This window comes from Heptranchias perlo, chromosome 13, assembly GCF_035084215.1.
Source record: "Heptranchias perlo isolate sHepPer1 chromosome 13, sHepPer1.hap1, whole genome shotgun sequence".
In the NCBI taxonomy this organism is placed as follows: Eukaryota; Metazoa; Chordata; class Chondrichthyes; order Hexanchiformes; family Hexanchidae; genus Heptranchias; species Heptranchias perlo.
Window position 1 is genome coordinate 24712015 of NC_090337.1, and position 72089 is coordinate 24784103.

General features: G+C 43.9%; 1 protein-coding gene across 1 annotated transcript; it reads right to left on the reverse strand.

The window, feature by feature from the left end:
* Positions 1–4495: 4495 nt before the first annotated feature.
* LOC137331111 (uncharacterized protein DDB_G0280315-like) lies at positions 4496–46084 on the reverse strand. The gene is made up of 10 exons (XM_067994716.1): positions 46015–46084; positions 26128–26344; positions 25726–25848; positions 23130–23318; positions 22642–22848; positions 20543–20731; positions 20055–20261; positions 11663–11851; positions 11175–11381; positions 4496–4685 (listed from the first exon to the last, which is right to left on the reverse strand). Exons 1-10 carry the CDS (start codon positions 46082–46084, stop codon positions 4496–4498), a joined length of 1788 nt encoding a protein of 595 aa, XP_067850817.1.
* Positions 46085–72089: the final 26005 nt, after the last annotated feature.

A 72089-nucleotide genomic window follows, 5' to 3' on the forward strand; every position in this document is an offset into this window, starting at 1 on the left:
TTGGTAGCACCACGACTGACCGAGCTGACCGAGTCCTGAAGGACATAGCTGCTAGACTGGGCCTGCGACAGGTGGTGAGCGAACCAACACGAGGGAAAAACTTACTTGACCTCGTCCTCGCCAATCGACCTGTCGCAAATGCATCTGTCCATGACAGTATTGGTAGAAGTGACCACTGCACAGTCCTCGTGGAGACGAAGTCCCGTCTTCGCACTGAGGACACCATCCAACGTGTTGTGTGGCACTACCACTGTGCTAAATTAGATAGATTCAGAACAGATCTAGCAGCTCAAAACTGGGCATCCATGAGGCGCTGTGGGCCATCAGCAGCAGCAGAATTGTATTCCAGCACAATCTGTAACCTCATGGCCCGGCATATTCCTCACTCTACCATTACCAATAAGCCAGGAGATCATCCCTGGTTCAATGAGGAGTGTAGAACAGCATGCCAGGAGCAGCACCAGACGTACCTAAAAATGAAGGTGCCAACCTGGAGAAGCTACAACACAGGATTACATGCCTGCTAAACAGCGGAAGCAACATGCTATAGACAGAGCTAAGCGATTCCACAACCAACTGATCAGATCAAAGCTCTGCAGTCCTGCCACATCCAGTCGTGAATGGTGGTGGACAATTAAACAACTAACGGGAGGAGGTGGCTCTGCAAACATCCCCATCCTCAATGATGGCGGAGTCCAGCACGTGAGTGCAAAAGACAAGGCTGAAGCAATGCAACCATCTTCAGCCAGAAGTGTCGAGTGGATGATCCATCTCAGTCGCCTCCCGATATTCCCACCATCACAGAAGCCAGTCTTCAGCCAATTCGATTCACTCCACATGATATCAAAAAACGGCTGAGTGCACTGGATACAGCAAAGGTTATGGGTCCCAACAACATCCCGGCTGTAGTGCTGAAGACTTGTGCTCCAGAACTAGCTGCACCTCTAGCCAAGCTGTTCCAGTACAGCTACAACACTGGCATCTACCCGACAATGTGGGAAAATGCCCAGGTATGTCCTGTCCACAAAAAGCAGGACAAATCCAATCCGGCCAATTACCGCCCCATCAGTCTACTCTCAATCATCAGCAAAGTGATGGAAGGTGTCATCGACAGTGCTATCAAGCGGCACTTACTCACCAATAACCTGCTCACCGATGCTCAGTTTGGGTTCCGCCAGGACCACTCGGCTCCAGACCTCATTACAGCCTTGGTCCAAACATGGACAAAAGAGCTGAATTCCAGAGGTGAGTTGAGAGTGACTGCCCTTGACATCAAGGCAGCATTTGACCGAATGTGGCACCATGGAGCCCTCGTAAAATTGAAGTCAATGGGAATCAGGGGGAAAACTCTCCATTGGCTGGCGTCATACCGAGCACAAAGGAAGGTGGTGGAGGTTGTTGGAGGCCAATCATCTCAGCCCCAGGGCATTGCTGCAGGAGTTCCTCAGGGCAGTGTCCTAGGCCCAACCATCTTCAGCTGCTTCATCAATGACCTTCCCTCCATCATAAGGTCAGAAATGGGGATGTTCGCTGATGATTGCACAGTGTTCAGTTCCATTCGCAACCCCTCAAATAATGAAGCAGTCTGAGCCCGCATGCAGCAAGACCTGGACAACATCCAGGCTTGGGTTCATAAGTGGCAAGTAACATTCGCGCCAGACAAGTGCCAGGCAATAACCATCTCCAACAAGAGAGAGTCCAACCACTTCCCCTTGACATTCAACGGCATTACCATCGCCGAATCCCCCACCATCAACATCCTCGGGGTCACCATTGACCAGAAACTTAACTGGAGCAGCCATATAAATACTGTGGCTACAAGAGCAGGTCAGAGGCTGGGTATTCTGCGACGAGTGACTCACCTCCTGACTCCCCAAAGCCTTTCCACCATCTACAAGGCATAAGTCAGGAGTGTGATGGAATACTCTCCACTTGCCTGGATGAGTGCAGCTCCAACAACACTCAAGAAGCTCGACACCATCCAGGACAAAGCAGCCCGCTTGATTGGCACCCCATCCACCACACTAAACATTCACTCCCTTCACCACCGGTGCACAGTGGCTGCAGTGTGTACCATCCACAGGATGCACTGCAGCAACTCCCCAAGGCTTCTTCGACAGCACCTCCCAAACCCGCGACCTCTACCATCTAGAAGGACAAGAGCAGCAGGCACATGGGAACAACACCACCTGCACGTTCCCCTCCAAGTCACACACCATCCCGACTTGGAAATATGTCGCCGTTCCTTCATCGTCGCTGGGTCAAAATCCTGGAACTCCCTTCCTAACAGCGCTGTGGGAGATCCTTCACCACATGGACTGCAGCGGTTCAAGAAGGCGGCTCACCACCACCTTCTCAAGGGCAATTAGGCTTGGGCAATAAATGCCGGCCTCGCCAGCGACGCCCACATCCCATGAATGAATTTTTAAAAATAACTTTATTAAGCATTTCTCAATATTATCGACACTTACACATATTGAAACTAAGAATCTGCAATAGAAGCAGGTTCTAAGAGTTCATATTCAGGACAAGTTTAGAGCCTGTGAACAAACATTAACGAACTAATAATCTGCAAGGACAGACATGGTGTGTTCCAGGCACCGAACCAGATAGTCAGGAGAAGAATGTTATTAAGATCATCAGAAAAAGATGAGAAAGCGTGAGAAAAGCAAAGAACTTCTAGCATCGACCAGAGTCAGCAGGTTAGAACAATTGATCTCAAAGGCAATCACTTTTAATATGTGGGGAGTGTATGTGCTGAATTAAGTTCAAAAAGGGTTAACTGCTCTACAAATTCAGCCTTAGAATGTAACATGAGACGCAATCTTACTTGTTCTATTTAAAATATATTACTTGTTATATTTAAAATATGTTGTGGGAAAAATTCGATGCGGGTCCATTTTGGGAGGTGGTGCTACCACCCCGCGCCCGATGGACCCTGCGCAGGCAGGACGCAAGTTTGGACCCAAGGAAGCACTTACCTGCAATCAGCCTTCCTTTCCAGGCCTTGCACGTGGAATCAATGGAATTCGCACGTTCCACCACCAGAGGGAGCTCAATCTCTTAAAGGGAGGATGTTTCTTAGCAATCTCTTAAAGGTAGCTGGTACCTGTTATTTGCTGAAAACAACAGTCTACTGTCTGCACTGAGTCTGAACGGAGAACAGACATCGCACACTTAAAATACAGATGCAGGTCCCATCCCTATGTTTACGCACTGATGAGTTATGTTAAAACATTGAATAAAAGTTGAGCACTACTAAATCCCACATCCTCCAATCTGCACGCCAGACCTCACCAATCTGCCGGTCTGAGTTGGGACCAGGTCTGAGAGAGTGCATGTACCAAGGTTCTCTGCTGATACACTAGAGGCCTTAGGTGCAAGAGGTGGACAGAAGGAGGGGCATCCTATATCCGCAGGGGGGGTGGGGGTGTGGGCAAGAGGCCCTCCAGACATATACTCAAAAGACAGTGAGAGGAAGCGGGGGACAAAGTCAATGCCAGGCGCACAACCTCATGAACATGGATGCAGTGCAGGGAGAAGTTCAATGCTTTGACATGAGCAGTCAAGGTGAGTGAGGTCAACTGTCAAGTGGCATCTCCTACCAACTGCACCACACACTACACCCCCCCATCACCCACATACCAATAAACTCTTTCCATCAGTACTCAACTGTTCCAATCAGATGCTTCCTCTCACCCTTACACAATACCACTATTTCAAGCCGCCCACCCACAACTCACAGGCCACACACACTGGCAGCTATTCAACCATGACAGGCACATCACCCAGACACACGTCCCGCTTTCTTACAGGAGAAGGTGGCGCATATCAGGAGGCAGCAAGTGGCAGTGGCATTTAGCCCCTCGAGCCTGTTACACCATTCAATGAGATCATGGTGGATCTGTGACCTAACTCCATATATCCATCTTAGCCCCATATCCCTTAATACCCTTGGTTCACAGAAATCTATCAATCTAAGATTTAACATTCACAATTGAGCTAGCATCAACTGCTGTCTGCAGAAGAGCATTCCAAACTTCTCCCACCCTTTGCGTGTGGAAGCATTTCCTAACTTCACTCCTGCACGTCCTGGCCCTAAATGTTATGCTATGTCCCCGCATTCTAGTATTAAACTGTAGGAGACCTCCAAAAACAGTTACAAATGTCTGGGCAGCCAGAAGCAATAATCCAGCCGTTAACCTGTAAATCCTGCATGGTCCCTTTAAATAGCGCTGGTGGGGGTGGTGGGGGGTTCAAAACAATGGGCGCTACACGGCTCAATTTAACGCCCATTACATCTGAGAATTGTATTATTGCAATGTCCAAACATTACGTCTTTCTATATTTATTTTCTGAAGCGTTGTCACTCCAGCTCATTATAAAACAACAAAATATAACTGGTTTTTAAATCTGTCGTAAACTCTGGCATGAGTTGCATTATTTTCAGCACCATCAGCACTAAATGCCTGTTAAAGATAAGGTCCAATCCTTACTACTTCCTGTTGTTGTGGAAATGACAGCGATTGTTGAAATTGTTGTGGATTCGGTTGTCGATGGTTGAGTGGTGCTCTCTGGAGTTGGTGGAACTGTTGTCCCTGAAGTGGATGTAGAGGTCAGTGTTGCAATTGTTGATTGTACTGAGGAAGGAGAGGTTGCTGTTGTTGTTGCAGTGCTTGACGTAGCTGCTTGAACAAAACAACAAGATTAGTGCGGGATACTGGATGACTAAAGATATAAAGATTAAAATGAAACAGAAAAAGGAGGCTTCTGACAAATGTAAAGTTCATAATACAGTAGAAAACCAGGCTGAATTCAGAAAGTACAGAGGAGATCTAAAAAGGAAATAAGAGGGGCAAAGAAAGAGTATGAGAATGTATTAGCGGCTACCATAAAACAAAGTCCTAAAGTCTTTTATAAACATATAAATAATAAAAGGGCAGTCAAAGCAACAGTGGGACCAATTAGGGACAAAAAAGGAGATCTTCTTATGGAGGCAAAGGGCACAGTTGAGGTACATCAGTCTTCACTAGAGAAGAGGATGCTGCCATTGTACCAGTAAAGGAGGAGGTAGAAGCAATATTGGATAGGACAAAAATAGAGAAAGAGGACATACCTAAAAGATTGGCAGTACTCAAAGTAGAAATGTCACATGGTCCAGATGGGATGCATCTGAGGTTACTGAGGGAAGTAAGGACAGAAATTGTGGAGGTTCTCAAGTCAGCACAGATTTGTTATCGGAAAATCGTGCTTGATTAACTTGATTGAATTCTTTGATGAAGTAACGGAAAGGGTCGATGACAGTAGTGCAGTTGATGTTGTGTATATGGACTTTCAAAAGGCATTTAATAAAGTACCACATAATAGACTTATTAGCAAAATTAAAGTCCATGGGATTAAAGGGACAGTGGCAATGTAGACACAAAATTGGCTGCTGGACAAAAATCAGAGAATAGTCGTGAACAGTTGTTTATCAGACTGGAGGGAAGTATACAGTGGTGTTCCCTAGGGTTCAGTATTTGGACTGTTGCTTTTTTTGATATATATTAATGACCTGGGCTTGGGAATAGAGGGTATAATTTGAAAGTTTGCAGATGAATTGAAACTCGGAAATGTGTAGTAAACAATTTGGAGGGTAGTAAAATCTTCAGGAGGATGTAGACAGACTGGTAAAATGGACAGACATATGATGCATGAAATATAATGCAGAGAAGTGTGAAGTTATTTTGATCGGAAGAATGAAGAGGGGCAATATAAACTAAATGGTACAATTTTAAAGGGAACGCAGGAACCCAGAGACGTGGCAGTACACAAATCTTTGAAGGTGGCAGGACAAGTTGATAACACTGTTAAGAAAGCGTATGTGATCATAGGCTTTATTAATAGAGGCATAGAGTATAAAAACAAGGAAATGATGCTAAACCTTTTTAAAACACTGGTTCGGCCGCAGCTGGTGACTGTGTTCCATTCTGGGCACCAGGCTTTAGGAAGAAAGTCAAGGCCTTAGAGAAGGTGCAGAAGAGATTTACTAGAATGGTAGCAGGGATGAGGGACTTCAGTTATGTGGAGAGACTGGAGAACCTGGGGTTGTTATCCTTAGAACAGAGAAGGCGAAGGGGAGATTTGATAGAGGTGTTCAAAATCATGAACGGTTTTGATGGAGTAAATAAGGAGAAATTGTTTCCAGTGGCAGAAGGATTGGTAACCTGAGGACACAGATTTAAGGTGAGTGGCAAAAGAACGAAAGGCAACATAAGAAAACATTTTTTTACGCAGCAAGTTATAATGATCTGGATTGCACAGCCTGAAAGCAGAGTGCAGGATCAGCGATAAAAGGAGGAGCGAGAGAAAAGAGATTGAGCAGAGCCCGGGATCAGCAATAAAAGGAGGAGAGACAGAGAGCGGAGCACGGGATCAGCGATAAAAGGAGGAGAGACAGAGAGCGGAGCACGGGATCAGCGATAAAAGGAGGAGAGACAGAGAGCGGAGCACGGGATCAGCGATAAAAGGAGGAGCGACAGAGAGCGGAGCACGGGATCAGCGATAAAAGGAGGAGAGACAGAGAGCGGAGCACGGGATCAGCGATAAAAGGAGGAGAGACAGAGAGCGGAGCACGGGATCAGCGATAAAAGGAGGAGAGACAGAGAGCGGAGCACGGGATCAGCGATAAAAGGAGGAGCGAGAGATAGAGTGGAATGCGGGATCAGCGATAAAAGGAGGAGAGAGAGATAGAGCAGAATGCGGGATCAGCGATAAAAGGAGGAGCAAGAGAAGAGAGAGGAGCGCAGGAGAGAGGTGATAAAACACTTAAAGTGATGCCAGCACAAGGGAAGGAACTGATTGGTGAGTAGCTGGTGAGTGTTTTCTTTCTGGTGAGTTTTTTTTTTGAAGTCTTTAAGTTTATTTTTGTTAACTTTAGTTAATAATATAATAAATCGAGGCATGGCAGGGCAGCTCAGACCCATCGAATGCATGGCCTGTGCCATGTGGGAACTCCAGGCCGCTTCCCGTGTCCTGGACAACCACACAAGCGTCGTCAGCTAGAGGAGCTCGAGCTCCAGATTTCCGAGCTTGAGCAGCAGCTGGCAACACTACAGTGCATCCATGAGGCTGAGAGTTTCGTGGATAGCAAGTTTCAGAAAGTGGTCACCCCACAGCTTTGGAGAGTGCAGGCAGAGAGGGACTGGGTGACCGCCAGACAGACAAGGAGGAGCAGGTAGCGCAGGGGTCCCCTGAGGGCATCTCGCTCTCAGACCAGTATTCTGAGTACTGGTGGGGGAGATGGTTACCCTGGGGAGTGCAGCCAGAGCCAAATCCACAGCACCATGGGTGGCTCAGCTGTAGGGGGGGGAAGGAGAATGGTCAGGAGAGCGCTAGTGATAGGGGATTCTATACTCAGGGGAACAGATAGGCGTTTCTGCGGCCGTAGATGCGATTCCAGGATGGTATGTTGCCTCCCTGGTGCCAGGGTCAAGGATCTTACCAATTGGCTGCAGAACATTCTGGAGGGGGAGGGTGAACAGCCAGAGGTCGTGGTCCATATCGGTACCAACGACACAAATAGAAAGACAGATGAGGTCCTGCAGGCACATTTTAAGGAGTTAGGGAAGAGATCAATAAGCAGGACCTTAAAGGTAGTAATCTCAGGATTACTCCCAGTGCCATGCGCTAGCGAGTACAGAAATAGGAGTTTAGAGAAGATGAATGTGTGGCTGGAGAGATGGTACAGGAGGGAGGGCTTTAGATTCCTGGGGCAGTGGGACCGGTTCTGGGGGAGGTGGAACCTGTACAAGCTAGACAGTTTGCACCTCAACAGGGCCAGTACCAATATCCTCATGAGGAGATTTGCTAGTGCTGTTGGGGATGGTTTTAACTAGCTTGGCAGGGGGGTGGGAACCTGAGCATAGATTCAGAAGAGAGAGAAGCAGAGCTGGAAATGGAAGGCAGAAAATTAGTAAGTGAGTTTGGAAGGCAGAGGAAACAGGTTAGAAACTAGACAACAAAGGAGTTTGGCAATGCTTGATGGTATATACCTCAGTGCAAGGAGTAGAGTGAATGAGGTAGATGAGCTAAGGGCACAGATAGACACGTGGAAGTATGATATCCTAGCTATTATGGAAACTTGGCTTAAACAGGGGCAGGAATGGCAGCTGAATGTTCCTGGTTACAGGGCTTTCAGACGAGATAGAGAGGAGGATAAAAAAGGAGGGGGTGGCAATATTGGTTAAAGAAACAATTAGAGCTGTGAGGAGAGATGATATGTTAGAAGGATCATCAAATGAGGCCATATGGGTTGAGCTAAAGAATAAAAAAGGGGCAGTCACACTGTTGGGAGTGTACTATAGACCCCCAAACAGTCAGAGCGAGATGGAAGAGCACATATGTAGGCAGATTTCAAAGAAGTGCAAAAACAATAGTAGGGGATTTCAACTATCCTAATATTAACTGGGATACAATCAGTGCAAAAGGTATGGAGGGCGCAGAATTCTTAAATTGCATTCAAGAGAACTTTTTTAACCAGGACATAGCAAGCCCAGCAAGAGGGGGGGCAGTTCTGGATTTAGTTTTAGGGAATGAAGCTGGGCACGTGGAAGGAGTATCAGTGGGAGAGCATTTTGATGGCAGTGATCATAATTCACTTAGATTTAACATAGTTATGGAAAAGGACAGATATAGAACAGGAGTAAAAGTTCTAAATTAGGGAAAGGCCAATTTTACTAAGCTGGGATGTGATTTATCAAAAGTGGACTGGATACAGCTACATGAAGGTAAATCAGTGTCAGAGCAGTAGGAGGCATTCAAGGGGGAGATTCAAGGGGTTCAGAGCAAACACGTTCCCACAAAGAAACAGGGTGGGACTGCCAAATCTAGAGCCCCTTGGATGACAAGGGTAAGATCTTACAAGGGTAAGAGAAGGCAAAAAAGGGAAGCTTATGTCAGACACCAAGAACTCAATACTGCAAAAAGCCCAGAGGAGTATAGAAAGTGTCGGGGAGAAATTAAAAAGGAAATTAGGAAAGCAAAGAGAGGGCATGATAAAATACTGGCAAGTAAAGTTAAGGAAAACCCAAAAATGTTATAGAAATACAGAAAGAGCAAGAGGATAACTAAGGAAAGAGTAGGGCCTATTAGAGACCAAAAAGGTAAGCTACGTGTGGAGATGGACGATGTGGGTATGGTTCTGAATGAATACTTTGCGTCTGTTTTCACAAAAGAGGGGGACAATGCAGACATTGTAGTTAAGGAGGAGGAGTGTGAAATATTAGATGCGATAAATGTAGTGAGAGAGGAAGTATTAAGGGGTTTGGCATCTTTGAAAGTAGTTAAATCGTCAGGCCCAGATGAAATGTATCCCAGGCTGTTAAAAGAAACAAAGGAGGAAATAGCGAAAGCTTTAGCAATCTTTTTCTAATCTTCCCTGGCTACATGCGAGGTACCGGAGGATTGGAGGACTGCGAACGTTGTACCGTTGTTTAAAAAGGGAGAAAGAGGTAGACCGAGTAATTATAGGCCAATCAATCTAACCTCGGTGGTGGGCAAATTATTGGAATCGATTTTGAAGGGCAGCATAAATCGTGATTTAGAAAGGCATGGGTTAATCAAGGACAGTCAGCATGAGTTTGTTAGAGTAAGGTTGTGTCTGACGAACTTGATCGAATTTTTTGAGCAGGTAACAAGGAGGGTCGATGAGGGTAATGCGTTTGATGTAGTGTACGTGGATTTTAGCAAGGATTTTGAAGGTCCCACATAGCAGACTGGTCAAAAAAGTAAAAGTCCATGGGATCCAAGGGAAAGTGGCTAGTTGGATCCAAAATTGGCTCAGTGGCAGGAAGCAAAGGATAATGATTGACGGGTGTTTTTGCGACTGGAAGGCTGTTTGCAGTGGGGTCCCGCAAGGCTCAATACTAGATCCCTTGCTTTTTGTGGTATATATTAATGATTTGGACTTGAATATGGGGGGCTTGATCAAAACGTTTGCAGATGATACAAAAATTGGCCGTGTGGTTGATAGTGAGGAGGGAAGCTGTAGACTGCAGGTAGATATCAATGGACTGGTCAGGTGGGCAGAAAAGTGGCAAATGGAATTCAATCCAGAGAAGTGTGAGGTAAAGCAATTGGGGAGGACAAACAACGCAAGGGAGTACACAATAAATGGAAGGATACGGAGAGGTGTAGAGGAGCAAAGGGAGCTTGGAGTGCATGTCCACAGATCCCTGAAGGTAGCAGGACAGGTAGATAAGGTGGTTAAAAAGGCATACCGGATACTTTCCTTTATTAGCCGAGGCACAGAATATAAGAGCAGGGAGGTTATGCTAAAACATTGGTTAGGCCACAGCTTGAGTACTGCGTACAGTTTTGGTCACCGAATAACAGGAAAGATGTGATTGCACTAGAGAGGGTACAGACGAAATTTACAAGGTTGTTGCCAGAGCTGGAGAATTTTAGCTATGAGAAAAGATTGGACAGGCTGGGGTTGTTTTCTTTGGAACAAAAGAGGCTGAGGGGAGATTTAATTGAGGTATATAAAATTATGACGGGACGAGATAGAGTGGATAGGGAGAAACTATTTCCCTTAGAAGAGGGGTCAGTGACCAGAGGGCATAGATTTAAAGTAATTGGTAGAAGATTAGAGGGGAGCTGGGGAGAAATTTTTTCACCGGAGGGTGGTGGGTGGCTGGAACCCACGGCCTGAAAGGGTGGTAGAGGCAGAAAACCTCAACTCATTTAAAAAGGACTTGGATGTGTACTTAAATGCCATAACCTACAGGGCCACGGACCAAGTGCTGCAAAGTGGGATTGAGCTGGATAGCTCTATTTCGGCCGGCATGGACACTATGGGCCAAATGGCCTCGTTCTGTGCCGTAACATCCTATGATTCTATGAAAGGGTGGTTGAAACAGATTCAATAGTAACTTTCAAAAGGAAATTTGACAAATACTTGCAGGGAGAAAATTTACAAGGCTATGGGGAAAGAGCAGGTGAATGGTTCTAATTGGATAGTTCTTTCAAAGAGCCGGCACTCCCGAATGGCCTCCTCCTGTGCTGTATCTACTATAATATTATGATGCTATGATATTTCTTTTAGATATCTGATCAAAAAATCATCCTGCTATTGCTTTCCTTCCAGAACATGCAGTGTAAAATGCCTGTTGAAGATAATTTCTTCTGCTTACTACTTCCTGTTGTAGTTGAACTGATCCCTGTTGTTGAGGTTGGTGCTGATTCCGATGTAGATGGTTGAGTGGAGGTCCCTGTACTTGTTGGCACTGTTGTGCTTGTTGTGCCTGAAGTGGATGTAAAGATTGGTGTTGCAGTTGTTGATTGTACAGATGTAGAAGATGTCCCAGCAGGAGTAGTTGTAGTAGGAGCAGTTGACGTAGCTGTGCAAACAGAATGGAAATTCAGCCTTAGAATGTAACATGAGAATCAGTCTTAATTGTTCTATTTAAATTATATTACGTAACATCTGAGAAATATAATATTGCAATGTCCAAACATTACGTCTTTCTATATTTATTTTCTGAAGTGTTGTCACTCCAGCTCATTCTAAAGCAACAAAATATAACTGGTTTTTAAATCTGTTGTAAACTCTGGCATGAGTTGCATTATTTTCAGCACCATCAGCACTAAATGCCTGTTAAAGATAAGGTCCAATCCTTACTACTTCCTGTTGTTGTGGAAATGACAGCGATTGTTGAAATTGTTGTGGATTCGGTTGTCAATGGTTGAGTGGTGCTCTCTGGAGTTGGTGGAACTGTTGTCCCTGAAGTGGATGTAGAGGTCAGTGTTGCAATTGTTGATTGTACTGAGGAAGGAGAGGTTGCTGTTGTTGTTGCAGTGCTTGATGTAGCTGCTTGAACAAAACAGCAAGATTAGTGCGGGATACTGGATGACTAAAGATATAAAGATTAAAATGAAACAGAAAAAGGAGGCTTCTGACAAATGTAAAGTTCATAATACAGTAGAAAACCAAGATGATTCAGAAAGTACAGAGGAGATCTAAAAAGGAAATAAGAGGGGCAAAGAAAGAGCATGAGAATGTATTAGCAGCTACCATAAAACAAAGTCCTAAAGTCTCTTATAAACATATAAATAATAAAAGGGCAGTCAAAGCAACAGTGGGACCAATTAGGGACAAAAAAGGAGATCTTCTTATGGAGGCAGAGGGCATGGCTGAGGTACATCAGTCTTCACTAGAGAAGAGGATGTTGCCATTGTACCAGTAAAAGAGGAGGAAGACGCAATATTGGATAGGACAAAAATAGAGAAAGAGGACATACCTAAAAGATTGGCAGTACTCAAAGTAGAAAAGTCACATGGTCCAGATGGGATGCATCTGAGGTTACTGAGGGAAGTAAGGACAGAGTCAGCACAGATTTGTTCAAGGAAAATCATGTTTGACTAACTTGATTGAATTCTTTAATGAAGTAACGGAAAGGGTCGATGGCGGTGGTTCAGTTGTTGTGTGCAATACACTTCCAAAAGGCATTTAATAAAGTACCACATAATAGACTTATTAGCAAAATTAAAGTCCATGAGATTAAAGGGACTGTGGCAACATATATACAAAATTGGCTACGGGACAAAAAGCAGAGAGTCGTGGTGGACGATTGTTTATCAGACTGAAGGGAAGTATACAGTGGTGTTTCCTAGGGTTCAGTATTTGGACTACTGCTCTTTTTGATATATATTAATGACCTGGGCTTGGGTATAGAGGGTATAATTTCAAAGTTTGCAGATGAATTGAAACTCGGAAATGTAGTAAACAATTTGGAGGGTAGTAAAAACCTCTGGACGACATAGGCAGACTGGTGAAATGGGCAGACACAGGGCAGATGAAATTTAATGCAGGGAAGTGTGAAGTGATACATTTTGGTAGGAAGAATGAGGAGAGGCAATATAAATTAAATGGTACTTTTAGAAACGGCGTGCAGGAACAGAGAGACCTGGCAGTATATGTACACAAACCTTTGAAGGTGGCAGGACAAGTTGATAACACCGTTAATAAAGCATATGGGATCCTGGGCTTTATTAATAGAGGCAGAGAGTATAAAAACAAGGAAATGATGCTAAACTTTTTTAAAACACTGGTTAGGCTTCAGCTGGAGTATTGTGTTCAATTCTGGGCACCATGCTTTATGAAGGACGTCAAGGCCTTATTGAGGGTGCAGAAGAGATTGACTGGAATGGTCGCAGGGATGAGGGACTTCAGTTATGTGTGAGAAGCTGGGGTTGTTCTCCTTTAGAACAGAGAAGATTAAGGGGTGATTTCGTAGAGGTGTTCAAAATCATGCAGAGTTTTGATGGAGGAAACAAGAAAGAACTGCTTCCATTGGCAGAAGGGTCAGTAACCAGAGGACACAGATTTAAGGTGAGCAGCAAAAGAACCAGAGGCGACATTGAGAATCCCTACGTGGTCAGTTTTCAGTAAAATATTAAGATGCCTATGTGGCAAAGAAGCAGAATGCAAAATGGTTAGAAAGGGTTAATTAGTTAGTAACTGAGATTGGTACAGGTGGCCTGGCCTCCTGCTGGGCCATATGTTTGCGTAGTCAGCAGGTTTGCATGGTCTTAGCAATGTAGAGTCTTTGATGTGATTCAAGGACTGGTCTGAATGTCTCCATGTTTATGGCAGATCAATATAGGTAACGAGCTTAGCCAAAGTTGAAAGACATTCCAGGTTGGGAGATAAGGAACAGAAGGAACAGGGAAGAACATTCCAAGTTGGAAGATGAGGAAGTATCCCCTTTGATGTCTAACAGCAGCATGATCAGCACATGGACGATTTATGATTGGCCGGAAATAATGTAACCTCGCATGGCAACCTATGCCCGGCTTATGATTGGTGTTGACCCTCGTTAAGTATGTTCCAACCCCTATTGATTGTATAAAAACGTGTGGATTTCTGTATGTTTTTGTTCTTGCTCTGCCAGCATAGAGGGACTCTATCAGGAGTCCAAATCAATGCTGCAGACTAAGAACCCTGCTATTAAAGTTGTGCTGAACTTTAAAATGTATTCGACTTCAGTTTTTACTGAACCAGACTGAGGGGAAAGAATCCGGATCGTCATTTGGTGTCAGAAGTGGGATCTTAACGGTCGTTCACCGAGAGTTCGCGGAGTAAGAGGCGGATTATCTCAGACACGGAGGAAGGAAATGGCGCCCCGATGTAAGTAGTCTTAATTTACTACGTCGGTTTTCCTCCAATCCGTCAGTCTGACGACGAATCGTCCAATCGCTAACACTCGTGTTGCGTCGTTACAAGATTCAGGTCAGTCTGGCGAATACACAGAAATAGCAGGAAGAGGTCAGTGGTCGAATATCACTGAGGGAATAACTTGTACGCGGTAGGTCAGTGGTTAATATCACTGAGGGTAGTCAGGGTTTAAGTTCCTGGTGATTGGATATAAACAGGAACTATTGATAAAACTTAGATGCCGCCAAAAAGGCTCAGGAATTAATTTGGAAAAATAACAGAGGTACCACAGCCAAAGAACTAATTGCTTTATGGAGACAGTACTGTAGAAAAAATATGGATAGAATTAAGTGACTAGACAAATGTTTAAAAGACAGAGACCCGAAAAAGAAAGGTTTTGTTGTTTAAGTGTACTGTCCCTTTAAAAAGCCTGTCTTGATCAGTGTTTTTTTTGTCGGTGTTGTGGGCCACGCCCCCTTCTTACTGTGTCTTACGTGTTTTCTTCCTTTGTGTAATGTATCTGTCTTGTCGTGTGTTTAATTCTGATACTGCTGAATTAAAATTGGAGTTATTGAGATTAAGTGACCTATTAAATTCTGGTTCTTATAAAGTGTGGGCATGTTAAATTCCAGACATGGGATCTTCAAAAAATTGGCATTTTGAATGTTTATTTTGTGATTGGCTGTGGTTTAAAAAGAGGTTAAAAATTAACGGGATAGATTAAAAAAACTATCAGGATCATTGTGATAGGAAAAGTCGGAAAGCTGGAACAGCTCGGAGCGTTGATTATAATCACATCCACTAAAAGTATGTGAAAAAATAGTGTGCAAAAATATAGTATAAAGCAATCCACAAATGTGAGAAGTAACAAAATCAGTCAAACCTGTGTGAAGTGAAATTTTGAAGGTGGGAACTTAATCTCAAAAGGGAGAAGGATCAAGTTACTCCTACCACAAGAGCAAGTTAATATTAACCCCTTCCATCCCAAGAAGCCAGACTGTCATGCCAAGACCAGTTCAAACAGATAGAAATGACCCAGTCGGTTGAGAACTGTCTGAGGCTAACCATTACACAGGTGAACATGGGGTAACAATTGGTATAGGTTATATTAGTAAAATTGTCCCAATTACTCGGAAATGCCAAAGGCTACAATTGACTGAGATATAAGTTTTCATGCTACAGTGAAAAATTGATAAGAAAGGAATGTAAAACAAATCATATGAAAAGGAAGCATAGGTTAGACAATTGGAAGTCCATTACTTGAGCTATGTACTGACACAGGGTACTAAACGCCTATCAGTTTTACCCTGCCACAGTATGATAAGGAAGTTTTGACAAGTTCTGGGGCTGTTCAATTTTATTTGAAATTAATAGTAGAATACAAGATCTGACCAAAGAGGGGAGACCTTCCCTGACAAATTATATAACTCGCATTGAGACTGCTAAGAAAACTCAACAATTAGATCAACACCTCCTAACTCAAGTGTTAAAACAAAGAGCGACATGGAATGGAGGTGGACATCGTAAAAAGAGATAGGCAAATATGGAGACGTAAAGATCTGTGATAAGTGATATAGCAACTGCCTTTGCCTCCGTTGTTAACACCATTGATTTGACAACATTAGATCAAAAGGTCAGAGATTTAGGGTCTCGCATTAAAGATATATTAAAAGATAAATGAAAATACAGATAAGGAATTGTCTGAGGATCAAATGCTGACCATATATTTGCAAAGGATAGCTACAGTGCTAGAAACACATGCCCAAACCATTAATAAATTTACCTGACGAAGGAGGAAGCCTCCGAAAGCTTGTGAATTTAAAATAAAATTGCTGGACTATAACTTGGTGTTGTAAAATTGTTTACAATTGTCAACCCCAGTCCATCACCGGCATCTCCACATCATTAATAAATTAATAAAAGAGGAATATAACGTATCTTAGCAGGCGGCTGCTAATGATATCTGCTTAATGTGGTTACATCTTGAAAACACAGAGATTAGGACTTGGAGTTAGAAATTCCAGTCTGCAGCCCTGCGTACATCTGTATGTGGGAGAGACAGTGTTTATTTCAGACAGGCTGCGTGCTTCAGAGAGAGAGCAAGAGTGGAACTAGGCAATTTCTCTCTCCTGTTTTGTTTTCTAAATTTGTTTCGGGTAAAGGGATTATTCCTTTGGATAAATAAATAATAAATGAAGATTTGACAAATTAATCACTTGGGCTCTCAAGAAGAGCCGCAATGGATTTTCTGTGTTTCTTTTAAAACAGGTGACCCTGGTTTTTTTTGGACCACGTGAGTGTTGATGGTGCAGGATTACCCGGAGTAGTTACAAAGTTACGGTGCAACCTTTGCTGGAGAAATTTGGTGCAGGAAACGATCCAGTGGTGTTAAAGATTTAAGACTTTAGCTGCAGACATCAGCGGATACCAAATGTCACAGCGTGGTGATATCAACCTGATTCTCTTCTTTTGAAAACATTTTGATTTGTTTTGTTTTAACCTATTTATTGTCTTCCGAGACAGAATGCTCGAGGTGGGGAGATATGGGAATTTCTCTAAAGTCATTGAATTGGGCATGATAAAAAATCAATCTGGCATAAATATACAATCTAGTGGAAGTCAGGAAAGTGTAGTTGAGAATAGTAAATTGATAGCTTTCTCGTGGAGATATTTGTGTCCTTGCCTATAATGAATAATGAGAAAACTACACTCAATAGCCTGGCCACTACCCTGACATCGGGACCATGCAGGGGGAGATAAGCACTCGAGACACCCCTGATCTTTTTGATAAGATAACCTGAAAACCTAAGAGTGGCTACAGTGGACATAAAAGATACAAATGTATGTTGCCATCATCTGAAACGGAGATCAGGATGAAGAACATGATTACAAAGGCCTGTGGCCTGGTGAGCTATTGCAACCACTCTTTAAACAAACCAGTTGCTTTTACAGGACTGAATCCAACAGGACATATGATGTGTGCCATGGAAAATGTTTGGAAATACCATGAGGAAGAAGAGACTGGCCAGCAGAATGTTAATATCCAAGAACACTAAGCTCATTCCTATGAGATGCTGCTAGTATGCGGAGATACATGAAGAAGATACAGTGAAGAATGAGTCTCAGACAGGCTCAGTTACTTGACAACAGCACAACAGGAAAATGGTTAATGTGGTCCAGGCGAGTGAGAAATCCTTTTAAACAAGGCACTGACACATGGTCCATAGAGAAACCAACTAATTAATGAAACAGTCAGGAAACACTGGTATCAATCAAAAGGACTGAAATTAAAGTAAAGAGGGACACAGTAATTTGGATTTCCAAAATTCAGGGTTAGGTTCCCATCAGTTAACAATAAAATTGGGAGAAACAATATTTAGAAGATATCCGCACGATGGATACAAAATTACAAGATTATGAGGGGCCCAGATAAAGTAGACAAGGAAGTACCTGTTTCCCCTAGCAGAGGGTTCAAGAACTAGAGGACGTAGATTTAAGCTGATTGGCTGGAACAAAATTAAAGGGATGTGTTACTAGACATGCTGTCACTGTGTGTCCACATAGTGTTGGACACAGCCTAGAAGCACAGTGTGGGTTTAATAATACCGGTACCAATCGGGATATTAACTGTACCATGGAGGCCCTAGAGGCGGATCTAAAACCCACTTAAGTGGTATATGCCGGAGAGGGCGAATATTGTGTTACAACTAATTTGAAAACGTTTAAATATGCCAATCTAACTTGTGATATTTTAAGTCCAGAATTCTACTCCATTTCTGAAGTCCTGGTTCGGATTGGACCCGAGGAACTGGTAGAGATACACCGGCATAACCTCACCACCTTACAAGTTTCTGAGAATGTCAGAAAGGACTTAAAAGCATATCAGGACACATTTGGGTATCTGACACCCCTGTTGCCTAAATACTTGAAAGCATTACGAATGGAGATACGCCTCTACCAGAAGGTTTATTATAACCTACAACAGGACAATAACAACATTAAGCATGACATTGACCAAATTAAAGTCACCACCTGGTGAAATGACCCCTGGAATTTGGGACTGAATATACAGATCCATCCTTGGATTAGATTAATTTCATATGTATTAGTCGTAGTGCAGTTTGTTGTAATGTGCTTCTTGATTTTCATTGCATGTAATAAATGTAAGTAGAGGATGAAGGGTTTGGCAAAGATAGTAAAACAGAGCCTGGGTGAGAATGTCCCCATTGTCTCTGTGGTTTCAACTAAGAACACATCTTAATGGTACCGGGAGTAGCACCCGCTGGGGTAAGGTGCATGTAAAAGGGAAGACAATTATAGTTTGATAGGATTATCAGATGCTCTGCCTCTCTTCCACCCGGACTGGTGGCCAACACGAAGGGAACCTGGTTAAGATGAGGTACAGCATCTAACGGGATATTGTAGGGAGAATTTGGATTAAGGGATATAATGGGGAGGGCACCAATTCACAGGTGTAAAATGGTCTGAAAGGTACCATTCAGTCTAGTTAGGCTGGAAACAAAATATAAAGCACCATAGGATATTTGACTATGTTAGCCTTTTCAAACTAACATGAATAGGTTTAGCTGACCAAGGACATTCGCAACTTACTTGAGAGATGTTTAGAAGGAGTCTGTTCCTGAGAACAGATAAGAGTACAAAGGCGTATTGATGAAACATGTCTGTATTCTATTGGGACTTCTCTAGTTCAAGGGCTAGTCATATTCATTGTTATAACTCTTATAGTTTATTGCTGACTTAAATGTTGCTGCACTGCAGAACCTGCAGAACCAGTGAGCACCGTAATAATTGGTTATCATTAAATGATAAAAGGGGGGAATGAGAATCCCTACGTGGTCAGTTTTCAGTAAAATATTAAGATGCCTATGTGGCAAAGAAGCAGAATGCAAAATGGTTAGAAAGGGTTAATTAGTTAGTAACTGAGATTGGTACAGATGGCCTGGCCTCCTGCTGGGCCATATGTTTGCGTAGTCAGCAGGTTTGCATGGTCTTAGCAATGTAGAGTCTTTGATGTGATTCAAGGACTGGTCTGAATGTCTCCATGTTTATGGCAGATCAATATAGGTAACGAGCTTAGCCAAAGTTGAAAGACATTCCAGGTTGGGAGATAAGGAACAGAAGGAACAGGGAAGAACATTCCAAGTTGGAAGATGAGGAAGTATCCCCTTTGATGTCTAACAGCAGCATGATCAGCACATGGACGATTTATGATTGGCCGGAAATAATGTAACCTCGCATGGCAACCTATGCCCGGCTTATGATTGGTGTTGACCCTCGTTAAGTATGTTCCAACCCCTATTGATTGTATAAAAACGTGTGGATTTCTGTATGTTTTTGTTCTTGCTCTGCCAGCATAGAGGGACTCTATCAGGAGTCCAAATCAATGCTGCAGACTAAGAACCCTGCTATTAAAGTTGTGCTGAACTTTAAAATGTATTCGACTTCAGTTTTTACTGAACCAGACTGAGGGGAAAGAATCCGGATCGTCAACATGAGGAAACATTTTTTTATGCAGCAAGTTATAATGAACTGGAATGCACTGCCTGAAAGGGTGGTGGAAACAGATTCAATAGTAACTTTCAAAAGGAAATTTGACAAATACTTGCAGGGAGAAAATTTACAAGGCTATGGGGAAAGAGCAGGTGAATGGTTCTAATTGGATAGTTCTTTCAAAGAGCCGGCACTCCCGAATGGCCTCCTCCTGTGCTGTATCTACTATAATATTATGATGCTATGATATTTCTTTCAGATATCTGATAAAAAATCATCCTGCTATTGCTTTCTTTCCAGAACATGCAGTGTAAAATGCCTGATGAGGATAATTTCTTCTGCTTACTACTTCCTGTTGTAGTTGAACTGATCCCTGTTGTTGAGGTTGGTGCTGATTCCGATGTAGATGGCTGAGTGGAGGTCCCTGTACTTGTTGGCACTGTTGTGCTTGTTGTGCCTGAAGTGGATGTAAAGATTGGTGTTGTCGTTGTTGATTGTACAGATGTAGAAGATGTCCCAGCAGGAGTAGTTGTAGTAGGAGCAGTTGACGTAGCTGTGTAAACAGAATGGAAATTCAGCCTTAGAATGTAACATGAGAATCAGTCTTAATTGTTCTATTTAAATTATATTACGTAACATCTGAGAAATATAATATTGCAATGTCCAAACATTACGTCTTTCTATATTTATTTTCTGAAGTGTTGTCACTCCAGCTCATTCTAAAGCAACAAAATATAACTGGTTTTTAAATCTGTTGTAAACTCTGGCATGAGTTGCATTATTTTCAGCACCATCAGCACTCAATGCCTGTTAAAGATAAGGTCCAATCCTTACTACTTCCTGTTGTTGTGGAAATGACAGCGATTGTTGAAATTGTTGTGGATTCGGTTGTCGATGGTTGAGTGGTGCTCTCTGGAGTTGGTGGAACTGTTGTCCCTGAAGTGGATGTAGAGGTCAGTGTTGCAATTGTTGATTGTACTGAGGAAGGAGAGGTTGCTGTTGTTGTTGCAGTGCTTGACGTAGCTGCTTGAACAAAACAGCAAGATTAGTGCGGGATACTGGATGACTAAAGATATAAAGATTAAAATGAAACAGAAAAGTGAAGCTTCTGACAAATGTAAAGTTCATAATACAGTAGAAAACGAAGATGATTTAGAAAGTACAGAGGAGATCTAAAAAGGAAATAAGAGGGGCAAAGAAAGAGCATGAGAATGTATTAGCAGCTACCATAAAACAAAGTCCTAAAGTCTCTTATAAACATATAAATAATAAAAGGGCAGTCAAAGCAACAGTGGGACCAATTAGGGACAAAAAAGGAGATCTTCTTATGGAGGCAGAGGGCATGGCTGAGGTACATCAGTCTTCACTAGAGAAGAGGATGTTGCCATTGTACCAGTAAAGGAGGAGGTAGAAGCAATATTGGATAGGACAAAAATAGAGAAAGAGGACATACCTAAAAGATTGGCAGTACTCAAAGTAGAAAAGTCACATGGTCCAGATGGGATGCATCTGAGGTTACTGAGGGAAGTAAGGACAGAAATTGTGGAGGTTCTCAAGTCAGCACAGATTTGTTCAAGGAAAATCATGTTTGACTAACTTGATTGAATTCTTTAATGAAGTAACGGAAAGGGTCGATGGCGGTAGTTCAGTTGTTGTGTGCATGGACTTTCAAAAGGCATTTAATAAAGTACCACATAATAGACTTATTAGCAAAATTAAAGTCCATGAGATTAAAGGGACTGTGGCAACATATATACAAAATTGGCTACGGGACAAAAAGCAGAGAGTCGTGGTGGACGATTGTTTATCAGACTGAAGGGAAGTATACAGTGGTGTTTCCTAGGGTTCAGTATTTGGACTACTGCTCTTTTTGATATATATTAATGACCTGGGCTTGGGTATAGAGGGTATAATTTCAAAGTTTGCAGATGAATTGAAACTCGGAAATGTAGTAAACAATTTGGAGGGTAGTAAAAACCTCTGGACGACATAGGCAGACTGGTGAAATGGGCAGACACAGGGCAGATGAAATTTAATGCAGGGAAGTGTGAAGTGATACATTTTGGTTGGAAGAATGAGGAGAGGCAATATAAATTAAATGGTACTTTTAGAAACGGCGTGCAGGAACAGAGAGACCTGGCAGTATATGTACACAAATCTTTGAAGGTGGCAGGACAAGTTGATAACACCGTTAAGAAAGCATATGGGATCCTGGGCTTTATTAATAGAGGCAGAGAGTATAAAAACAAGGAAATGATGCTAAACTTTTTTAAAACACTGGTTAGGCTTCAGCTGGAGTATTGTGTTCAATTCTGGGCACCATGCTTTATGAAGGAAGTCAAGGCCGTAGTGAGGGTGCAGAAGAGATTGACTGGAATGGTCGCAGGGATGAGGGACTTCAGTTATGTGTGAGAAGCTGGGGTTGTTCTCCTTTAGAACAGAGAAGATTAAGGGGTGATTTCGTAGAGGTGTTCAAAATCATGCAGGGTTTTGATGGAGGAAACAAGAAAGAACTGCTTCCATTGGCAGAAGGGTCAGTAACCAGAGGACACAGATTTAAGGTGAGCAGCAAAAGAACCAGAGGCGACATGAGGAAACATTTTTTTATGCAGCAAGTTATAATGAACTGGAATGCACTGCCTGAAAGGGTGGTGGAAACAGATTCAATAGTAACTTTCAAAAGGAAATTTGACAAATACTTGCAGGGAGAAAATTTACAAGGCTATGGGGAAAGAGCAGGTGAATGGTTCTAATTGGATAGTTCTTTCAAAGAGCCGGCACTCCCGAATGGCCTCCTCCTGTGCTGTATCTACTATAATATTATGATGCTATGATATTTCTTTCAGATATCTGATAAAAAATCATCCTGCTATTGCTTTCTTTCCAGAACATGCAGTGTAAAATGCCTGATGAGGATAATTTCTTCTGCTTACTACTTCCTGTTGTAGTTGAACTGATCCCTGTTGTTGAGGTTGGTGCTGATTCCGATGTAGATGGCTGAGTGGAGGTCCCTGTACTTGTTGGCACTGTTGTGCTTGTTGTGCCTGAAGTGGATGTAAAGATTGGTGTTGTCGTTGTTGATTGTACAGATGTAGAAGATGTCCCAGCAGGAGTAGTTGTAGTAGGAGCAGTTGACGTAGCTGTGTAAACAGAATGGAAATTCAGCCTTAGAATGTAACATGAGAATCAGTCTTAATTGTTCTATTTAAATTATATTACGTAACATCTGAGAAATATAATATTGCAATGTCCAAACATTACGTCTTTCTATATTTATTTTCTGAAGTGTTGTCACTCCAGCTCATTATAAAGCAACAAAATATAACTGGTTTTTAAATCTGTTGTAAACTCTGGCATGAGTTGCATTATTTTCAGCACCATCAGCACTCAATGCCTGTTAAAGATAAGGTCCAATCCTTACTACTTCCTGTTGTTGTGGAAATGACAGCGATTGTTGAAATTGTTGTGGATTCGGTTGTCGATGGTTGAGTGGTGCTCTCTGGAGTTGGTGGAACTGTTGTCCCTGAAGTGGATGTAGAGGTCAGTGTTGCAATTGTTGATTGTACTGAGGAAGGAGAGGTTGCTGTTGTTGTTGCAGTGCTTGACGTAGCTGCTTGAACAAAACAGCAAGATTAGTGCGGGATACTGGATGACTAAAGATATAAAGATTAAAATGAAACAGAAAAAGGAAGCTTCTGACAAATGTAAAGTTCATAATACAGTAGAAAACCAAGATGATTCAGAAAGTACAGAGGAGATCTAAAAAGGAAATAAGAGGGGCAAAGAAAGAGCATGAGAATGTATTAGCGGCTACCATAAAACAAAGTCCTAAAGTCTCTTATAAACATATAAATAATAAAAGGGCAGTCAAAGCAACAGTGGGACCAATTAGGGACAAAAAAGGAGATCTTCTTATGGAGGCAGAGGGCATGGCTGAGGTACATCAGTCTTCACTAGAGAAGAGGATGTTGCCATTGTACCAGTAAAGGAGGAGGTAGAAGCAATATTGGATAGGACAAAAATAGAGAAAGAGGACATAGCTAAAAGATTGGCAGTACTCAAAGTAGAAAAGTCACATGGTCCAGATGGGATGCATCTGAGGTTACTGAGGGAAGTAAGGACAGAGTCAGCACAGATTTGTTCAAGGAAAATCATGTTTGACTAACTTGATTGAATTCTTTAATGAAGTAACGGAAAGGGTCGATGGCGGTAGTTCAGTTGTTGTGTGCAATACACTTCCAAAAGGCATTTAATAAAGTACCACATAATAGACTTATTAGCAAAATTAAAGTCCATGAGATTAAAGGGACTGTGGCAACATATATACAAAATTGGCTACGGGACAAAAAGCAGAGAGTCGTGGTGGACGATTGTTTATCAGACTGAAGGGAAGTATACAGTGGTGTTTCCTAGGGTTCAGTATTTGGACTACTGCTCTTTTTGATATATATTAATGACCTGGGCTTGAGTATAGAGGGTATAATTTCAAAGTTTGCAGATGAATTGAAACTCGGAAATGTAGTAAACAATTTGGAGGGTAGTAAAAACCTCTGGACGACATAGGCAGACTGGTGAAATGGGCAGACACAGGGCAGATGAAATTTAATGCAGGGAAGTGTGAAGTGATACATTTTGGTAGGAAGAATGAGGAGAGGCAATATAAATTAAATGGTACTTTTAGAAACGGCGTGCAGGAACAGAGAGACCTGGCGGTATATGTACACAAATCTTTGAAGGTGGCAGGACAAGTTGATAACACCGTTAATAAAGCATATGGGATCCTGGGCTTTATTAATAGAGGCAGAGAGTATAAAAACAAGGAAATGATGCTAAACTTTTTTAAAACACTGGTTAGGCTTCAGCTGGAGTATTGTGTTCAATTCTGGGCACCATGCTTTATGAAGGAAGTCAAGGCCTTAGTGAGGGTGCAGAAGAGATTGACTGGAATGGTCGCAGGGATGAGGGACTTCAGTTATGTGTGAGAAGCTGGGGTTGTTCTCCTTTAGAACAGAGAAGATTAAGGGGTGATTTCGTAGAGGTGTTCAAAATCATGCAGGGTTTTGATGGAGGAAACAAGAAAGAACTGCTTCCATTGGCAGAAGGGTCAGTAACCAGAGGACACAGATTTAAGGTGAGCAGCAAAAGAACCAGAGGCGACATGAGGAAACATTTTATTATGCTGCAAGTTATAATGAACTGGAATGCACTGCCTGAAAGGGTGGTGGAAACAGATTCAATAGTAACTTTCAAAAGGAAATTTGACAAATACTTGCAGGGAGAAAAATTACAAGGCTATGGGGAAAGAGCAGGTGAATGGTTCTAATTGGATAGTTCTTTCAAAGAGCCGGCACTCCTGAATTGGCACCACATCCATCACACTAAACATTCACTCCCTTCACCACCGGCGCACTGTGGCTGCAGTGTGTACCATCCACAGGATGCACTGCAGCAACTCGCCAAGACTTCTTCGACAGCACCTCCCAAACCCGCGACCTCTACCACCTAGAAGGACAAGAGCAGCAGGCACATGGGAACAACACCACCTGCACGTTCCCCTCCAAGTCACACACCATCCCGACTTGAAATATATCGCCGTTCCTTCATTGTCGCTGGGTCAAAATCCTGGAACTCCCTTCCTAACAGCACTGTGGGAGAACCGTCACCACATGGACTGCAGCGGTTCAAGAAGGCGGCTCACCACCACCTTCTCGAGGGCAATTAGAGATGGGCAATAAATGTGGCCTTGCCAGCGACGCCCACATCCCGTGAACGAATAAAAAAATAAGAATGCCCTCCTCCTGTGCTGTATCTACTATAATATTATGATGCTATGATATTTCTTTTAGATATCTGATAAAAAATCATCCTGCTATTGCTTTCTTTCCAGGACATGCAGTGTAAAATGCCTGATGAAGACAATTTCTTTTGCTTACTACTTCCTGTTGTAGTTGAACTGATCCCTGTTGTTGAGGTTGGTGCTGATTCAGATGTAGATGGTTGAGTGGAGGTCCCTGTACTTGTTGGCACGGTTGTGCTTGTTGTGCCTGAAGTGGATGTAAAGATTGGTGTTGTAGTTGTTGATTGTACAGATGTAGAAGATGTCCCAGCAGGAGTAGTTGTCGATGGAGCAGTTGACGTAGCTGTGTAAAGAAAATGGAAATTCTACCTTAGAATGTAACATGAGAATCAGTCTTACTTGTTCTATTTAAATTATATTGCGTAACATCTGAGAAATTTAACATTGCAAAGTCCAACCATTACGTCTTTCCATACTTATTTTGTTCAATGTTGTCACTCCAGCTCATTATAAAGCAACAAAATATAACTTTTTTAAATCTGTCTTAAACTTTGGCATGACTTGCATTATTTTCAGCACCATCAGCACTAAATGCCTGTTAAAGATAAGGTCCAATCCTTACTACTTCCTGTTGTTGTGGAAATGACAGCAATTGTTGAGGTTGTTGTAGATTCGGTTGTCAATGGTTGAGTGGTGCTCTCTGGAGTCCCTGAAGTGAATGTAGAGGTCAGTGTTGCAATTGCTGATTGTACTGAGGAAGGAGAGGTTGCTGTTGTTGTTGCAGTGCTTGATGTAGCTGCTTGAACAAAACAGCAAGATTAGTGCGGGATACTGGATGACTAAAGATATAAAGATTAAAATGAAACAGAAAAAGCAGTATTCTGACAAATGTAAAGTTCATAATACAGTAGAGAACCAGGCTGAATTCAGAAAGTACAGAGGAGATCTAAAAAGGAAATAAGAGGAACCAAGAAAGAGTATGAGAATCTGAGTGTGGAGTTGTTGGAACTGTTGTCCCTGAAGTGGATGTCGAGGTCAGTGTTGCAGTTGTTGATTGTACTGAGGAAGGAGAGGTTTCTGTTGTTGTTGCAGGGCTTGATGTAGCTGCTTGAACAAAGCAGAAAAATCAATGTGGGAAACTATAATTATTGCATTCCGGACTGTGCTGCCTTTTCTAATTCAGCAGTTGCTCAGTACATGAGAAGAAGTCTACATATTATCCTTTTGGCAGGTTGAAAATAATTTCCTCACGCACTAATGTTGAAGGCTCATGCTTGTAAAATATATGCATAAGTAAAGACTAAAAATAGATGTTTTATTGACTCATAGAATCTTACAGCACAGAAGGAGGCCATTCGGTCCGTCATGTGTGTGCCGGCTCTTTGCAAGAGCTGTCCAATTTAGTCCCACACCCCAGCTTTTTCCCTATAACCCAGCCAATTGGTGCTCTTCAAGTACATGTCCAGTTGGCTTTCGAAAGTTCCTATGGAATCTGCTTCCACTGCCCTTTCAGATAGTGCGTTCCAGATCTTAACAACTTTCTATATGAAAGAATTTCTCCTCTTTTCCCCTCTCGTTCTCTTGCCAATTATTTTAAATCTGACCTCTGGTTACCGACCCACCTGCCAGAGGAAACAGTTTCTCCTTATCTGCTCATCAAAATCCCTAATTAATTTGAATACCTCTATTAGGTCTCCCCTTAACCTTCTCTGCTCTAAGGAGAACAATCCTAGCTTCTCCAATTTCTCCACATAACTGAAGTCCTTCATCCCTGGTATCATCCCGGCAAACCTCCTCTGCACCCTCTCCAAGGCCTTGACATCCTTCCTAATATGCAGTGCCCAGAATTGTACACAATACTGCAGTTGAGGCCTAACCAGTGATTTGTAAAAGTTTAGCATGGCTTCTCTGTTTTTGTAATCAATGTCCCTATTTACAAAGCTAAGTACCCTTGCTTTCTTAACCAATTTATCAACTTGCCTTGCCACCTTCAAAGATTCGTGAATATGCATCCCCCAGTCCCATTGCTGTTGCACCCCCCTCAAATGCAAAGATTATACTGCCTCTCCATCTTGTTCCTCCCAAGGTGCATCACTTCACACTTACCCACATTAAATTGCATCTGCCATGTGTCTGCCCATTTCAACAGTCTGTCTATGCCTCCTGAAGTCTGCTATATCCTCCTCACTGTTTACTACTTTGCCAAGTTTTGTATCATCCGCAAACTTTGAAATTGTACCTCCTATACCCAAGTCCAGGTCATTTACATATAACAAGAAAAGCAATGGTCCTAATACTGTTTTTTCATGTGTTCATGCGATATGGGTGTTGCTGGCAAGGCCAGCATTTATTCCCAACCCTAATTGCCCTTGAGAAGGTGGTGGTGAGCCATCTTCTTGAACCGCTGCAGTCTGTATGGTGAAGATTCTCCCACAGTGCTGTTAGGTAGGGAGTTCCAGGATTTTGACCCAGCGATGATGAAGGAACGGCGATATATTTCCAAGTCAGGATGGTGTGTGACTTGGAGGGGAACGTGCAGGTGGTGTTGTTCCCATGTGCCTGCTGCCCTTGTCCTTCTAGGTGGTAGAGGTCAGGGTCTGGTAGGTGCTGTCGAAGAATTCTTGGTGAGTTGCTGCAGTGCATCTTGCAGATGGTACACATTGCAGCCACGGTGCGCTGGTGGTGAAGGGAGTGAATGTTTAGGGTGGTGGATGGGATGCCAATCAAGCGGGCTGCTTTGTCCTGGATGGTGTCGAGCTTCTTTAGTGTTGTTGGAGCTGCACTCATCCAGGCAAGTGGAGAGTATTCCATTACACTCCTGACTTGTGCCTTGTAGATGGTGGAAAGGCTTTGGGGAGTCAGGAGGTGAGTCACTCATCGCAGAATACCCAGCCTCTGACCTGCTCTTGTAGCCACAGTATTTATGTGGCTGGTCCAGTTAAGTTTCTGGTCAATGGTGACCCCCCAGGATGTTGATTGTGGGGGATTCGGTGATGGTAATGCCATTGAATGACAAGGGGAGGTGGTTAGACTCTCTCTTATTGGAGATGGTCATTGCCTGGCACTTGTCTGGCATGACTGTTACTTGCCACTTATCAGCCCAATCCTGGATGTTGTCCAGGTCTTGCTGTATGTGTGCACGGGCTGCTTCATTATCTGTGGGGTCCTAATACTGACCCCCTGGGGGACCCCACTGTACTTCTCTCCAGTGAGAAAAAAAAACGTTCACCACTATGCTCTACTTCTTATCCCTTAGCCAATTAGGTACCCAGGCAACCATTGTCCCTTTAATCCTGTGTGCTTCTATTTTCTGAATAAGTCTGTTATGTGGTACTTTATCAAATGCCATTTGGAAGTCCATATATACTACAGAAGTTATGTTAAACTTGTATAGAATCTTGGTTAGACCGCACTTGGAGTATTGTGCACAGTGCGGGTCTCCATATTGTAAAAAGGATATAGAGGCTTTGGAGAAGGTCCAAAAATGATTCACAAGGATGATACTAGAACTGTGACTTCATCAAAGAACTCAATCAGTTTAGTCAGACATGATTTACCTTTAACAAATCTATGCTGGCTGTCCCTTATTAATCCATGCTTCTCCAAGTGATAATTAGTTTTGTCCTTGACAATGATCTCTAGTAGTTTTCCCACCACTGACGTTAGGCTGATTGGCCTGCAGTTACCAGGATTATCCCTCTCCCCTTTTTTGAATAGAGGTGTAACATTTGCATTCCTTCGGTCCTCTGGCAACACTCCCATATCCAAGGAGAATTGAAAGATTGTGGTCGGAGCTTCTATTATCTCCACCCTTGCTTCCCTCAGCAACCTAGGATGCATCCCACCTGGACCGCGTGATTTATAATTTTGAGTAATGCCAACCTATTTAGCACCTCCTTTCTATATATTTTAATCTATTTTAATATCTCTATTCCCTCCTCCTCTACTGCGACACTAACTTCATTCTCTTTTGTGAAGACAGATGCAAAGTATTCATTTAGTACCTCAGTCATGCCCACTGCCTCCGCAGGAAGATTTCCTTCTTTGTCCCTAATCGACCCCACCATTCCTTTAACTATTCTTTTACCTTTTATATGTTTTTAAAAGATTTTTGGGTTCCATTTTATGTTACCTGCTAATCTTTTCATATTATCTCTTTGCCCTTCTTATATCCTTTTTCAATTTCCCCCTGCACTCTCCTTATTCTGCCTGGTTTTCTACTGTATTCTCTACCTGACATTTGTCATGAACATCCTTTTCCTGTTTTATTTTATCCTCTATTTCCTTTGTGATCCAGGGAGCTGTAGCTTTGGTTGCCCTTTCTTTCTTCCTTATGGAAATATGCTTGGTCTGTAGCCAAACTAACTTGTGCCTGCAGCTCATCAGCCTTATTTGTAACACTTCTTGCATTAACACACATGCATTTCAACACCATGCTCGTCTGCTTTGCTTTTTTCCTCCATCTGGGCAGGGCCGGGACCGCTGTCCTAGGAGGAGTGTTTGCTAGTGCTGTTGGGGAGGGTTTAAACTAAAGTGGCAGGGGGTTGGGAACCTGAGCAGGGAGAGAGAGGAAAGCATAACAGGAAGGGACAGAAGGTATGGAGTAATAGGTAAAGTGTTAAAAAAGGAAAAAGCAGGAACTAAGCGTCACAAAACAGATTTGAAAGTTCTTTATCTGAATGCACGTAGCATTCGTAATAAAATGGACGAGTTAACGGCACAAATAACTACGTATGGGTATGATCTTGTGGCCATTACAGAAACATGGCTGCAGGGTGACAACGACTGGGAATTAAATATGCCAGGGTATTTAACAATCAGGAAGGACAGGCAGGAAGGAAGGGGAGGTGGGGTGGCTATGTTAATAAAGGAAGGAATCACTGTAATACAGAGAAATGATATTGGGACAAAGCATCAAGATAATGAAACAGTTTGGGTGGAGATAAGGAATAATAAGGGGAAAAAAACATTAGTGGGCGTAGTATATAGGCCTCCTAATAGTTGCAACTCTGCTGGAAGAAGTATTAATCAGGAGATAGTCGGGGCATGTAATAAGGGAACAGCCATAATTATGGGGGATTTTAATTATCATATTAACTGGACAAATCAAATTGGGCAGAGCAGCCTTGAGGACGAGTTCATTGAGTGCATCAGGGATGGATTTCTTGAGCAGTATTTAACTGATCCTACAAGGGGGCAGGCAACCTTGGACCTGGTCCTGTGTAATGAGTCAGGATTAATTAATAATGTCCTAGTTAAGGATCCCCTTGGAACGAGCGACCACAACATGGTTGAATTCCATATCCAATTAGAGGGTGAGAAGGTTGATTCTCAAACAAGCGTACTGAGCTTGAATAAAGGAGACTATGATGGTATGAGAGCGGAATTGATTAAAGTGGACTGGGAAAATAGATTAAAGGGTAAGACGGTACATGAGCAGTGGTGTTCATTTAGGGAGTTATTTTACAACTTTCAAAATAAATATATTCCACTGAGGAAAAAAGGGTGTAAAAGAAATGACAGCCACCCGTGGCTAAGTAAAGAAATCAAGGATAGTATCCGACTAAAAACAAGGACATATAAGGTAGCCAAACTTAGTGGGAGGATAGAAGATTGGGAATTCTTCAAAAGACAGCAAAAAGTAACTAAAGGATTGATTAAGAAAGGGAAGTTAGATTATGAAAAGAAATTAGCAAAAAATATAAAAACAGATAGCAAGAGTTTCTATAGTTATATAAAAAGAAAAAGGGTGGCTAAGGCAAACATAGGTCCCTTAGAGGATGAGACCGGGAAATTAATGGTGGGAAACATGGAGATGGCAAAAATGCTGAACAAATATTTTGTTTCAGTCTTTACAGTAGAGGACACTAAGAATATCCCAACACTGGACAAACAGGGGACTCTCGGGGAGGAGGAGCTAAATACGATTAAAATCACTCAAGAGATGGTACTCAGTAAAATAATGGGACTCAAGGCGGATAAATCCTCTGGACCTGATGGCTTCCATCCTAGGGTCTTGAGGGAAGTGGCAGTAGGGATTGTGGATGCTTTGGTGATAGTTTTCCAAAATTCCCTGGACTCAGGAGAGGTCCCGGCAGATTGGAAAACTGCTAATGTAACACCGTTATTTAAAAAGGGTAGTAGGCAGAAGGCTGGAAATTATAGGCCAGTTAGCTTAACATCTGTGGTGGGTAAAATTTTGGAGTCTATTATTAAGGAGACAGTAACGGAACATTTAGATAAGCATAATTTAATAGGACAAAGTCAGCATGGCTTCATGAAGGGGAAGTCATGTCTGACAAATTTGCTTGAGTTCTTCGAGGATATAACGTATAGGGTGGATAAAGGGGAACCAGTGGACATAGTGTATTTAGACTTCCAGAAGGCATTCGACAAGGTGCCACATAAAAGATTATTACTTAAGATAAAAAATCACGGGATTGGGGGTAATATTCTGGCATGGGTGGAGGATTGGTTATCAAACAGGAAGCAGAGAGTTGGGATAAATGGTTCATTTTCGGACTGGCAACCAGTAACCAGTGGTGTTCCACAGGGGTCGGTGCTGGGTCCCCAACTCTTTACAATCTATATTAACGATTTGGAGGAGGGGACCGAGTGCAACATATCAAAATTTGCAGATGATACAAAGATGGGAGGGAAAGTAGAGAGTGAGGAGGACATAAAAAACCTGCAAGGGGATATAGACAGGCTGGGTGAGTGGGCGGAGATTTGGCAGATGCAATATAATATTGGAAAATGTGAGGTTATGCACTTTGGCAGGAAAAATCAGAGAGCAAGTTATTTTCTTAATGGCGAGAGACTGGAAAGTACTGCAGTACAAAGGGATCTGGGGGTCCTAGTGCAAGAAAATCAAAAAGTTGGTATGCAGGTGCAGCAGGTGATCAAGAAAGCCAACGGAATGTTGGCTTTTATTGCTAGGGGGATAGAATATAAAAACAAGGAGGTATTGCTGCAGTTATATAAGGTATTGGTGAGACCGCACCTGGAATACTGCATACAGTTTTGGTCTCCATACTTAAGAAAAGACATACTTGCTCTCGAGGCAGTACAAAGAAGGTTCACTCGGTTAATCCCGGGGATGAGGGGGCGGACATATGAGGAGAGGTTGAGTAGATTGGGACTCTACTCATTGGAGTTCAGAAGAATGAGAGGCGATCTTATTGAAACATATAAGATTGTGAAGGGTCTTGATCGGGTGGATGCAGTAAGGATGTTCCCAAAGATGGGTGAAACTAGAACTAGGGGGCATAATCTTAGAATAAGGGGCTGCTCTTTCAAAACTGAGATGAGGAGAAACTTCTTCACTCAGAGGGTGGTAGGTCTGTGGAATTTGCTGCCCCAGGAAGCTGTGGAAGCTACATCATTAGATAAATTTAAAACAGAAATAGACAGTTTCCTAGAAGTAAAGGGAATTAGGGGTTATGGGGAGCGGGCAGGAAATTGGACATGAAGCTGAGTTCGGATCGGTCAATGCCCTGTGGGTGGCGGAGAGGGCCCAGGGGCTATGTGGCCGGGTCCTGCTCCGACTTCTTGTGTTCTTTAGATTTGTGGTTGGGATCAGATCAGCCATGATCTTATTGAATGGCGGAGCAGGCTCGAGGGGCCGATTGGCCTACTCCTGCTCCAATTTCTTATGTTCTTATGTTCTTATGTTCTAATTCCTGCTCTTTCTACACTATTCTTTATTCAGTTGCTATTTGTCACTCCTAGTTCTCTATGTACCTTGTCTCTCCTCTCTGCTGCTATGTCCTGATACCCCTCCCCCCGCCAAATTAGTTTAAACCTTCCCCCACACCACTAATTAACCTCCCCGCGAGGACATTGATAAAATCATCCTGCTATTGCTTTCCTTCCAGAACATGCAGTAAAATGCCTGACGAAGACCATTTCTTTTGCTTACTACTTCCTGTTGTTGAGGTTGATGCTGATTCCAATGTAGATGGTTGAGTGGAGGTCCCTGTACTTGTTGGCACTGTTGTGCTTGTTGTGCCTGAAGTGGTTGTAAAGATTGGTGTTGTAGTTGTTGATTGTACAGATGTAGAAAATGTCTCAGCAGGAGTAATTGTAGTAGGATCAGTTGATGTAGCTGTGTAAAGAAAATGGAAATTCAGCCTTAGGATGTAACATGAGACTCAATCTTAATTGTTATATTTAAATTACGTTTTGTAACATCTGAGAAATATAATATTCTTATGTTGTTACGGATTGTCACACCAGCTCTCATTATGAAGCAACAAAATAATACATGTTTTGAAATCTGTCATAAACTCTGGCATGAGTTGCATTATTTTCAACACCATCTGTACAAAATTGCTGTTAATGAAAAGATCTAATCCTTACTACTTCCTGTTGAGGAACTGAGTGGTGCTGGTGACGTTGTTGCTGGATCAGTTGTGGACGGTTGAGTTGTGGTCTCTGTACTTGCGCTTGTTGACACTAAAGTAGATGTAGGGGTCGATGTTGTACTCAATGTTGATTGTAGAGATGTCAGAGATGTCTCTGTGGTATTTGTAGTAGTTGATTCAGCTGCGTAAATGAAATGGAAATTCAGGTTAAGAACTTGACATGAGACTCATAGAACCATAGAACCATAGAAAAGATACAGCACAAAAGGGGGCCATTCAGCCCATCGTGTCCGCACCGGCTCGAAGAACAACCAGGTGCCCATTCTAATCCCACCTTCCAGCACCTGGTCCGTAGCCCTGCAGTTTACAGCACTTTAGGTGCAGGTCCAGGTACTTTTTAAAAGAGTTGAGGGTCCCTGCCTCTACTCCCAATTCGGGCAGCGAATTCCATACACCCACCACCCTCTGGGTAAATTTTACCTCAATTTTATTTTTTAAAGGTACTTCATATCAGTTGATTTCTGAGAAATACAATGTTGCAATGCTCAACTGGGATCTCTTTATGAATTAATGTTGCTAACTGTTGTCACTACAGTTCTTTCAGCTTAGTTCTAGGAGTAATGAATACAGTTATGTAAACAAAATGGAAATTCAGCATGTGACACAAGTCCCAATCTTATTTGTAATTGTTAAATTATATTATGTTAAATCTAAGAAATATATTTCAATATCCAACCGGTAGTGTCTTTCTGGATTTGTTATGTCACTGCAGCTCTGATAGGAACATAGGAACAGGTAGGCCATTCAGCCCCTCAAGCCTATTCTGCCATTCACTGAGATCATGGTTGTTCTGTACCCTGACACCATTTACCTGCCTTGGCTCCATATCCCTTAATACCCTTGGCTGGCAAAAATCTATCAATCTCACATTTAAAGTTATTAATTGAGCTAGCATCTACTGCTTTTTGTGGGAGAGCGTGCCACACTTCTACCACCCTTTGCATGAAGAAGTGTTTCCTAACTTCTCTCCTGAATGACCTGGTTCTGATTTTAAGGTTATGTCCTTTGTCCTAGACTTCCCCACCAGCAGAAAAAGTTTCTCTCTATCTACCCTATCAATTCCTTTCAAAAGCCCAAAAACTTCAATCAATTCACCCCTTAATCGTCTCTATTCCAGGGAATAAAAGCCTAGTTTATGTAATCTCTCCTCATAATTTAACCCTTGGAGCCCTGGTAACATTCTGGTGAATCTGCACTGCACTCTTTCCAAGGCCAATATATCCTTTCTAAGGTGCGCTGCCCAGAAATGTACACAGTACTCCAGATGTGGTCTAACCAGGGCTTTGTGTAGCTGCAGCAAAACTTCCTCCCCTTTATATTCTAGCCCTCTAAATGTAAAGATCAACATTCCATTTGCCTTTTTGATTATTTTTTGTACCTGACCACTACATTTTAGTGAGCGGTATATATGGACGCCTAAATCTCTTTGGACCTCCACTATTTCTAGTTTGTCACCATTTAAAAATACTTGGATCTATCCTTTTTGGTCCAAAATGAATGACCTCACACTTACCTGTGTTGAACTCCATCTGCCACAGTTTTGCCCACTCACTTAATCTATCAATGTCTCTTTGTAATTTTATGTTCCCATCTACACTACTTACTACGCCACCAATCTTTGTGTCATTGGCAAACTTGGATATTGTGTTATCTAAGTCACTAATAAATATAGTGAACAGTTGAGACCCCAGAACAGATCTTTGTGGGACTCCACTAGTCACTTCCTTCCAATTCAAGTACGTACCCATTATCCCTACTCTTTGTCTTCTACCTAACCAATCTCCTAACCAGGTCAATAATTTGCCTTCAATTCCATGAACTTGAATTTTAGCTAAGTCTCTTATGTGGAACCTTATCAAGTACCTTCTGGAAGTCCATGTAAACTACATCTACAGACATTCCACTGTCTACTACTTTAGTTACTTCCTCAAATAATTCAATTAGGTTCATTAGACATGATTTACCCTTTACAAATCCATGTTGGCTCTCTGTAATCAGCTCAAATTTTTTAAGTGCTCAGTCACTCTGTCCTTAATTATAGATTCCAATAATTTCCCCACAACAGATGTTAAACTAATAGGTCTATAATCTCTTGGTTTCTTTCTCTCATCTTTCTTACATTTGTTTGATTATAAACCAACAACAAATTACAGGTTTTTAAATTTGTTGTAACTCTGACATGAGTTGCATTATTTCCAGTACCATCAGTATGAAATATTTGCTAAAGATCAGTTCTGATCCTTATTACTTGCTATTGTGGGTCAGACTTGTGCCTATGAGGTTATTACTGATTCAGTTGTAGGTGGTTGAGTGGATGTCCTAGTTGTTTGCACTGTTGTGCTCATTGACCCTGAAGTGTTTGTAAAGGTTGGTGCACTCAATTGTACATATGTGGAAGATATCTGTGTTGAAGGTACTTTATGTCACTAAAGTACTAAGAAATATGTTTACAATGTTGAAGAAGGACATCTCTCTCCATTAAGGTTGCTTGAAGTTGCCACTTTGGTTCTGGTAATATACTAAGCAAATAGTGAATGAAATATTTGTTAAAGAGACAGTAGGAAGGGTTTGATTGTGGAGGATATGAACATAGGAACAGGTGTAGGTCATACAGTCCCTGAAGCCTGTTAGATCATGGATTACCTGTACCTCAACTCCATTTACTAGTCTTTGATCCATAATCCCTTGATACCCTAGCTCTAATTTTAAGATTCTGCTTCCTTGTTCTGGATTCCCCCACCAAAGGAAATATCGTGGTGGAGTTTCCGCTTGTTTACGCCTGTAATATCAGCGCAATCTGGACTTAATCGGCCGAACCAGCGCAAAAAATGGGGGCATTTTAAATGTAAATGAATTACGCCCGAAACCACTTACTTTAGAGTTTTCCATGATCTTTTACATTGGTTTAAGGTTCAATCCACCCGGATCAGGCCCCCCCCCTACAAAAATGTCCACTCCCCCAAGGTGGACATTATGAGTTTCGGCTGATTGCGGAGGTTAGGGGAGGCTCTTCAAATTTATTTCCTTCATTTTCTTGGTCCCACAGGCACGTTTTAAAAATATTTACATATCAAAAAATATTTAATTTACTAAGAAGCTGACAAGTGTACACCAATGAAACTAGTAAATAGTTTTTTAGAGTCATTTTCAGTGATTTAAAATCAGGTTACTCACAGGTGGAGTGCTAGACACTCCTGTTAAAATGCTTATTTTTTGTGATAAACCCATTTTCAGCTGTATTAATAAAACTGCACCAGGTTACCACTCTTAAATACAGCAATGAATATTTTTTAATGCAAAAAGCAAAAAAAATAAACAATTACATTGTTTTATGCTGCCCAATTGCGATGGTTCATGGAAGATTTGATGTTTGCGATTAAGCAAATGCATTTTAGCAGAAACTTGAACAGTAACCTAACCAGCACAATTTCAGGTGCATTTGGGTGCAATTTGCCAATTGTGCCCAAAGCGGACACTAGAGTCCAACTTCTTTGTATCTATCCTATCAAATCCTTTTATCATTTTATCAATTAGATCAACCCTCAACTTTCTAAACTCAAAGAAATACAAGTGAGGTTTATGCAACCAGAACTCATAATTTAACCCTTTATATCCTGGTATCATTCTGGTGAATCTGCAATGTCCCCCCCGCCCCTTCACGACCAATATTTCCTTCCTGAGGTGCAGTGCCCAAAACCAAACACAGTACTCCACATAGCGTATGACCAAGGTATGGCAGAGATAGTGGCTCCAATATTTACGGGGAGGTGGAGGAGGTGCTGGGTAGTGCGGGGAACCTCTCTCCCCTGTCATGGGGGGTTAATATCGAGTTCAGTAGTTTTCATCGGCCCTCGAAAGTGATGGTGGAAGTGAGAATGTAGGTGTACTGCAGGAGGCTATGAAACAATTGTTAGAAAAAACTGCAGAAAAGGAATTGGTTCTGAAAAAATTAGCATAACGTGAGGTGCTATAGTTTCTCATTATACCAATGTAGGAGATGCTTCTGTTATTATTCCAGTGCTTGATGTAGCTACTTGAACAAAATAGAAAAATCAGTGTGAGATACTATGAGCAGTACATCAGGGACTGAGCTGCCTTTTCATTGTTATTAAATGCAAATTATATGACAAGAAGTCATCAAGACTTGACTGCATGCAGCCAAGGTTGTTGAAAGGAGGAGATAGATGAGGCACTGGCCATAATTTTTGAATCCTCCTTAAAAATCCAAATTGTGCTATGGGACTGGAGAGGAGCTAATGTAACACCCTTGTTCAAGAGGAGAGAGAAAGATAAACTGGATTATTATAGACCAGTTAATCTAACAACAGTTTTGGACAAACTTCACAGAGAGGAATCAATGGGGGTAATTTTAACTTTGAGTGTTGGTGTAAAATGGGCATTATCACACTAGCCACCCATTATACACCACGACTGATTTTCCTTTTGATTGAAGTAAGTGGAAGGTAAAATCAGGCCGAGCTCATAATGGGCGGCCTATTCGATATCGCCCATTTTACACCATCAGCCAAAGTTAAAATACCCCTAAAGAGTTTGGGTAAATGGGTGTTACCAGGACTGGGGTCAGTGTCCATCCATGTCCACTTGTTCTCATTTACATATAGATGATTTGGACTTGGGAATCAGGAACATGAATGTAGAAGGCTTCACAAAGAGTGAGGAAAACTACAAAAAACTTCAGGAAGACATAGACAAGTTGGTAGAATGGGAAAACAGGTGGCAAATGTAATTTAATATGGTTAAGGATGAGATAATACATTTTGGGAGGAAAAATAAGGACTGGAAATATGCTATGGAGATTAATGAAAAGACATTGAATGGATGAACAGAGGGACCGAGAGGTTCAAATGCAAAATTCCCTGAAAGTACGAGTGCAGGTCGTTCAAGCCATAAAAAAAGCTCAGTAGATTTTTAGATTTTATAAATAGGGGCATAGAGTGCAATGGTAAAGAAGTAAACAAGTACAAAACATTGGTTAGGCCACAGTTAGAGTAACATATTGAAAAAGCATTAAAGCCTTAGTAAGATGAAAAATTACGAGACTTGGGAAACTATAGTTATGAGGACAGTCTTATGATACCGGGACTAATTCCACTGAAGCAGAGAATGTTAAGAGATTTAAAAACATTTTTAAAATTTTGTAGAGTTTTGAGAGAGTGAATAGAGAAATATTATTTCCTGTGGTTGGCGAATTAGTGAAAAGAAATTCGGGTGGAGTGTAAAACGGGTTGCTGATTTGCTCTCGCCTATTTTGCACTACCACCCAAGGTGAATTTCACTCCCAATTGGGCCGAATGGCCTCCTTCTATGCTTTAAATTTTATGGTTCTATGTTACAAGTTTTGATATTTCTTGGAAATCTTTAATGAGTTGCATTATTTTCAGCACCATTAGTATGAAATGCCTGACAATTTTTATACTTAGTATTGTGGAACTGACTGGTGTTGGGGTTGGTGCGGATTCAGTTGTAGATGGCTGAGTAGAGATATGTGTAGTTGTTTGCAAGGTTGTGCTTCTGACTAACACATATGTAAAAGTCGGTCTTGCAGGTGTCAATTGTATTTAGATAGGAGATACTTCTGTTGTTGCAGTGCTTGATGTAGCTGCTTGAAAACAATTGAAACTTAAGTGTGAGATATAGGAGCAGTGAACAGGTTTGAGGTTTATTCTATTAAATGCAAATTATAGTAGTGAACGGTTGTTTTTCAGACTGAAGGAAGATATGCAGTGGTATTCCCCAGGGGTCCATGATGGGACCACTGCTTTTCTTGATATATATTAAAGTCTTGGACTTGGGTGTACAGGGCACAATTTCAAAATTTGCAGATGACACAAAACTTGGAAGTGTAGTGGACAGTGAGAAGAATAGTGATAGACTTCAAGAGGATATAGACAGGCTGGTAGAATGGGCGGACACATGGTACATGAAATTTAACACAGAGAAGTGCGAAGTGATACATTTTGGTACGAAGATCGAGGAGAGGCAATATAAACTAAAGGGTACAATTCTATAGGGGGTGCAGGAACAGAGAGACCTGGGGGTACAGGTTGTTGAAGGTGGGAGGGCAGGTTGAGAAAGCAGTTTAAAAAACATACAAGGTCCTGGGCTTTATAAATAGATGTAAGGAATCTTACAACACCAGGTTATAGTCCAACAAATTTATTTTAAAATCACAAGCTTTCGGAGATTATCTCCTTCGTCAGATGAATGAATGAAAAGGTTCTCAAATCGCATATCTTATACGATGTTGGGACAGCATCACACCAATCAAAAGGTGTCGTCGTTATTCAAACAGGCCAGTCACGGAGAACAGCACGTCCCAGTACACTCGATATACATTGTGTCTTTTACACAGGCAGGCAGAAAGAAACTCAAAATGGCAGAGAGAGAGAGAGAATTTTAAAAAACATATAAATTTTTTCCCCCTTTTTGCTGGTGGGGTTACGTGTAGCGTGACATGAACCCAAGATCCCGGTTGAGGCTGTCCTCATGGGTGCGGAACTTGGCTATCAACTTCTGCTCGACGATTTTGCGTTGTCGTGTGTCTCGAAGGCCGCCTTGGAGAACGCTTACCCGAAGATCGGTGGCTGAATGTCCTTGACTGCTAAAGTGTTCCCCGACTGGGAGGGAACCCTCCTGTTTGGCGATTGTTGCGCGGTGTCCGTTCATCCGTTGTCGCAGCGTCTGCATGGTCTCGCCAATGTACCATGCTCCGGGGCATCCTTTCCTGCAACGTATGAGGTAAACAACGTTGGCCGAGTCACAGGAGTATGAACCATGCACCTGGTGGGTGGTGTCCTCTCGTGTGATGGTGGTATCCGTGTCGATGATCTGGCAAGTCTTGCAGAGGTTGCCGTGGCAGGGTTGTGTGGTGTCGTGGACGCTGTTCTCCTGAAAACTGGGTAACTTGCTGCGAACGATGGTCTGTTTGAGGTTGGGTGGCTGTTTAAAGGCGAGCAGTGGAGGCGTGGGGATGGCCTTAGCGAGGTGTTCGTCGTCATCGATGACATGTTGAAGGCTGCGGAGAACATGGTGTAGTTTCTCCGCTCCAGGGAAGTACTGGACGACGAAGGGTACTCTGTTGGTTGCATCCCGTGTTTGTCTTCTGAGGAGGTCTATGCGATTCTTCGCTGTGGCCCGTCGGAACTGTCGATCGACAAGTCGAGCGTCATATCCCATTCTTACGAGGGCGTCTTTCAGCGTCTGTAGGTGTCCATCGCGTTCCTCCTCGTCTGAGCAGATCCTGTGTATTCGTAGGGCCTGTCCATAGGGGATGGCCTCTTTGACGTGGTTGGGGTGGAAGCTGGAAAAGTGGAGCATCGTGAGGTTGTCCGTGGGCTTGCGGTAGAGTGAGGTGCTGAGGTGCCCGTCTTTGATGGAGATTTGTGTGTCCAAGAAAGAAACCGATTCTGAGGAGTAGTCCATGGTGAGTTTGATGGTGGGATGGAACTTGTTGATGTTATCGTGTAGTCTCTTCAGTGATTCTTCGCCGTGGGTCCATAGGAAGAAAATGTCGTCGATGTATCTGGTGTATAGCGTTGGTTGGAGGTCCTGTGCAGTGAAGAAGTCGTGCTCGAACTTGTGCATGAAAATGTTGGCGTATTGGGGTGCGAATTTGATCCCCATGGCTGTTCCGTGTGTTTGGGTAAAGAACTGGTTATTGAAGGTGAAGACATTGTGATCCAGGATGAAGCGGATGAGTTGTAGGATGGCGTCTGGAGATTGGCTGTTGTTGGTGTTGAGTACTGAGGCTGTTGCAGCGATGCCGTCATCGTGGGGGATACTGGTGTATAGTGCCGAGACGTCCATCGTGGTGAGAAGTGTTCCTGGTTCAACTGGTCCGTGGGTGCTGAGTTTTTGTAGGAAGTCTGTAGTGTCGCGACAGAAGCTGGGGGTTCCCTGTACGATGGGTTTCAGGATGCCCTCGACGTATCCAGAGAGGTTCTCACACAGGGTTCCGTTGCCTGATACGATAGGACGTCCGGGTGTGTTGGCTTTGTGTATCTTTGGGAGGCAGTCGAAGTCTCCCACGCGGGGAGTACGTGGGATGAGAGTGCGTAGGATGCTTTGAAGGTCTGGATCGAAGGTCTTGATCAGTTTGTTGAGCTGGTGGGTGTGTTCTTTGGTCGGATCTGCGGGTAACCGTCTGTAGTGTTCCTGGTTGTCCAGTTGTCGGTATGCTTCTTTGCAATAGTCCGTTCTGTTCTGTATGACAATGGCTCCTCCTTTGTCCGCTGGTTTGATGACGATGTTTCGGTTGGTCTTGAGAGCGTTGATGGCGTTGCGTTGTGCTCGGGTGACATTCTGGACTGTCTTCTGAGTGCGCCTGATGAATCTGGCATTGACGCATTTCCTGACAGCTTGGGCATACATGTCAAGCTGAGGGTAGCGACCCTCCGGAGGAGTCCAGTTTGACTCTTTCCTCTTCGGTTGCTGTACCGTGGATCCCTCTGTCTGCTGTTCTGGATCATTGATTGTCTCATTGGGTTCACTGTTGAAATCTTGGGGTTTGTAGTAAAATTCCCGGAGCCTCATTCTCCTGATGAATTCCTCTGTGTCCGCCGCGAGACCGATGCGGTCCATTTTGGTGGTGGGGCAGAAATTGAGCCCTCGGCTGAGAACCTCGATTTCGTCTGGTTGAAGGGTGTGGTCGGACAAATTGATGATAGACTTCCCTGTGGTTGTAACCGTGGTACCGGGGGAGGCTTGGTTGATGCTGGTGGTGATGCCGAGTTTCTCAAGCTTCCTGCTCTTGGTTTTCATGTAGGCAGTGTAGTTCCGTTGCCTCGTCTGTTTGGCGGTATATCGTAGCTGGTCTGCTGTGTCCTGAGTACAGGTTGAGAGTATGGACTCTATCTTGGTTTCGAGGTTGTGGCGTCTGCTGTAGAGTTGGTGTATGAGATGGTTGCAGAGTGTGCGAGAGGTACGGCGGCAGAGTCTCTCAGCGTAATCCGAGTTGTATGTGGACTTGAGTGGGTTCTTGATCTGTAGTCCTTTCGGGATCTTGTCTGCTTTCTTGCAGCTCTGTAAAAACTTGATGTCTGTGTCGATATGCGCAATCTTCATGGAGATCCTTAACACTGTGAGCCGGCAGTTTGTGGTGTCGATAGTAGCATGATGTGGAGATGCCGGTGATGGACTGGGGTGGACAAATGTAAGGAATCTTACAACACCAGGTTATAGTCCAACAAATTTATTTTAAAATCACAAGCTTTCGGAGATTATCTCCTTCGTCAGATGAATGAATGAAAAGGTTCTCAAATCGCATATCTTATACGATGTTGGGACAGCATCACACCAATCAAAAGGTGTCGTCGTTATTCAAACAGGCCAGTCACGGAGAACAGCACGTCCCAGTACACTCGATATACATTGTGTCTTTTACACAGGCAGGCAGAAAGAAACTCAAAATGGCAGAGAGAGAGAGAGAGAGAGAATTTTAAAAAACATATAAATTTTAAAAAACATATAAATCCTCAGAAGACAAACACGGGATGCAACCAACAGAGTACCCTTCGTCGTCCAGTACTTCCCTGGAGCGGAGAAACTACACCATGTTCTCCGCAGCCTTCAACATGTCATCGATGACGACGAACACCTCGCTAAGGCCATCCCCACGCCTCCACTGCTCGCCTTTAAACAGCCACCCAACCTCAAACAGACCATCGTTCGCAGCAAGTTACCCAGTTTTCAGGAGAACAGCGTCCACGACACCACACAACCCTGCCACGGCAACCTTTGCAAGACTTGCCAGATCATCGACACGGATACCACCATCACACGAGAGGACACCACCCACCAGGTGCATGGTTCATACTCCTGTGACTCGGCCAACGTTGTTTACCTCATACGTTGCAGGAAAGGATGCCCCGGAGCATGGTACATTGGCGAGACCATGCAGACGCTGCGACAACGGATGAACGGACACCGCGCAACAATCGCCAAACAGGAGGGTTCCCTCCCAGTCGGGGAACACTTTAGCAGTCAAGGACATTCAGCCACCGATCTTCGGGTAAGCGTTCTCCAAGGCGGCCTTCGAGACACACGACAACGCAAAATCGTCGAGCAGAAGTTGATAGCCAAGTTCCGCACCCATGAGGACGGCCTCAACCGGGATCTTGGGTTCATGTCACGCTACACGTAACCCCACCAGCAAAAAGGGGGAAAAAATTTATATGTTTTTTAAAATTCTCTCTCTCTCTCTCTCTCTCTCTGCCATTTTGAGTTTCTTTCTGCCTGCCTGTGTAAAAGACACAATGTATATCGAGTGTACTGGGACGTGCTGTTCTCCGTGACTGGCCTGTTTGAATAACGACGACACCTTTTGATTGGTGTGATGCTGTCCCAACATCGTATAAGATATGCGATTTGAGAACCTTTTCATTCATTCATCTGACGAAGGAGATAATCTCCGAAAGCTTGTGATTTTAAAATAAATTTGTTGGACTATAACCTGGTGTTGTAAGATTCCTTACATTTGTCCACCCCAGTCCATCACCGGCATCTCCACTTTATAAATAGAGGCATAGAGTACAAAAGTAAGGAGGTTATGATGAATCTTTATAAAACCTTGGTTCGGCCACAACTGGAGTATTGTGTCCAATTCTGGGCACTGCATTTTAGGAAGGATGTGAAGGCCTTAGAGAGCGTGCACAAAAGATTTATTAGAATGGTTCCAGGGATGAGGGACTTCAGTTATGTGGATAGACTGGTGAAGCTGGGGTCGTTCTCCATAGAGCAGAGAAAGTTGAGAAGAGAGTTGATAGAGTTGAGGGGTCTAGACAGAGTAGATAGAGAGAAACTGTTCCCATTGGCGGAAGGGTCGAGAACCAGAGGATACAGATTTAAGGTAATTGGCAAAAAACCAAAGGCAACATGAGAAAAAACTTTTTTACGCAGCAAGTGGTTATGATCTGGAATGCCTGAAAGGGTAGTGGGGGCAGATTCAATCATGGCATTCAAAAGGGAATTGGATAAGTACTTGAAGAGAAAAAATTTGCAGGGCTACGAGGAAAGGGCGGGGGAGTGGGACTAGTTAAATTGGTCTTGCAGAGAGCCGACAGGGGCTCGACAGGCTGAAGGCCTCCTTCTGTGCTGTAACCATTCTATGATTCTATGATACCGCAAAATATCTGAGGAGTGTAAAATTAGAGGTTCAACAATTATTTCTTCACAGAATACTTCTGCAGGTTGTTATTCCATGTGCATGATTATAGGCTAAAACAAATTAATTAGTTTAGCTATATCCCAAAAACTCTTCATGGTATCACTTTACTTCCGGCACAATCAATGTGACAAAGATAACTTGTGATCCTTACTACTTCATGTGTGGAACTGACTGGTGTTGTGGTTTTGCTGATTCAGTTGCAGATGTCTGAGTTGAGGTCCCTATAGTTGTTTGTACTGTAGGGCTGGTTGTACCTGAACTAGATGTAGAGTTTGCTGTTGCAGTTGTTGATTGAACAGATGCAAAAGATGTTTTCGTTGTTGCTGCAGTGCTTAAACAAAATAAAAAGTTCAGCATGAGACACTGCAGCCAGTGCATCAGAGATGGAGTTGCCTTTTCTCTTTTATTACATGCAAATTATATCACGAGAATTCTGAAAAATATCGGGCAAGATTCTTCTCTCATTTGCGATTTAACGATGGGGCAAGACTGCTGCCGCCTAGGCCCTCATTATCAATCCAAGGTGGATTAGGAGGAGAAATACCCCTCCTCATTGGTTACTGCCGCCAGGAGAGATGAAAATAGAGTGCTGTTGCAGCCTTTTCAAAGGGGAGGGAAGGTCACCAGTAGGAAGGACTTCCAGATTCCCCGATTCATCTGTGGACGTGCTGCTGGCTGAAGAAAAGATTAAAAGGAAGTGACTATTGAGCACTAAGGGCAGGAAGCCCCATAAGATGGTGGTTCAGGCTGTGTGGAGGGAGGTTGCTGAAACTGCCACCTCGCCAAGAATTGGCATAAAGTGTAGGAAGAGGTTCAATGACCTGTCAAGGGTAGCCAAGGTAAGCCAAGACACTGTTGCTAATTCGCATCCTGTACTATTGATACAGTCTTCACTCACCTTCATACCTCTCATGCTCTTTCTCTCTCATCACCTGAATTGCCTCCTCCAATTCTAGCCTCTTGCACATTGCCGATTGACTTTGCTCTATCATTGGTGGCCGTGCCTTTAACTGCCTAGGTCTTAAGCTCTGGAATTCCCTCCTCATACCTCTCCATGACTCTACCTCTCTCTCCTCCTTTAAGTCGCTCCTTAAAAGCTACCACTTTGACCAAATAGTTGGTCACCTGTCTTAATATCTCTATGTGACTGTGTCACGTTTTGTTTGATAACGCTCCTACGAAGTGCATTGAGATGTTTTACTACATTAAAAGTGCTACGTAAATGCAAGTTGTTGTTGAGTATCAGAGAAACTTATTTATGCAAAGGGAACCTCTGCAAACACTCAAACACCATCTTAACTCACAACCACTCTGTTAACTCACATAACTTACCACAAGAGGTTTTGATAGACTTCAGGGACATTTGATTTAACAGGAAAATGTATCTGCATCTCTCATCATCATGCACTGCCTATGCTCATGTTGGGGAAAACAAGTGTCCATGCAACTCATTGGGGTCAATTTTCACTGCCTTCACCTGCCTTTAATGAGGCAGTAACAGCCTCAAAATGGCGTTGGTAGCCTTACAGCCCCGCTAACACTGTTGACGCGGCCGGCTCCATTTTGAAAGAGGCCTATCGCTGGGTGTCTAAAGGCCCCTCCCTGACTGTTTCAAGTGATAGGCCCTTTTAATATGGAAACCGGGGTCCTATCATGTAATATTTGGTCAGAACTGGTTACATCCTGCACCATGTAGGCGCTGATCAGTTCCAAGGGCGATGGAACAGAAGGTGCCCACCAAAGGTAAGTGTCAAATTCATTTTGTAGGCCCTGGAGCAACAGGATTGCTCCTCTGAGGCCCACAAAAATAATCTCGGTCGCTGCCGCCACAAGCCTCCCCACCCTCCGCGATCAGGACCCCCACTCCCACAACTTACTTTGCTGGTATTGAAGCTTCAATGCGGCGAGCTGTATCAGGATGCTGTTTGGTACCCAGCAGCTTGCCTGACAAATTTAAATCACACCACGATCTCAAAATCGACCCCATATTCGTTTAACATTGTGTTCTCTCGCCACAAAGGGAAAGGTCACCAACGGCAATGAACTGGAACTGGGGGAGGAAAATCAATACTGAAACCCTGATCTGCAGACAAAGAAAATTCTGCAGATAACAGACAGAGAGACAAGAGACAAGTGGGAGATGGATAAGTTGTTGGGGAAGTGGCAAGAGAAGGTTGGTAATGGGAGGGCAAAGCTCATCATTGTGTCAGCTTCATGCAATTTTTGAAAGTATTAGAAATGCCCTTACGCTCAGTTACTATTTCTTCAGGTGCACAGCTAAATGAGCTCACCTGTGTTTTACATCGTGAGGGTTGCCTTGGAGAAAGAGACCAGCCACTCCGTTGACTACCTGGGCACTTCCAAATATACAACCGCTGACACTTCCAGATCTACAACTGCTGACACATCTTCACCAACTCCATCATTCCATCTCACCTACCAGCCCAGAGACACTCACAGGGAGGAAGTAGTTAGTGAGTCAGAAGGGTTTTTACTGGGTGAAGCACTGAACACTAGTAAGCATGAGGACCTGGAAGTGCAAGAGATGGAGAGCACTAAATTGTGCCATGTAGCACCCGTTGTTTCAGTGCTACGCGGCCTCTCCAATGTCCAAGATGGCTTCTTGGATGCGCACGCACATTTCCAGTGTGATGTGCGCCAGACGCCATCTTGGTATAGGAGTTAGCGCAGGCGCAGATAACGGACGCCGGCTGCATGTAAAGTAAGGAGAAAATGGAAACAATCAATGTGTGCAACGCTGATTTAAAGTGATGGACACCATTTTGGAACATAACACTCAACTCAGCGCGCAGTCTTAACCCCAACCATCTGAACATATCTTAGATGCCTGGAGGGCTCCCATCAGTGCTATTTAAAGGGACCATGCAGGATTCACATGTTGGTGGCTGGATTATTGCTTCTGGCTGCTGAGAACATTTGTAACTGTTTTTGCAGATCTCTTATACTTGAACACTAGGACGCAGGGACATAACCTAACATTTAGAGCCAGGACGTGCAGGAGTGAAGTTAGGAAATGCTTCCACACGCAAAGGGTGGGAGAAGTTTGGAATGCTTTTCTGCAAACGGCAGTTGATGCTAGCTCAATTGTGAAATCTAATTCTGAGATTGATAGATTTCTGTGAACCAAGGGTATTAAGGGATATGGGGCTAAGACGGGTATATGGAGTTAGGGAACAGATCCGCCATGATCTCATTGAATGGCGGAACAGGCTCAAGGGACTAAATGCCACTGTCACTTGCTGCCTCCTGATATGTGCCACCTTCTCCTGCAAGAAAGCGGGATGTGTGTCTGGGCGATGTGCCTGTCATGGTAGAATAGCTGCCAGTGTGTGTGACCTGTGAGTTGTGGTTGGGTGGCTTGCAACAGTGGTAATGTGTGAGGATGAGAAGAAGCATTTGATTAGAAGTTTTGAGTACTGATGGAAAGAGTTTGTTGGTGGGTGGGTGATGGGGGGTGTCGTGCGTGGTGCAGTTGATAGGAGATGCCACTTGACAGTTGACCTCACTCATGTCAAAGCATTGAACTTCTTCCTGCACTGCATCCATGTTCATGATGCAGTGCGCCTGGCATTGACTTCTTCCCCCGCTGCCTCCCACTGCCTTTTGGATATATGTCTGGAGGACCTCTTGCCCCCGCTTCCCACCCCCCATGGATATAGGATGTCCCTCCTTCTGTCCACCTCTTGCACCAAGGCCTCTAGTCCATCAGCAGAGAATATTGGTGCACGCACTCTCGCAGAACTGGTACCAACTCAGATCAGCAGATTTGTGAGATCTGGCATGCAGATTGGAGGATGTGGGATTTAGTAGTGTGCAACCTATATTCAATGTTTTAACTTAACTCATCAGTTTGCAAACATAGGGACGGGAGCTGCATCTGTGTTTTATGTGTGTGATGTCTGATTTCCGTTCAGACTCTATGCAGACAGCAGACTGTTATTTTCAGCAAATAACAGGTACCAGCAGCCTTTAAGAGATTTCTGAGGAACAGCCTGCCTTTAAGAGATTGGGGCTCCATCTGCTGGTGGAAAGTGCGAATTCCATTCAATCGACGTGCAAGGCCTGGAATGGAACGCTGGTTGCAGGTGAGCACTGAGGCCGGACGAAACTCTCGTCCTGCCTACGCAGGGGTCATTGGGTGCGGGGTACTAGCGCATCACGCTATCCACACCTGAAAATGGCCCTTATCCAATTTTTCCCCTTGAGAGTCCAGTTCCTCCTTGGTGGGTGGAGAAATGACTGTCTTCAACTGAGGAGCCTAGGGACCCAGATCTCAGGATCCCAGTCTTCAAACAAACTTTGATTAAGGAGCACCTTCATGTGCAGGTGGTGGGAACAAATTATTTGGGTGAGCCGCCCATACCTGTCGACCCTCCACAGGCAGCTCGCCCATTTTCATGCATATGGTTGAGGTGATAGAGAAGTGGGATGAGTCCAATACACACGTCTCCAACACCTTGTAGAAAGTTTCACCCTGGAGAGAATGATGTGGAGATGCCGGTGATGAACTGGGGTTGACAATTGTAAACAATTTTACAACACCAAGTTATAGTCCAACAATTTTATTTTAAAATCCACAAGCTTTCGGAGGCTTCCTCCTTCCTCAGGTGAATGTGGAACTGAAATCCTCGAACCTATCGCATTTATAAATCACAGAACAATGCCTGGTGATTACAGAGAGTCTTTTCAACTGCCCGTTGCCAAGGCAACCAAAGTGTTCAGACAGATAGGTGTTACCCACAGGCCCACCGAATATACAAACGGCCAGAACTAAAAAAACAGATGATGTGGCGATGCCAATTAAAAAAACAGAGCGAGAGAGGTAGAAACAGAGAAACATCCGGAAGGAAAAGACAGCAATTGACCCGTTATATTAAAAACAGATAACATTTGTTCGCTGGTGGGGTAACGTGTAGCGTGACATGAACCCAAGATCCCGGTTGAGCCATCAAGCTCACCATGGACTACTCCTCAGAATCAGTTTCTTTCTTGGACACACGAATCTCCATCAAAGACGGACACCTCAGCACCTCACTCTACCACAAGCCCACGGACAACCTCACGATGCTCCACTTTTCCAGCTTCCACCCTAACCACGTCAAAGAGGCCATCCCCTATGGACAGGCCCTGCGAATACACAGGGTCTGCTCAGACGAGGAGGAACACGATGGACACCTACAGACACTGAAAGACGCCCTAGTAAGAACGGGATATGACACTCGACTCATCGATCGACAGTTCCGACAGGCCACAGCGAAAAATCGCATAGACCTCCTCAGAAGACTAACACGGGACACAACCAACAGAGTACCCTTTGTCGTCCAGTACTTCCCCGGAGCGGAGAAACTACGCCATCTTCTCCGCAGCCTTCAACATGTCATCAATGACGACGAACACCTCGCTATGGCCATCCCCACACCTCCACTACTCGCCTTTAAACAGCCACCCAACCTCAAACAGTCCATCGTTCGCAGCAAATTACCCAGCTTTCAGGAGAACAGCGTCCACGACACCACACAACCCTGCCACGGTAACCTCTGCAAGACATGCCAGATCACCGACACAGATACCACCGTCACACGAGAGGACACCACCCACCAGGTGCATGGTTCATACTCCTGTGACTCGGCCAACCTTGTCTACCTCATACGTTGCAGGAAAGGATGCCCCGGAGCATGGTACATTGGCGAGACCATGCAGACACTGCGACAACGGATGAACGGACACCGCGCAACAATCGCCAGACAGGAGGGTTCCCTCCCAGTCGGGGAACACTTCAGCAGTCAAGGACATTCAGCCACCGACCTTCGGGTAAGCGTACTCCAAGGCGGCCTTCGAGACACTCGACAACGCAAAATCGTCGAGCAGAAATTGATAGCCAAGTTCCGCACCCATGAGGACGGCCTCAACCGGGATCTTGGGTTCATGTCACGCTACACGTTACCCCACCAGCGAACAAATGTTATCTGTTTTTAATATAACGGGTCAATTGCTGTCTTTTCCTTCCGGATGTTTCTATGTTTCCACCTCTCTCGCTCTGTTTTTTTAATTGGCATTTCCACATCATCTGTTTTTTTAGTTCTGGCCGTTTGTATATTCGGTGGGCCTGTAGGTAACACCTATCTGTCTGAACACTTTGGTTGCCTTGGCAATGGGCAGTTGAAAAGACTCTCTGTAATCACCAGGCATTGTTCTGTGATTTATAAATGCGATAGGTTCGAGGATTTCAGTTCCACATTCACCTGGAGAGAATGACAATGCAGGAGATTTCTGCATCAACAAAGCACCAGGAGGGAGTAGTAAAGACAGTGGTGGTTTCTGCAGTGGCAGCTACAATTGTTTCAATAGATGGCTGGAGGGTCAGCCTCATCACCACACTTGTACAGGGCTTCCTAGACCTGGTTGCGACTATTTGTTCTGTAACAACACCAGCCAGTATTACCTCTGAGTTTGTAACGTGCACCAATCAACTGTAGCCATTGAAGCCATTGTGGCTTTCCCACCAGGTGAAGTCAGCGGGAAGAGGAACCGGGGCCTGAAGAGGCTCAAACAGGTCAGATTTATTTTTACCTGTTTTTACTTTCCGTGTGGGGCCAGGAGGAGCTGGAGTGACTGGGGACATTCAGATGAGGCCCGAGAGTTAAAATCACCTGGGTCTTATGCTGCCGAGGTCAGGAGGGTTTCGTGCTGGTCTCGCCCCTCAACCCACAAAATTCCCACTCTGGCTAAAATCTGGGCTATATTGCTTTAAATTCATTAAAATATATACATGAGATGGAATGGAATGAGAAAAAGAAGGTTCTGGGGAGAAATTACTTTCGGCCCATTTTCGAGCCTGAAATAACTGGGAGGCCCGAGGCCAGCCTGAAATTGGGTCTCATTAATATTATTTGGGTGAGCCGCCCATACCTGTCGCCCTCCACAGGCAGCTCGCCCATTTTTTAAAAATGGATATCGAGCCGCTTGCCTCACTGGCAGCAGCCCGAAGATAAGTCCCGGGGTTGGGGGGAGGGGATGAAGAGGAGAGGCAACTGGGGGCGGTGGGCAATTGGGAGCACTGTGGAGTCGTGGGAGCACTCCGACTCCTCCTGGATCCATAGAAACGATTTTTAAAAAACAATTGTTTTAAACTAACCGGCCGCTGAAGAATCCTGTCCAGAGCAGCCCCAGCTCTGCTCGTTGCTATCCAATTTCGGCAAGTGGGCCTAAAACAGGCGTTAAGCCCCTCATTTACATACGTAAGGGGTGTAACACCTGTTTTAGGCGACTGCCAGGGATTCCTGAAAAATGACCTGACTCATTATTGTATCAGTCATCTTTCAGGCAGATTTTGGGCGCAGGACACCTTCCCTCCCCTGAGGTGCACTGCATTGTTGTTCATGTGTCAGGAAAATTATTAATTGGCATCACACACTTAATATTTTAAACGTGACCTTGCCAGTAAACTATACAGAGTGCGTGTTTTGGATTATGAAACATTCCAGAACTTAATTAACCTGTTGGTTAACAGTTTTGCACAGATTGTCTACTTTCAATAAATGAGTGATAACCCCACAAATATTTTTCCTTCTCCACCTCTAATGGCCTGATTCACCATGTAAACACTTCAGGCACAATTTTAATAGTGAAAACGGGTGGGTTGAGAGTGGGGGGACATTCAAAATTGCCACCATTTCAGACCCGCCCTCAACTCGCCCCCAACCCGCCCATTTCCGATTTTCACATGGCGGGACAAGGGACGGGCGACCAACCCGCTCCCAAGAGGTGGGTCGGGCCCTAAAACCTTTCAAGGAGGCTTCGGGCCTTCATTTTTCTACACTCTCCGATTTCAACCCTGGGGGGCCAGGATTCCCGGACCTTCTCTTTTACGCCTCGTGAAAGGAGGCGAGAAGGCCTGAGACTAACAGGTAGGTGACTTTCTGGCACAGCTTGTGGGCTGGGAGGAGCAGGAGTGCTTCCCCCAGGCCCAACAAGCCTACCTGCAGCAACCCCCCAACGATCACGGACCCCCCACATCCCCGATCGCGGACGCCCGACCCCGATCCTCCCCCCCAACGATCGCAGACCCCCGACCCCGATCACAGACCCCTGGCCCCGATCCCCGATCCTCCCCCCAACGATCGCGGACCCCCGCGATGACCCCTGATCCCGACACCCCTCCCCTGTGACTGACCCCCCAATCGCTCCCCCCATGACTGACGATCCCCATGCCAACCTTTGCCCCGTGCCAACCATTTCCCATGCCAACCTATGCCCACCCATGCCCTCATGCCCACCCATGCCTCGCCCCCATCTATACAAACAAAGACTTACCCGAAGACTTATCTGAACACGTCCTCTCCCTGGCTGCTCTCCCGTCCGACTGAGACCAGCCTGGCAATCAAGCCGGTCAGTCGGACGACAAACGGAGAAAGAAAAATAAAAGACGTCCTTACGTCAAATCGTAAGGCCATCTGGGAAACCCGTCCTTCCGGGTTTCCCGTTCGCTTGGGATCAAAATCATGCCCTTCATGTTCCCCATTCAAACGTGCATCATCTTAAATTGGAGAAATATTCACTGCCAAGAGTTTTAATGCGAATGGTGGATTACATTTAAAAATCCTGTGAACTCATGTCAGCAATATTAGGGTTAAAAACAAAACCACTAATTAAAACATTCCTGCTCTAAGGGCAATTATGAAGGAATCCTTGGCTGATTGATTGGTAGAGGGTGCTCAAAACTGAACCATGTTATACAATATGGCTCTGGTACAGCATTTCGAAACAATTACAGTTAAGCATATAATCTTTCCTGCTTCATGTACCATTTTATTTCATCCAGGCGTGATCAGATTGACAGTCCAAGGGGCAAGAGTCAATCCTATAGAAATAAGAATAGTTAAAAGGAGAATGGGGAAAGAGAATCGAGGACAAGCAGGGTTAAAGGGCACAATTTAAAATGCCGGCGGGAAGAGTCCGGGGTGGGGGGGGGGGGGGGTGATTTGCGGGCGCCAAACCCGGAAGGGAAGGAGGCGGGTTGCGACAACCCTAATGGGTCATTTAAAGCCTCTTCCGGGTTTCGCGCTCGGCAGCCAGTCTGATTGACAGGCCAGTCTGATTGACAGGCCAGTCTGATTGACAGGCCAGTCTGATTGACAGGCTGGCTGCTGACAGGAGCTGCACATCCGAGGCGGTGGGGTGGAGGGGGGGGAAGAGAGAGAGAGAGAGAGAGAGACCTCATTGGCCATTGGGAGAGAGATTGGGGGGGGCGGTGAGAGACAAAGATCGGATTCGGGTCGGGGGGAGAGACATTGGACATCGGCAAGGGGGGTGCAGGTAACATCGTTTGTAAGATATGTTCATTTATTTTTTTTACTATGGGAAGTGTCATTCTATTTCATTTATTTAGTTTATTTTTCACTGATGCGGCCCTTCCTGCCTGTTTTCACCAGGCGTGAGTCGGAAGCCATGGGAAAGCCGCCCAGGTAAGGTTAAAATCTTTTTAACTATCCACTACAGAAAAAATAAACCACCTTAAGTACCTCATTTGCCCCCTTAATTATCATGCCGCTGGCAGGGCTTCTGGGTTCAGGAACGGCGTGCACACCCTGATGACTCTGGGTCATCCGCGTTCTTCAGCGTGTTGGAGCCAGGATTTCTGCCCGCTCCAAAAATACACGTTTTTCTTTCCCCCCTCCCCCCGCCCCCAATGCACCCAGACTTTGCTTTTAAAATTGAGCCCAAAGTGTTTGATTTTTACTGAAAATAGTTTTTTTTACGATTTTTAGTGTTATGGGGTTAATATTACAGTAAGAAAACCACTCCTGGTATTTGAGACGCTTTATTACTGCAACCAGCTCTTTCAGCATTGCAGGTGATAAAAACTTTGTAAAAATTGAGGGCAGGGTAAGGGTTAAATTGTACAACTTGAATTATAACAATAAAGCATAGCTGAAAAGTCAGTTTCGGCCTGTTGATTAAAATTAAAATTGCACCGCAGCTTCCATCAATCAGCTAGAGGTTGTACAAGGAAATAAGAAGTTAGTGTGCAAAATTAAAGCACATGGGATTGGCGGTAATATACTGGCATGGATTGAAACAGACAGGAAAGAGAGAGCAGGAAAAAATGGATCTTTTTCAGGGTGGCAGGCGGTAACAAGTGGGGTACCGCAGAGATCAGTGCTTGGGCCCCGGCTATTCACAATATGTAGCAATGATTTGGATGAGGGAACCAAATGTAATATTTCCAAGTTTACTGACAACACAAAACTAGGTGGGATTGTGAGTTGTGAGGAGGAGGCAAAGAGGCTTCAAGGCGATTTAGACAAGTTGAGTGAGTGGGCAGTATAACGTGAATAAATGTGAAGTTATCCTCTTCGGAAGGAAAAACAGAAAGGCAGAGAATTATTTAAATGGTGATAGATTGGGAAATGTTGATGTACAAAGGGACCTGGGTGTCCTTGTACACCAGTCATTGAAAGCAAACATGCAGGTGCAGCAAGCAGCTAGGAAGGCAAAAGGTATGTTGGCGTTCGTTGCAAGAGGATTTGAGCACAGGAGCAAGGATGTCTTACTGCAGTTATACAGGGCCTTGGTGAGACCACACCTGGAGTATTGTGTGCAGTTTTGGTCTCCTTACCTAAGAAAAGATATACTTGCCATAGAGGGAGTGCAGCGAAGATTCACCAGACTGATTCCTGGGATGGCAGGACTGTCGTATGAGGAGAGATTGGTCAACTAAGCCTATATTCACTCGAGTTTAGAAGAATGAAAGGGGATCCCATTGAAAGATATAAAATTCTGACAGGGCTAGACAGACTGGATGCAGGGAGGATGTTTCCCCTGGCTGGGGGGTCTAGATCGAGGGGTCACAGTCTCAGGATATGGGGTAGGACACTTAAGACTGAGATGAGGAGAAATTTCTTCACTCAGAGGGTGGTGAACCTGTGGAATTCTCTACCACAGGAGGCTGTGGAGGCCAAGTCACTGAATATATTTAAGAAGGAGCTAGATAGATTTCTAGACACAAAAGGCATCAAGGGGTGTGGGGAGAGAGCGGGAATATGGTATTGAGCTAGAGGATCAACCATGATCAAATTGAATGGCGGAGCAGGCTCGAGGGGCTGAATGGCCTACTCCTGCTCCTATTTTCTGTGTCTATTTTTCTTTCAGAGCAAGGAGGTCTTGTTACAATTATGATGTGGAGATGCCGGTGATGGACTGGGGTTGACAATTGTAAACAATTTTACAACACCAAGTTATAGTCCAGCAATTTTATTTTAAATTCACAAGCTTTCGGAGATTTTCTCCTTCCTCAGGCAAATGTTTCAAGATCTTGAAACATTTGCCTGAGGAAGGAGAAAATCTCCGAAAGCTTGTGAATTTAAAATAAAATTGCTGGACTATAACTTGGTGTTGTAAAATTGTTTACAATTGTTACAATTATATAGAGCTCTGATGAGACCACACCTGGAGTACTTTGTACAGCAATGGTCTCCTTACCGAAGGAAGGATATACTTGCCTTAGAGGGGATTCGGAGGTCTACTAGATCGATTTCTGGGATGAGAGGGTTGTCCTCTGAGGAGAGATTGAGTAGATTGGGCCTATATTCTCTGGAGTTTAGAAGAATGAGATGTGATCTCATTGAAATGTATAAAATTCTTAGCGAGCATGACAGGGTAGATACTTAGAGGCTATTTCCCCTGGCTGCAGAGTCTAGAACTAGGCGTTATAGTCTCAAGATAAAGGGGCGGCCATTTAGGAACGAGATGAGGAAACATTTCTTCACTCAGAGGGTTGTGAATCTTTGGATTTTCTACCCCAGAGGGCTGCGGATGCTGTGGATGTCATTCAAGACTGAGATCGATAGATTTTTGGACACCAAGCAAATCAAGGTATATGGGGATAGGGCAGGAAAGTGGAGTTGGGGTCAAAGGTCCGTCATGACCTTATTGAATGACGGAGCAGGCTCGAGGGACCATATGGCCGACTCCTGCTCCTATTTCTTATGTTCTTATGTTCCTTTCTCTGCTAAAGAGGATGGAGATGCAAGTTTTAGGAGCCCGGCCTTCAAAATAAAATTGTTTTCTGTGCAGCAGCAGTTGCTAAATGTAATGGACTGCCTGTCAGGGAGCAACTGATACATGTCAGAAGCTGTGGAGAAGTCCACTACCCCAAAGAAAGAAAACACACAGAAGTTCAGGGCTACAGTAGGCAATGCTGTGCTAGCAGCTGGTTACAGGTCTTGTTGCCGAAGGCGACACACCTTTGTGTTTGTCTCTATGGAGAAGCACAGCCTCCTCATGCACTGCTCCTCAGATAACTGCAGGCATGTTGTCCTGGGCCTCTACACTCTACTGGGAGGGGAAGGATTCCTGCGAGCGTGCCTCTTTCAATCTGGTCTCCCTGCAGCCACAGCTCCATTTGCTCCTTCCTCTCCTCAGAGTGGACTTGCCAGGGTGATCCCTATGTAGAAATAAGTGTCGCCAGAAGCCCCTTAAGATTACAGAAGATTGTGCGGCCAGTACAAGCACTTCAAAATTTAGTAAGTAGCCAAAAACCACTATAAACTACCAGCAAAACGTATCCCAAACCTTTGCAGCATTTTAATGGAACCAGGCAGGTATCGCTGTAATGGCCGCCTCCCAAGCTGTACCGTCCATACTTTGCAGGCGGATTGATGAAGTAGCTGCTGCAGCACTGAATGACATGAAAATGGCATCCTGACAATTGTTTAAATATTTTAGTAGACCCAACCTGTTTCCAGTGGGAGCTCTGGCTGCCTAAATCGAGGTCTGCCCAAAAATCAGAAAGGGCAGATCTCCAGTGGTAAGTCAGCATTTATTTCACGATTTTTCTCTCACGGTGGCTCTGTTTACAAGCATAAACGGGACAGTAGTGAGATGAAAATCAGCCTCATTGTGTTCTGATTATTTCAGTCCCCTTGTATTTCTAAAACCCACCATCCCATTCCCAAACAGATAGTTATCCAACTCCTTTTTAAAAGAGTCAGTCGACACATCATCAGCTGATTTTGCTGTTCCACATATTGCCCACTCTGTGGCAAAACTGTCTTCCAATCTTTAGACTCGAATAAGATTTATTAATTTTCACCCTGTGTTCTCCAGCCTGTGCTCACAGCCCATTAAATATGTGACTCACTGGTACATTTTTAAAAATATGTTTGCAGGATATGAGTGATGATGGCAAGGTCAAATTTATTGTTGCTTTGAGAAGATCTCGGTGAACCACATAGTGTGCAACCGGAGTTATTTTTGGTTAGAGTGATAGGTTCCCTTCCCTGAAGAGCATTAGTAAACCATTTGGTGTGTTATGACAATCCAGCAGTTTTCTCAGCCTGTAAGTTCTCAGATTTATTGAAATCAGTTTTATAACTTGCTGTGGTGGGATTATGAATTCATGACTTCTGGATTGGTAGTCCAGTACCATCACCACTTCACTACCATACCCTATCACAAAATCCTGGATCATGTTGTCAATCATTTTTTTCTGCAACGGAAGTTAAGCTCTACTATCTCTCCTCGTAATTTGGAGCCCCAATTCCTGAAATCATCCGAGTCACTCTTCTCTGAATAACCTCCAATACATCAATGTCCCCTTTTGAAGATAAGGTGCTCAAGGTTGTACGCAATAGAGCCAATTTTAAAACTTAACTTCAGAAACTTAACTGGACTAGCCACATAAATACTGTGGCTACAAGAGCAGGTCAGAGGCTGGGTATTCTGCAGCGAGTGACTCACCTCCTGACTCCCCAAAGCCTTTCCACCATCTACAAGGCACAAGTCAGGAGTGTGATGGAATATTCTCCACTTGCCTGGATGAGTGCAGCTCCAGGAACACTCAAGAAGCTCATCACCATCCAGGACAAAGCAGCCCACTTGATTGGCACCCCATCCACCACCCTAAACATTCACTCCCTTTGCCACCAGTGCACAGTGGCTGCAGTGTGTACCATCGACAGGATGCACTGCAGCAACTCGCCAAGGCTTCTTCGATAGCACCTCCCAAACCCACGACCTCTACCACCTAGAAGGACAAGGGCAGCAGGCACATGGGAACAACACCACCTGCACGTTCCCCTCCAAGTCACACACCATTCCGACTTGGAAATCATTGCTGGGTCAAAATCCTGGAACTCCCTACCTAACAGCACTGTGGGAGAACCTTCACCACACGGACTGCAGCGGTTCAAGAAGGCGACTCACCACCACCTTCTCGAGGGCAATTAGGGATGGGCAATAAATGCTGGCCTTGCCAGCGACGTCCACATCCCATGAACGAATAAAAAAAAAATTTCTGTGTCCATTCTGCCAGTAGGGAGCATTACCCACTGGCCATGTACAATAGGAAACAACAGGCATGTTGCCCTCAATTTTCTATCCATTAAAATTAAAGGAAAATTACCGGCAGCGTACTCACAATTTACTGATATACGCAGCCAGCAGGCAAGACTTCCCACCAGCACTGCAAAATCCGTCCTAATCTCACTTTAGAATCTAAAGTGACCTAGACAAAGTTGGAATACATTCTTTAAACTTGTTGTGAAATGTCATTATCCTAGTATTTGATTAGCTTTGTTAATAACATTTTCACATTGACTGGAAAATTTCAGCGAATAGTCAATAATTACATCCAAATCCTTTCCCTTCTCCACATTTGGTAATGCATACCCATCCATCCAGCACATAAGTTTTCTGTTTCCTTGTGCCCTGTAACCAGACATTAGAAGATGGGACAAAGGTCCATGATGACTGTTGCCTCATTTGCTTTCTTCAATACTTCCCTCTGATGGACTGGGCAATTTTAGGTTCTTACCATGTGGAAATTACAGACAAGAACCTCCATCCTACCTCTACATGTGTCAACTCATCTCTAACATTGGACCTTTATTTTGCATGTAGCATTAAATGAAAATTAGAAACATATTTGATAAAAACACTTTTAAATACACATTTCCAACAAAAAGAATAATTGAACTTTTTAACTGCTATCGAACTGGTATTAAATGAATGTCAATATAAGAACATAAGAACATAAGAAATAGGAGCAGGAGTAGGCCAATCGGCCCCTTGAGCCTGCTCCGCCATTCAATAAGATCATGGCTGATCTGATCCTAACCTCAAATCTAAATTCATGTCCAATTTCCTGCCCGCTCCCCGTAACCCCTAATTTCCTTTACTTCTAGGAAACTGTCTATTTCTGTTTTAAATTTATTTAATGATGTAGCTTCCACAGCTTCCTGGGGCAGCAAATTCCACAGACCTACCACCCTCTGAGTGAAGAAGTTTCTCCTCATCTCAGTTTTGGAAGAGCAGCCCCTTATTCTAAGATTATGCCCCCTAGTTCTAGTTTCACCCTTCCTTGGGAACATCCAATCTTATATGTTTCAATAAGATCGCCTCTCATTCTTCTGAACTCCAATGAGTAGAGTCCCAATCTACTCAACCTCTCCTCATATGTCCACCCCCTCATCCCCGGGTTTAACCGAGTGAACCTTCTTTGTACTGCCTCGAGAGCAAGTATGTCTTTTCTTAAGTATGGACACCAAATCTGTATGCAGTATTCCAGGTGCGGTCTCACCAATACCTTATATAACTACAGCAATACCTCCCTGTTTTTATATTCTATCCCCCGAGCAATAAAAGCCAACATTCCGTTGGCCTTCTTGATCACCTGCTGCACCTGCATACGAACTTTTGATTTTCTTGCATTAGGACCCCCAGATCCCTTTGTACTGCAGTACTTTCCAGTTTCTCGCCATTAAGATAATAACTTGCTCTCCTGCCAAAGTGCATAACCTCACATTTTCCAATATTGTATTGCATCTGCCAAATCTCCGCCCACTCACCCAGCCTGTCTATATCCCCCTGTAGGTTTTTTATGTCCTCCTCACTCTCCACTTTCCCTCCCATCTTTGTATCATCTGCAAATTTTGATATGTTACACTCGGTCCCCTCCTCCAAATCGTTAATATAGATTGTAAAGAGTTGGGGACCCAGCACCGACCCCTGCGGAACACCACTGGCTACTGGTTGCCAGTCTGAGAATGAACCATTCATCCCAACTCTCTGCTTCCTGTTAGATAACCAATCCTCCACCCATGCCAGAATATTACCCCCAATCCAGTGATTCTTTATCTTGAGCAATAATCTTTTATGTGGCACCTTGTCGAATGCCTTCTGGAAGTCTAAATACACTACGTCCACTGGTTCCCCTTTATCCACCCTGTACGTTATGTCCTCAAAGAACTCAAGCAAATTTGTCAAACATGACTTCCCCTTCGTAAAGCCATGCTGACTTTGTCCTATTAAATTATGTTTATCCAAATGTTCCGCTACTGTCTCCTTAATAATAGACTCCAAAATTTTACCCACCACAGATGTTAGGCTAACTGGTCTATAATTTCCAATCTGCCGGGACCTTTGCCGAGTCCAGAGAATTTTGGAAAATTATTACCAAAGCATCCACAATCCCTACTGCCACTTCCCTCAAGACCCTAGGACGTAAGCCATCAGGTCCAGGATCCTGGTTAAAGTCAGTGCTGTTTTCCAACATAACAAAACCAATATCTGGTTTCATTGCGAGCTTATTACACATCATTAAGCCATGTAAATTTCTTAATTACAAAGTTCCTGTAACTTAAAACAAAATATTGTTAAAAATCTTGAAAAATCAGCAGGTTTTAATGGTTCATCGGAACAGATAAAAGACCAGCTGGTCCCTTAAGCCTGCCTCACATTCTTGATGCCTGGAGCAAATTGACTGAATATTTCCAACCCCCCGCACCCATGTAAACCCATTGTTACAAGTGTAAATGATATTTGAGTACAACTATGGTGAAATATCCTGAGCCCTGGTTCTACCGGTGGGGCCTCACACAGGCCAGGCAGCTGATCAGAAAACCATGGAGCAAAAATTCAACTCTCAGCTGTCGGTTTTCCGCCTGAAAAATGAACGGCTAGGAGTTGAAAATTTCTGGTGAGGGGAACAGGGCACCTCGTCCGTCCCATTGCTTCCCAAGGTCCGCCTGATGCCATATTCAGTCAGGTCTGGAAATGAGCAAACAGCCCGCCTGCCTGAAACAGGTTGCTTTACTCTGCAAACCGGGGTCCTGCGCCAGTTGTTGGACCCCAGTGCAAAATTCAGGTACAGGTGGGACTGCTGGAGGCCTCTCAAAGAACGGCCATAAAACTTGGTCAAAGTTATATTTTTATTGTGCTCCTTCTGGCTCCACAAAAATACTGTGGGCTGCTGCCGGCCCGGGCTCACAACCCTTGGCTTCATCTCCCCCCCGCCCCAGGGGGCCCCTCCCAGGACCCACCTGTGGCTCAGTTCAGCATTGGAGCCCACCAGAATTCCTCAGGCCCCAACCAGCAGGCTACATCCAGGTGCCTGTTTGTTACCTGCAGCTCGTGGCTTCCACTTAAATGAAGCTTGATGCCAAATTTAGCTCGCGCCTCAGGCTGGCACGGACCGGCACACGGAGCAATTGCTCCATCGACTTGCTGCCCATTTTGACCACAGATTTCTCCCCCTTGAGTCCATTATGGATGAAAAATCACAGGCAATCCACTCGCTGCAGGGAGACCCCAATGGTGTGGTGGGATCTCAAAAATGTTGCTGTTAATCTAATAAATGAGGGGAATGTTTTCTCTGTGTGATATGTGTAGCAAAGTTGGGGGTTTTTTGGTCAGCTAAGTGTCTGACATGCTTACGAGTTTTCAAATCAAGCTATTATAAAATTCACATTGTGAGAGTTTCCCGATATAGAGTCCACATTCTCACCCATAGAAACACAATGCACTTCTCTAAGTCAAGCGGTTTTAGGCACAGGTTAGCAACAGCCAAAGCTTAGCGACCACTAAGTGTGCACAGAGGTTTAACCAGCTAAAACCACGCAGCTGACCAGCAGAGTGCACTAAAATGTCATAAAGAACGCATTTTCTCTAAAACTAGTGCAGGGAAAACCTTCCCTTGATGTTTATTGTTCCATAAGGAATTCCATTTCTTGCATCTTACAGCCATAACGATCACAGAAAATAAAGATTCCAGGTTTGTTTACCTGTTGTAGACAGTTCGTGATGTAAGCCACCAACAACCAGTAAAAGAAAGGGATAAATCCATGGTGCTGCTCTCCTCATGTTGCTATATATTTGTCTTTGTGCCCTTGTACACGATATTATTGCAGTCTGCATTAACTTTCTTAAAGCAAATGACTCAGTTGCAGTCAGGTCTCAGCCCTTGGTGTCTGTCAACACTCCTCCCTCCTTTGGAATTTTGCCCAGCTGTGATATTTCTGACACTTTTTTCCGGGTTAAGTTAACTTCTCACATTTCAGAGAGTTCATCTACTGTATGAGATCCTTGTAAAAATTCCAGCTCTTCAACCATATAGATAGATTTCTGATGTTTATGCTTAGGTATTTACACTGGAAAACTTAGAGATTATAGGATAGTACACACATGGTAATAGAAACTATTAAATAATTAATTTTTCTGTTTCAATTGAATACTATTACTTCAGGAAAACGTTATAAAAGATGTAGATATATCAGAGTAATGATGAACAGGCTGAATTCCAACCATGAGTGAACTGACTTGAGAGAACTTGGTCATTTTATTAACTATCTGAATTAATAAAAGACTTTCCAAATTGAAATCTGAAATCAGAAAACAGCATCACTATAGAATTTTGAAATTGTCAAGAATCATAAGACATCGGAGTAGATAGACCAAAAAAAAATTAAATTTAGTTTTCCTCTTTAATCTTTAATTTGTACTTTTCAATGATTTTTGCAGTTGTGTGCAGTTTTTTGCACCATTGGTTGTATGAATGGCACTAATTTGCTCTCATTTTTTAAATGTTTTGTAAATAAAATAAAATAATCTGTGGGTGAAATTTTCAAAATTGGTTGCTTTGGCAGTAAACGAATGCAAATAGCACGTTTGTAGTAAAATTTCAAAGCTCTCAAGAATTCCAGATATTTTGTTGTACTGCTACCAATTTATATCATGAGAATGTTTTACGGTAATATACAGTACCACATGTTATTTAATCCTTTTATGATGTATTGAGTGGGGTTGTAAAGATCTTGGGGTCCAATATACAGCAGTTTGTCTTCCCTGGAATAGGCACAGGCCGGTTTTGGGTAGGTGTATTTTGATTTCAGTTCATAACTCACCAGCTCGGGAGAAGAGGCCCGGGGCAATTCAACTCTCGGGTCTTATTTAAATGCCACAGGCCGACATCCTACCCATTCCGCGATCAGGACAGGGGTCGAAATTGCGGCAAGGGAGGCCGCTGATTTTCTTGTGAGGCCCGGAGGTGCGCTCCAGCTCTTCCTGGTCCCACAAGGAAATAAAAAAATATTTACAAACTTACCTTTATGAATCTCTTCTGGGTTTGCCTGGCTGACTGACTGCCATTTCCTGCTCAAGCCTTAGTAAAAAATGCAGTCGTGTCCCGACGACATCATCAGGAATGGATATGCATATGCTAAAGAGGAGCTTACCGGCTAAATGAAGGAGGAGGAGGAGATGATCAGAAAGGAGTGAGACAGCTTCAAAAGAATGATAAGGCCAACCCACTATTACCCCCCTACCACTATCACCCCGCCACCCCGCACCCACAATATAGGCCCCATGGATCTTATGAGAGACTGAGTGAGGAGCTTCACTAAGCTTTGGTGACTTTGCTTCACTAAGAAAGCCCTAGATGAGCTATGCCACCTTCTACTGGATGACATGGATCCTCGATCAAGTAACTGAATTGCTCTGTCCATTGCTGTAAAGTCAGCACATCTCTCAACTTTTGTGTCACTGGCACCTTCCAAATTGTAACTGGGTACTTCTACGACATCAGCCATGGAGCCACCTTCAGAAGACGGATGACTCCTAGGCAGCAGGGTGAACGGGTCATTCCAGTCTATCATATTGCAAGATTCCCCAGAGTCCAGGTGCTGTAGAATGCCATCCACATTGCACTGTGTACTCCTACTGTGGAGCTATTAAGTTTCATGAACAGAACTGTATCAACATGAGTCATAGACAAGCCTCTGAAGCTTCCCTCAAGGTCCTGTTGGAAGAGGTCTGAGCCAGGGAGGAAGTTGTCTTTCCAGTCAGTGGGAAAAGGATCCCTAAACACCAAGTCCACCAGGCATAGAGAGACATTGCAGAGATTGTCAGTTCCAGGAGCATCACCCCAGGAGCTGGATGCAATGCAGGGAGCAAGTGAGTACAGCTATTAATTTCTCCATCTCTCTCAACACCTGACAATACTCCTTTCCTCGCTCCCCCACCATTCTCAACAATTCCCTCCTTTCTATCACATCCTTCACCACCCAACACAAGGGCACACTATACCACTTCTCATTCTTATTACAAACACACACTCCCTCTTCCTGCCTCCCTTTACAGCAGCCACTAGCAGCATTCTCTTCTTACTTGGTAACCTTTTTTGCACAATCACCAACTCCTCTCATGGGTCTTTTCTCGCTTCACACTCCACACACCTGCTTTCCATTGAACACCTCCCCATCCTGCTTGCTTCTTGCATCTTCTCCCTCTGAGCATCTGCACAACAACCAGAAGCCCCACCCATCTGCACCCTCTCTTGTTGGAGACACTCACTAACTCTCGCCCTCTCTCTGCAGGACAGCACAATGCAAAACACGATGGAGAAGAGTAAGACTGAGGGAGGACCACCCAACATAATGAACCTGTCTGAGCTGGAGCAGCGAGCTCTAGAAATCAGTAGCTCCTCCAGAGCTGTTAGGATAAGAGATTTCAAGGCCGGGGGCTTCTCTGAACGTGGTCTCTGACTATTACTTGCAGCCCTTCATGAACCTTTGGAAAGACGCACAATCACGCAGCTTGTCTGTCATCTACTACTTGCAACCTATCAGTGCCAAGCTAACTCTTGTCCCTTTTATCCTTCTCAACAGTCACAGCCCACAGAATAAGACACTACCTCAGAGGAGAATCTTTCTGAGGAGGCACCATCAAGCGCTGCATCAATCCCAAGCATCAGAGATTGGCACCCGGGCCAGGTTCGAGAGTAAGTTAGTGGAGTGTGCATGTGATGAAACACCCAGCACTGGTGAGCAGCTGCAGGTATGGGTGACAGGGACAGCCCAGGAGAGAGCTCACCGGAGCTGCTGTGGAGGACAGAGATGCGGACTTCAAGGGCCAAGCAATGAGAAGAAATCTGCTTGTTTCATACTTGCAGTTACATCAGGTAATGGAAGGCCTGTCAACAAGTTTCACCACATGGCTGAAAGTGTGGAGGAGCCTGCTTCCAGCCTTTGTGGTGTCATCTCCCAGGTTATCAGCACTGTGGCCACCTCCAGAAATGCTGCAGCCAGGCCCCCACAACAGGAGTCAATGTTTACAGCCTTTGCAGTTTTGGTGGAAGCTCAAACGGCTGCCATGCAGACTCTGGGCTCAAAAACCTATGCACCGCCTTGGACAGATTGGTGGAGCAATTGGATAGGGGCTTTGAGGCATCACTCATCTTCTATTTTCAGCTTTCCCACAGATCAGTGGAAATGCTGAGCCCCAGTCCCATCGGAGTGGAAGTGACGCAAGGAGAGCCCCTCGTGTTTCCCTCTCTCAGGATGTCAGCACCTCACCACCTGCCTCAACCAATACCAACCACAGTGGCAGAAAGCCAGCCGGGCCAGACTGCCCTGGCAGCAGCCGAAGTGTTGCAGTCTGCAGCCGGGCCCTCAGACGCTCGAGCTCCCAGAAGTCACCGACCATGAGCATTTCAAGGATCCCCACATAAGCAACAGCAGCCTTCCACCAGCTCTACTGAAGTCACTGGGGGAACACCAGTGGAGTAGTAGAGTTAGGAAAGCTTCTGTTAAGAAAAGCACTAATGGTTGATCATATGGGTGACAAAATAATTCACTACAACATTGTGTTTGGAATTAAAATCAACACCTTTATTACATTTACAACTTTGGTCTATAGTTTCTAATTACAGCTTCTTAGTCGGCATTGTCAGAAAGTCATTGAGACAGAAGTTGGCTGGATGGTTTCAATGTTCTTTAATGCAGAATCAAAGGGAGTGGTGAAGAGGTCACAAGGACTGTTGATGCAGAGGGACTTTATCTGACCTTTCAGGTAAGGGACTAAGGAGGTCACCGAAAGAGTTTCTCCAGCAACTGCTTCCTGCCCTCTAGCTGCAATGCATTGTGCTTCCCCTCCTTCTTGTGGTTCTCCCTCACCTTCATCCAATTCTTCCTCATCAGATGATGCCTCTTCTTGTTGCTGTGTCTCCTCCAACTTTAATCTTCTTTGCATTGCCAGGTTGTGCAGAATGCAGCAAACTACAATGATGTGGCCCATTTTATCTGGGCCCTGTTGTAGGGAGCCCTCAGAGCGATCAAGGCACCTGAACCTTTGCTTCAATATCGAAATGTTATGTTCTGTGATGTTCCTGTTGGTCCCATGGCTCTAATTTTACATCTGTTGCTCAGGAGTGATGGGGTTGCAAAAAAGTGTCATCAGCCAGGTTTGGAGAGGGTATCCTTTGTCCCCTTTGACGTTCCTGGATGGCTGGAAAAGTGAGGGGAATGGATGAGTATGGCAGAATGAAGGTGTTGTGGCAGCTGCCAGCGATTCTTATTCAGACTTGCATTAACTTTCTGCAGTGATCACACACCAGTTAAATATTGATGGAGTGGAAACCCTTCCTGTTCACATAGGTGGCTCCCTGGCTGATAATATTTTTAAGCTACTTTTAAGATTATTTAAGATAAAAAATATAGAATGCCGTATGAAAATACAGAGTATCATCAGAAAATTTTAAAACAGAAATAATGTGATTTCCCATGGCAATATCTTATGGAATAGGGGAGGTTTAGTGTAAACTCATTAAAGGCATATGAGTCTGTGCTAGATTTAAACTCAGACTACAAAAGTAAAAGCACAGAGGCAAATGCTGTATTCAGCGTCAATGTTCAGATGGGCACCAATGCTTAGAGTAGTATGTTATGCAAAAAGGAGACTTATTTTTAAATGGTTATATGAAGGTATTTAAAATAATGATTCAAATGTTCTTTGAAGGGGTTGTGAGCTGGCTGTATATGTGCTGGATGCCAAAGAGGAAGGATTGCACACAGTACCAATAGATTAAGTTAACTATGACAAAGGTTGTCTGGCCCCCTAGTCACATTAGAGATTAGGATTTATATTTAATATTTTTAAGCTACTTTTAAGATTATTTAAGATAAAAATATAGAATTCAGTAAGAAAATACAGAGTGTCATCAGAAAATTTTTTAAAAATGAAATAGGGTGATTTCCCATGGAAATGTCTTGTGGTACAGGGAAGGTTTAGTGCAAGCTCATTAAAGGCATATGAATCAAAGAAGAAAACCCCCCTGCTCCATAGCACTCTCACTTTGTTTAGTAAAGAATGGATGCTGGGAGAATGCATGGCCCTGGTGTGAAGACTCTGGTATGTTCCCCATGGAAAATCATACTTGTGACTTCCCTTCTCTCTTAGGAGCTGGGAGAACTCATTCAGAAATTTGGCTCGCTAAAGTGAAATGAAAAGTGGTTTTCTGAAGAAAATTATGTGAACGTATAAAACGGTGAGAAAAGACAATGAAGCCCAATAACGTCTCACCCTGTCTATTAGGCAGTGCGACCTTGTGCACCACCTCCCCAGTTGTTAGTAATGCTCATTCCTCATGGAGGGAAAAAGCAGAAAAAAACCTCCGTCCAATTTCAGGAAAAACGTTGGGAAATTCCTCCCTGATTCCCGAAAGCAATCAAGAAAACTCCAGGATAGCATAGTTTATCCATGACCAATCACTATATGTAACTAATCCCATACGTCCCAATGTTCTAAGGAACACAGGACTATACAAGACTTGAAACTACCATTTCCATCCATCAGGCCAGTCCCAAGGGTTATTTCTCACCCCATTTTACCTCAGATACTCTTCAATGGCTCTGTCACCCAAAGATATACCTAAGACCAATTTCCTGAGTAGGCTATTCCATTTGTTCACAAGCTTCTGCATGAAAAAGTGTATATTCACCTTTTCTTGTCTAAATTCTAATCTGTCCCGTTGAACTGGAGCTTTTGTTATAATAAACATCGTGTTCATATTTCACTTGAAGGTCTTATAATACCTCAATAAGGTCACCTCTAAGTCAATAAAAAGGTCCCTTAAAATCTGTGGCCCTGAAATTCCTGGGCAGTGAGAGGGCACATTGGTGGCAGTTTTTGTAAAAGGGACAGGAATTTGGGATGGGACCTGGATGTATCGAGCGAGGTAGAAAGGCTGAGGAATTTTGGGAGGGAGTTCCAGAAGTTTAAAGGCATGACCATCAATGGTGGGCAAAAGGGAAGAGAGGATATACAAGAGCGGCTGCAGAGTCGGAGGAATTGAAAGCTCTGGAGAGGTGCAGGCCAGAGATAGGGAGGGTGAAGACCACAAAGTCATTTAAACACAAGGGTGAGACTTGTAAATTGGAGACACTGGATCGCTGGGAGCCGGTGTAGGTCAACAATGACAGGAATGATGGATGTGTGGGACTTGTTGCAGGATAGGATACAGGCAGCAGAGTTTTAGATGAGCTGAAGTTTACAGAGTGTAGTAGACAGGAGGTTGAGCAGGAGAGCATTGGAATAGTCGAGTCTAGAAGTGACAAAGGCGTGGATTAGAGTTTCAGCAGCAGATGGGCTGAGGCATGGGCAGAGGTGGAAATGTTACGGAGGTGAAAGTAGGTGGTCTTTGTGATGGAGACGATATACTGTTGGAAGCTCAGCTCAGGGTTGAATAGGACGCCAAGGTTGGAAACAGTCTGGTTCAACCTGAGACAGCGGCTGGGGAGGGTGATGGAATCGGTGACAAAGGTACAGAGTTTGTGGTGGATGGCTTCGGTCTTCCCAATGTTTAACCGGGAAAAATTGCAGCTCATCCAAGGCTGCATGACGAACAAGAGGCGACCATCCCTGGCAGTCAAGTAAGTCTCAGGGAGGGGAGGACGAGGCCTAAGATTTCCTTGTGGAGGAGCACTTCTGTTCCAGACAGAAAAATATTTTTAAAATCTTACCTTACTGGGCCTCTTCTGGCCCTGGCTCCTGTTCTCGGCAGGTTTGGACTAGAGGGAAACCACCACTGCTCCCATGCCCAGGCCCCAGGTTAAAATCGCAGATCAGCATATTTAAAGAGGACCACACTGGCTTCGAGCAAGTGTCCTTGCCGCCTGCAATTTGAAATCGCAGTTGGGAAAGGAGTGGGTGAGTCCCTTGCTCCATTTTAACTGTTGCCCGGCCTGATTTCCGCCTGGCGGGGGGAGTTAAAATCGAGACCCATGTCTTCAGATGATGTTGCCAAGGGGCAGCATGTAGATGAGGAAGAGAAGGGAAACTAGGATAGATCTTTGGGCAACTCCAGAGGCAACTATATGGGGCAGGAACAGAAGCCATTTCTGTAGATGCTCTGGCCACGGTTGGATGGGTAAGAAGAACATACATGGCAGGAAGGACCCAAGTTTGATTCCTAGTCCATGCTAGAGCTAATTTAACTCAGCTGGTGTGTGGTAAGGTTGCTACCTGATTAACCTCAGCATGCCATGAGCTAGGGAAGGGGAAAATCAGCTGTTGTTTCTATTCCTGATCATTATTCAGTGACCACATGTTGAAAAGAGCGTGTAGGTAGATGATGAGTGAGGACATGATCAGGCTTGTTTGTGGTAGCCCTCACTGTCGAGTTTCATACATGAAGAACGCCCACTTGGGCAAAGTACTGGAGGGCTGCCAGTGCTGCTGGAATTCTACACCAGTGTAAATCAGCGCGTTCTTGAGAGGAGGGGATAAAACCAAAAAAATAATAAGACCATTCACTGAAAGTATCAAAAGGCTATTGTCAATGGGTTAGTTATGCCTCAGGATACAGGATGAAGCTGGTCATTTTAGCTCTTTCTATTTGGTAAAACATTTAAAATATTGTTTGTACTTTACCTTAATTTTAGAATGTCATTGTAACATCAAAGAGAGTTCGAAGAAATATGGTAATATTACGATCAGGACTCGCAATGCTGTTATATGAATAGCTGACAGAATAGCAGTTCCAAGTGGAGAGATGAACATGATCAAGGTTTTTTTTAATGCTCAAAAGAATGTACAATGGCATTGTGAGTAAGTAATGAACAATTTAAATAACTTGTGAATGAATGATTAATTGATGACTATTTGACTGATTTTGAACATTGTTGAACTGCCTACTGAAATTTAGCTTGTTTTTCCCCAGAGAGAGTAGATTATAACTAAAGGTGTTCAGGATAATTACTCTTTGAAACTGTAGCATGGAAAATACTGTTACTGTTAGTTGAAATGCCTGCATTATTTGTGGATTAATAAGCATTAATGGTTGGAGTATAGAGTTGTGCATAAATTCCCACCGCTTATCACATCATTCCAAATTGTTGGTTTACAGTATATGACTTTGATATGACTGGTCCAGGTAAGATACTGGTCAATGGCAACCCCCAAGATGTTGATGGCATGAGACTCGGTGACGATAGTGGCTGCCCTTAAAGATCAGGGGAAGGTGGTTGACCCTTTTCTTGTTGGAAATGTTCATCGTCTGGCACTTATGTGGTGTGAATTTTACCTGCCACTTGTCAACCCAAGCCTGTACAATGTCCAAATCCTGCTGTAGGCTGGCATGAGCTGTCTCTTTGTCAGAGGAGATGTGAATGCAGCTGAACACAGTGGAATCATCAGTGCCGCACCTCACCAGGAGTATCAAGTCAGGAATTAGCCATGCTTTGCCGAAGAGATTAGCTGCTCCATTGTTGAGGAATTTCCCAGATTTTCTTCCTAAATAGGCTTGTGATTTTTTTCTCCTTTCTTTGCCTCTCCCAAGAGATTACGGGGGTTAAATTGGATAAGGCAACAAACTGGGCACGAGTACCGCGATGCGCGACT

Coding starts and splice junctions, on each gene's coding strand:
- LOC137331111 (XM_067994716.1), bottom strand. CDS start 46,084: ATGTGCAAGAGGCTAGAATTGGAGGAGGCAATTCAGGTGATGAGAGAG. Junction 25,849..26,127: donor TTCCACAACAACAGGAAGTA/GTAAGGATTGGA, acceptor TTCTTTACACAG/CTACGTCAACTGCTCCATCG. Junction 23,319..25,725: donor AAGCACAACCGTGCCAACAA/GTACAGGGACCT, acceptor TTGTTCAAGCAG/CTACGTCAAGCACTGCAACA.